At 34.8% G+C, this 72089-nt stretch overlaps 3 protein-coding genes and 1 non-coding gene across 4 annotated transcripts; 1 reads left to right on the top strand and 3 right to left on the bottom strand.

Moving 5' to 3' along the window:
• Nucleotides 1-31751: 31751 nt before the first annotated feature.
• Nucleotides 31752-31833, bottom strand: TRNAS-AGA (transfer RNA serine (anticodon AGA)). The gene has a single exon. It is a non-coding gene; the product is annotated as a tRNA-Ser (tRNA).
• A 6061-nt stretch (nt 31834-37894) lies between these two features.
• Nucleotides 37895-38325, bottom strand: LOC108488485 (probable calcium-binding protein CML28). Its single transcript, XM_017792762.2, has one exon. The coding sequence runs from the start codon at nt 38243-38245 to the stop codon at nt 37997-37999; it is 249 nt and encodes an 82-aa protein (XP_017648251.1). The 5' UTR covers nt 38246-38325; the 3' UTR covers nt 37895-37996.
• A 583-nt stretch (nt 38326-38908) lies between these two features.
• LOC108473436 (probable fructokinase-6, chloroplastic) lies at nt 38909-42966 on the bottom strand. The gene is made up of 7 exons (XM_017775018.2): nt 42466-42966; nt 41325-41533; nt 40865-41077; nt 40448-40645; nt 40233-40370; nt 39483-39599; nt 38909-39327 (listed from the first exon to the last, which is right to left on the bottom strand). Exons 1-7 carry the CDS (start codon nt 42845-42847, stop codon nt 39193-39195), a joined length of 1392 nt encoding a protein of 463 aa, XP_017630507.2. The 5' UTR covers nt 42848-42966; the 3' UTR covers nt 38909-39192.
• A 3824-nt stretch (nt 42967-46790) lies between these two features.
• On the top strand, nt 46791-47636 carry LOC108483300 (probable calcium-binding protein CML23). The gene has a single exon (XM_017786617.2). The coding sequence runs from the start codon at nt 47006-47008 to the stop codon at nt 47468-47470; it is 465 nt and encodes a 154-aa protein (XP_017642106.1). The 5' UTR covers nt 46791-47005; the 3' UTR covers nt 47471-47636.
• Nucleotides 47637-72089: the final 24453 nt, after the last annotated feature.

Below are 72089 nucleotides of genomic sequence, written 5' to 3'. Positions count from 1 at the left end.
ACCCGACCGCTCGAACAGATCGCGTGTTTTTAAGGGAGGGGTTATTTGCTCGTTTAACCCCTCCGCTTTTTAAACGTTTTGCAATTAAGTCTTGCGTTACTTTCAATTTGGCCCTGAAATTTTGCACGATTTTCAATTCAGTCCAATTCAATACGGTACGTTTTAGAGGCTCAGATTTATTGCGCTTTTGACCCCTCCAAGTTACACGCATGTTATAATTTCGTCCTTTTCTTTAGTTTTTATTTCAAATTGGCCTCAATATTTAGTTTTTAATTCAATTTCGTCCTTTTTTACCTTTTTTCGTTACTCTACTTTAATTTATTATTATTATTATTATTACTTCTAATGTGCCCATATTATGTATTGTACTATGTGTATATATATATATTTATATGTTACGTACTTTTAATATTATATTTATATATATTATTATGTATATTTTAATATGTATGTATTTGTGAAGTATTATCAATAGTTTTTATTATTATTAGTTTCAAAATGTATATATTGTGTTTATGTTTTAATACTACGCTATATATGTTTTTGTATTATGTATATATATTTTTAAATATTATATATTGAGTATTTCTAACGTTATTACTATATATATACGCATTTATTTTTATCGCATAAATATTTTTATTTATCACTTCTAATGTATATATATATCGCATATGTTTTATATCGTATATTTCCTTATTTATTTTTTATTAGTTATATGTTTTTATTATTTCATGTACATATCTTTATATCATCTTTATTATTATTAATCTTAATACATGTTTTATATATGTATATATTATGTATATTTTAATATTTTATTATATGTACGTATTCATATTATAGTGTTTTTAGTTACATATTTTTGTACTATATTATTTTATTAGTTTAGCTATTATTAGTATTAGTTTTAGTTTCAATGAATATTCTAATATGTATATATATATACTTTAGTATCATAGTTGTATACTTTTATACGGTCTTATGTACATATATTTACACGCATATTTTCTTTTATATACATTTTTAATATCTTATATGTATATGCGTTTTACTATATTAGTTAGTCTTTTCCTATTTTATATATATATTTCAAATACTATGTATAGTATATTTATGGCTCTATTACTATATATATTTTATGTACACACTTTTAATATTATTATGTATATATATTCGTTGTTTTTATTTCATGTTTAATATTATCATTATTTACGTTTAATATCGCATGCATGATTATTGTTTTAATATTATTATCATATTTATTATTTGTTTTAATATATACCTGACACTTTTATTTATTTCTATTTCATATCAATTTGCTTTGCATTATTTCGAAAATCTTATTCCTGTTTTCCGATTAATTTCAATGCATAAGGCAACATATCGGTTTAACACCAAGTCGTCAATTTCATTGCTATGTTGGGTGAATATCAATCGACTCGTGTTAAAACGGTATATCTTCTAAAAAAAAAATCAAAAAGATTAAAAATTCTTGTCTTTTCAAACGGATCACGATTAAATCTTATATTGAACTCGTATTTTTGAAAATCAAGACAACACGTGTTTATAAGATACCAATTTTGGGCGTCGCGAGGGTGCTAATACCTTCCTCGCGCGTAACCGACTCCCGAACCCTAATTTTTCTCTGGATTTTAGCGTAGACCTAAACTCAGCCTTTTATTTGTTTTAATAACAGATCTAATAGGTGTCCGATCACACCTAGGAAAAAGGATCGGGGGAGACTCCCTGTTTATTTCAAAAATTAAACGTCAAATTTCAAACTTTTTTTAATAAATCGCCACAATTAGCGACCAAGCTAAGCAAATTTTTACGTTGCTGATGCGGTCGTTGAGAGCACCAAAAATATCCTATTCCCTGTAAAATAATGAAAAAGAAATAGTAAAGGGGAAGTAGGGTCGAATCCTCAGGGACCAGATTATACGAATGCTTGTCTCTTAAAATCTCAAGTAATCGTGCCAAGAAAACACGCTTTCATGGAAAAAATAAAAAAACAGAATTTAAGAATTGATTTTGGAAGCGAAAATAAAATAAAAACAGAATTTAAAGTTTCTTGAAATTATGATTACGAAAATAATAAAAATAATAAAGAGAGTTTTAAGAGAAAAAAATTCTTATAGGAAAGTTCCGACCTCCGGTTGTCTCATTCCGCCTTGGGCTCAATCCTTGGCTTTTGGATGATCCTTCTCGACTCAAGTAAGCAGTTATAGTGGAAGAGGACGCCACGACCACTAGCTCCAAAGATTAGATTTACGATTTTAGGGAACCGACTCTAGCCGATAATCTATGCTAGATCAACGCTTCTCAATGGCGAATCCCACGCCATTTTGTCTCTTTGGCTCGCCAACCTCGACGTGATAAGTTAACGAACCGACTATGCGATCCTTCCAAAACATACAAAGCGGCCGCCTTTGCATATGCTGAAAAGCTTACTTCTTAACGGCCATGGACGGAAGCGTCAGCCCGTAGTACGGAGAAACGATGAATACTTGGCGAGAAGGCTAAGAACGGATTCTAGGCCTCAAGAACCCTTTTTGGGGAAATATTGACAACTTTTGGCTAGAAGGGTTTTTAATGGTTCATGATAATGGAGGGAAAGCAAATAAATAAAAATATGGAAAAAGAAATTTTATTGAAAAGAAATATGAAAGAACAAAAGACTTTTGGGGGAGAGTGTTTACAGAAAAAGATCCCCAAATAGAGTTACTTCACCCCCTATTTATAGTGCTAGGGAGATAGTCTAATTGAACTTAAATTCTAAAAAGATAAATACATTTAATTAAAGATAAACAAAGATAATTAAAATAAAATCCTAAATTTGAATAATCCTAATAATTATCTTAATATTAATTATCCTAATAGAATAAAAGAAAATAGAGTCTTCCAAAATAAAATCTCTTCTATTTGCTTTTAAGTCCTTGTGCCTTCCATGTTCACACTTTTGGCACCATATTTGTCCCACGTTGCATATTGGCCCATTTAATCTCCAAATTGACGCTTTTTCCCTTGAATTTACTTTTCGCCTCCAATTTAGTCCCTAAAAGATAAAAATACATAAATAGCTCAAATTAGTAGGCTCAAGCTCAAAATAAACACATGATTAATATATAAAAACACGTCATTTTAGAGTATTATCAAATTCCCCCTACTTAGCCCATGCTTGCCCTCAAGTATGGTTCCTATCTACTGTGAAAGCTAGATTCTGCCATAAAAGAAATACCACTCCAAAGTTTCATAAAAATTAGTTAAAAACACATATGAAAAATAAAGAGACCTCTAAGCTTGCTTTAAGTAAAACAGAAAAAGTATTCCAATTATTTCACACAAAAATTAAGATCGACTTGAGTTATGCCATTTAGGTAAATTACCAAACCTACTAAGACACCTTAATTATTTCCTCCTTTAGTCCCCGAAGTGCAACTTTATTTGTACATCTTTTTTTTCTTCTTTTTTTTTTCCTTTTTTGATTTTTTGATTTTTTTAAAATTTATTATTATTTATTTACTTAGGAATATATTAAACCTTTTGACGCGAAGAGAGATGACAACCCAAGCACCCCACCCCGGTTACTCATTAACATACTCCTAAAATTATTTATTTAGGTTAGCGGAGTTTTACCCAACACGTCACACAACCTTTTGACGCCAAGTAGAATGACAACCTAAGCACCCTACCCGGTTACTCGATCGATCACGATTTGAGCCATACTCATAACCTCGGCTAGCGGAGTTTTACTTGTCACGTCACACAACCTTTTGACGCGAAGTAGAATGACAACCCAAGCACCCTACCCGGTTACTCAGTTAGTCACGATCTAAGGCTGTACTCATAACCATGGAAAACATTTATTAAAAATTAAACGATATTTAAAATTCTTGAGAACTCAGGAAAGAAAAAAAATTTAAGTGTCAAAAATAAGTTTCAATAATCACCTAATAGCCATGAACATTAATTAAGCATGCAATCATTTTAAGTGTTCACTTTATATTAAACTTGATCAATTTTACGAAAAGCAAGATAGAATTAACCCTATTAATCACAATTATTTTTAGCCTAATAAAAATAAAACAGTGGAGATGGAATCAATTATGGGAAAAATCATAACTTCCTTAGAAGGTAAGAATCATGCATGAAAGTCAAACAATATGACAGCGAAAATAGCAGATAATAATAGTAACAACGAAGAATGCCTCCCCCCCACTTAAAACACATAGTCCTCGATGTGAAAGTAAAAGAAAAACAAATAGGTGGAGAAAAAAAAAGTTTAGAAAAACTCCCCATGTAGTTACCGTCGGTTGGCGCACACGGTGGAGAAGAAGATGGCGAAGCGGCAAGAGGTGGAGACGGGGTGAGTGATGTGTGCAATATTGGTTTGGCTTCGAGTTCTCACCATGGTGGCTAAGAAATCGGTGGTGGGTGGTGGAGGAGAAAGGAGTCGGCGGTTATGGAGAAATTTGGGGGGAAAAAAAAATGTAAGGTTTGGGGGTTTTATTTGCTGAAAAGGGGTGTTTGGCTGCAGGTTTTGGGGATTCTAAGGCTGGAATAGGACTGTTTGGCTGTAGAGATATGGTATATTCGGTGGAATAGAACTGTTTGACAAACATGGATAGGGTTGTTTTAAGACACTTTCGCTTTTTTTTCTTCTTCGTATTTTCGCTTCATTTCACCTAGATGGAAGAAGAAAATTATCTAAAATAAAATAAAAATAAAATAAAAAAATAAATAAAAAAGAAAAAAATAAATAAAAATAAAAAGAAAGACTGGGTTGCCTCCCAACAAGCGCTTGTTTAACGTCGTTAGCTCGACGCCTTGAACGGTTTTATGGTGGTTCTAATTGAATTTTCTCGACCGTGTGGGCCTGGAAATTCTCATAAAATGGCTTCAGCCGTTGACCATTGACTGTGAACCGTTTTCCTGATTCTTCACTCTCTATTTCAATTGCGCCATTTGTAAATACTTTAGTCACAATAAAAGGTCCTTGCCACCGAGATCGAAGCTTACCTGGGAATAGCTTTAATACGGAGTTATAAAGCAAAACTCTTTGTCCTACTGAGAAATGCTTCTGAACTATATTTTTGTCATGAAACATCTTTGTTTTGTCCTTATAAATTCGAGCATTCTCCTAGGCATCATTGCGAATTTCCTCTAATTCTTGAATGTCCAATTTCCTTGCCTTCCCCGCGGGCTCTAACTCCATGTTACATTGTCGAATAGCCCAATAAGCTTTATGCTCCAACTCTACTGGTAGATGACATGCTTTGCCAAAAACAAGTCGATACGGGGTCATGCCAATTGGTCCCTTATACGCCGTCCGATAGGCCCAAAGCGCGTCATTGAGCCGAAGACTCCAATCCTTACGGTTAGGTCGAACCGTTTTTTCCAAAATTGACTTGATCTCCCTGTTTGAAACCTCTGCTAGGCCATTTGTTTGGGGATGGTAGGCTGTTGCTATACGATGATGAACCCCATATTTTGATAATAGTGCCTCCATGACCTTGTTGCAAAAGTGGGTACCACGATCACTGATTAAAGCTCGAGGTGTTCCAAACCTAGAAAAATAGTTCGTTTAGAAACTCCACAACAAGATTAGCATTATCATTGCGAGTAGGCTTTGCTTCTATCCACTTAGAAACATAGTCTCTCGCAAGAAGTATATATCGCTTCCAAACGAAGAAATAAAGGGCCCATGAAATCAATGCCCCATACATAAAAAATCTCACATACATGAATCGGGATAGGTGCATTTGATTTCGTCTAGTGATATTACCTGTATGCTGACATTTATCGCAAGACTTACAGAAGTTAAACGCGTAGCGAAAGATTGTAGGCCAATATAGCCCACACTCCAATACCTTGTGAGCTGTCCGCTTAGGGGAAAAGTGACCTCCACAAGCTTCTGTGTGACAAAAAGTAAGGATAGAGGTTACTTCGGTTTCTGGAACACATCGTCGTATTATCTGATCTGAGCAATGTTTCCACAAGTATGGATCGTCCCATATGTAATTTCGAGCTTCGCGTCTAAGCTTGTTTTTTACGGATTGAGCTAACTCAGTGGGTAGCGATCCCGTGGTTAAGAGATTAACTATGTCTGCATACCACGGATAGTAAGCCTCGGTTGAGAATAAGCTTTTGTCGGGGAACTCATCCTTTATGGGATCATCATCAAATGGAGTTTTTATCCTACTCAAGTGGTCGGCCACCAGGTTTTCACACCCCTTTTTGTCACGAATCTCGATGTCAAATTCTTGGAGTAGTAAAATCCACCTAATGAGCCTTGGATTTGCTTCCTTCTTTGCGATTAAGTACCTAAGAGCTGCATGGTCAGAAAAAATAATCACCTTAGATCCCAGTAAATATGATCGAAATTTATCTAAAGCAAACACAATAGCTAAAAGTTCTTTTTCTGTGGTTGTGTAGTTGCTTTGTGCAGCATCTAGGGTCTTTGAGGCATAACAAATGACACGAGGCTCTTTCGCTATCTTTTGTCCCAATACGGCTCCCACGCTACGTTCGCTTGCATCACACATAATTTCAAAGGGATAGTTCCAGTCTGGTGCTTGTACTATAGGGGCGGTTACCAACTTTTGCTTAAGTGTATCAAAAGCCTCCATGCATTTTGAGTCAAACTCAAATTTTTTGTCTTTCTGCAACAGCTCGCACAATGGTTCAGCTATTTTTGAGAAGTTTTTTATAAAACGCCTGTAAAATCCTGCATGGCCAAGAAAAGAACGTATCTCTCTAACAGTAGAGGGATATGGCAAAGAATTTATAATGTCAATTTTGGCCTTATCAACCTCAATTCCCTTAGATGAGACTATATGACCTAGAATCAAACCTTTGTCTACCATAAAATGACACTTTTCATAGTTCAAGACAAGATTAAATTCTATGCACCTGTTCAAAATTATCGTAAGGTTTTCAAGGCATTCAGTAAAACAGTTTCCATACACGGTAAAATCATCCATAAAAACTTCAATAATTTTTTCTACATATTCAGAAAATATACTCATCATGCATCTCTGGAAGGTAGCTGGTGCGTTGCAAAGTCCAAATGGCATCCTCCTGTATGCAAACGTGCCGAACGGGCATGTAAAAGTGGTCTTTTCCGGTCTTACGCCCAACAGGATCTGGAAGAAACCTGAATATCCATCAAGACAACAAAAGTGAGTTTTACCAGCTAAACGTTCAAGCATTTGATCTATAAAAGGAAGAGGGAAATGATCTTTTCTAGTATAAGCGTTCAACTTCACAGAATCGTCTGACACCGCCACAGATTCAGACTTTCGGACCGGTACTAAGTCGCCTCGATATTTTCTTTCTTTGTCACACCCGTTTTCTTGGGCACGACTTGTACCGGACTTACCCATCTGCTGTCAGAAATGGGGAAAATGATGTCAGCATCCAGCAGCTTAATTATTTCTTTTTTCACTATCTCCATCATATTCGGGTTTAAGCGTCTTTGTGCCTCTCTTCTTGGTTTCGTGTTCTCCTCCAAGTAAATCTTGTGGGTGCATGTCAAAGGGCTTATCCCCTTCAAGTCAGCAATGGTCCAGCCAATCGCCTCCTTATGACTTTTTAGTACCTGGATCAAACTTTCCTCCTCGGGTTTAGAGAGTTTAATTGAGATTATAATGGGTAAGGTATTACCTTTTCCTAAAAATGCATACTTGAGATGTGCGGGAAGTGGTTTCAATTCCAAATCTGGAGCCTGCACAACAGAAGGTAGAAGTTTAGTTTCTGAAGGTGATAATAATGTTTTAACAAATTCATAATCATCATATCTATATTCAGATTTGTCTTCATAAGTTGACTCAAAAGTCTCGTCCACTAATGAGTCAATCAGGTCAACGCGGTTTATGCTCAAGATTTCGCTTGGATGGCTAATGGCATCGTAAACATTGAATTTCACGATCTCCTCATCAAATTCCATCGTAAGAGTGCCACTTCGGACATCGATCTTGGTGCTAGCAGTACTAAGGAAGGGTCGGCCCAACAGGAGGTCTGAAGATCCAGCAGTGTTGTCTTCCTCCATCTTAATTACGTAGAAATCTGCAGGGAAAATAAGTTCATTAACTTTTACCAAGACGTCCTCGAGGATTCCTTCGAGATGCACAATAGACCTATCTGCCAATTGAATAATAACACCTGTCTTTGTCAAAAAACTCGCGTTAAGTGATTCATAAATAGAATAAGGCATTACATTTATTGAGGCCCCTAGATCACACATAGCCTTCTTAATTCCCAAATGGCCAATTTTACATGGAATAGCGAACATACCCCTATCTTTTCATTTAACCGGCATTTTTCGTTGTAGAACTGCGGAAACATTCTCACCAACACTTACCTTTTCATTACCTGTTAGTTTTCGTTTGTTGGTGCAAAGTTCTTTGAGGAACTTGGCATACCGCGGAATCTGTCTAATGGCATCAAACAGTGGTAAGTTGATCTCAACATTCCTGAATATTTCAAGGATCTCTTTATCTTCCTTACTTTTTCGACACTGATTTAATCGTCCTGGGAATGGAGGTTGGATTTTTGGCAGTGGGGGTTTCGCTCAGATCTGTTCGTCGTTTCCTGGAGTTTCCTGGGCGATTTTTTGACCAAGATTCTTGCCAGAAACTGGTTCCAGGATCTTTCCGCTTCGTAACGTTACTGCATTTACATTCTGCCTCGGGTTTGGTTCTGTTTGTGATGGCAGTTTCCCTTGAGAGTTTAATTTCTCAATTGATGTGGTCAACTCCCTTATGGATGCTTCGCTTTTCTCTGAAAACCCTTCATTTCTCTTTGGAAATTGAGAGTTTCTTTGTTGAAAATCAAGGACATTAGTTGCTAATTTATTGACCAAAGTTTCTAAAGAATTACACGAATCTTGTATTTGTTGTGGGGCTCGATTTTGGTATGGTTGGTTATATCGTGGATTAGCCCCATAACTAAAATTAGGTGGTCCCTCCATCCGGGTTGTAGGTATTGGCGTAAGGGTCGATCGTCTTTGTGGTGGCCGGAAAATTTCCCACAAGATCTAAATGGGCCATAGAATCGTCACATAGACTAGGGCACGATCGATCGTATGTTCGGTGTAGCACATATTCCACATACTAAAATTTGGTTTCAATTTTTACGTAATAAGGAATTCACAATATTAGTAAGTCTATCAAGTCTATCTTCAATTGTAGAATTACTTAGCTCGTGAACCCTTCTAGGGGTTCAAGATTAGCTCGAAATTGCTGGGAATTCGCAGACCATTGTGGAGATTAAGTCCCTTGCTTGTTGTGGAGTCATGTTGACTAACTCCTCCACTCATGCATCTACCATATTCATCTCCATGGGTTTCAAGCCTTCATAAAAGTCTTTGGAGCAAAGATCGTTCGTTATACCGTGTTGTGGGCAACTTGCACACAACTTCTTAAATCGCTCCCAATAGTCGTATAGAGTCTCTGCGTCTTTTTGCCTTATGCCCACGATTTCTCTTCTTAACTCAGCCGCTCGCGATGCAGGAAAAAGCCTGTTAAGGAATAAACGAGATAGATCAGCCCAAGTTGTAATGGATCCAGGAGGTAAATAAAATAACCATTCCCTGGCTGAATCTGCTAGGGAAAAAGGAAAGCGCATAATTTAATTTGATCTCGATTACCCCGAGGTTTCATACTCAAACAAACCATATGGAATTCTTTTAAATGCTTGTGGGGGTTTTCATTTTGTAACCCACGGAAAGTTGGCAGTAGCTGAATTAAGCCTGACTTTAATTCAAAATCAGTATCCATAGTAGGATACGCGATGCATAGTGGTGGTTGTTCTGTCGGCACTTCGGCCAGTTGCCGAATTGTCTGAGCCATAAGTTGAGGTGTTAAATTAGGGTTTTCGTCAACCCTAGTGTTCAGCACTTCTTCAGGGGAATCGACTTCTTCTTCTTTACTTTCTAACGCTTGAGTAGGGTTTTCGTTAACCCTAGACTCTACTTCGTCGTCGATTCTAATTTCTGGCGGTGGATTGCTTTGAGTTCCAACCACCATCGATCGCTTTTTCCTTAGTTTTATTTCCTTTCGATTAGCTTTGCAGATCTTTTCGATTTCGAGTCGAACGCAAGAGTACCGGAGCAGATCTGGTCATAGAAAACAAAGAAAAACAAGATTAGTATGTTGCCGGGGTCCGGCAACGGCGCCAAAATTTGATGCGGTCGTTGAGAGCACCAAAAATATCCTATTCCCTGTAAAATAATGAAAAAGAAATAGTAAAGGGGAAGTAGGGTCGAATCCTCAGGGACCGGATTATACGAATGCTTGTCTCTCAAAATCCTTGGCAGAATCGTGCCCAAGAAAACTGCGTTTCGGAAAAAATAAAAAAAAGCGAATTTAAGAATTGATTTTGGAAGCGAAAATAAAATAAAAAAGAATTTAAAGTTTATTGAAATTATGATTACGAAAATAATAAAAATAATAAAGAGAGTTTTAAGAGAAAAGAAATTCTTATAGGAAAGTTCCACCTCGGTTGTCTCATTCCGCATTGGGCTCAATCCTTGGCTTTTGGATGATCCTTCTCGACTCAAGTAAGCCGATTATAGTGGAAGAGGACGCCTACGACCACCAGCTCCAAAGATTAGATTTACGATTTTTAGGGAACCTGACTCTAGCTAGTAATCTATGCTAGATCAACGCTTCTCAATGGCGAATCCCACGCCATTTTGTCTCTTTGGCTCGCCAACCTCTGACGCGATAAGTTAACGAACCGACTATGCAGTCCTTCCAAAACATACAAAGCGGCCGCCTTTGCATATGTGAAAAGCTTACTTTAAGGACCATGGACAAGCGTCCACCGTAGCAAGAGAAACGATGAATACTTGGCGAGAAGGCTAAGAACGGATTCTAGGCCTCAAGAACCCTTTTTGGGGAAATATTGACAACTTTTGGCTAGAAGGGTTTTTAATGGTTCATGATAATGGAGGGAAAGCAAATAAATAAAAATATGGAAAAGAAATTTTATTGAAAAGAAATATGAAAGAACAAAAGACTTTTGGGGAGAGTGTTTACGAAAAAGATCCCCAAATAGAGTCACTTCACCCCTATTTATAGTGCTAGGAGATAGTCTAATTGAACTTAAATTCTAAAAAGATAAATACATTTAATTAAAGATAAACAAAGATAATTAAAATAAAATCCTAAATTTGAATAATCCTAATAATTATCTTAATATTAATTATCCTAATAGAATAAAAGAAAATAGAGTCTTCCAAAATAAAATCTCTTCTATTTGCTTTTAAGTCCTTGTGCCTTCCATGTTCACACTTTTGGCACCATATTTGTCCCACGTTGCATATTGGCCCATTTAATCTCCAAATTGACGCTTTTTCCCTTGAATTTACTTTTCGCCTCCAATTTAGTCCCTAAAAGATAAAAATACATAAATAGCTCAAATTAGTAGGCTCAAGCTCAAAATAAACACATGATTAATATATAAAAACACGTCATTTTAGAGTATTATCAGTTGCTACAGGTATGACGCAAATGCCCAATGCGAATACCATGCGGGAGCCACAGGACACTCGATAGAAAACTGCAACACTTTCAAGAAATTGGTTGAAAGACTCATCAACATAGGCATCGTGAAATTTGATGATACATCCAGTGTAGAAAATCTATTACCTAACCATGGGGATAAGGGAATAAATGCAATAACTGAGAGTTCGGGGAAAGAAATTAAGATGAATATTGCAGAAGTGAGTACCCCTTTGAAAGAGGTATGGAAGAAAATGGTGGAAAGAGGGTTGATAACACAGAATTCAAAGGTCAGACCCCGAGAAACAAAGAATTATTGCGAATTCCATGATCAAGAGGATCACGATATTCAGAAATGCAGCGAATTCAGGGTTTTGTTACAAGGATTGATGGATAATAAGGAGCTGGAATTCTTCGAATATGTCGGGAGCCCAGAAAAAACAGATGTGTGTGCCTCCGAAGAAGGGTCGATGAAGGATGTTTACAAAGTCAACCACCCAGGGGTTATCATATCACATCCGAGAATGAATAAAGTCGGGGCACAAGTTGCGCCAAAGGCCGTAATCCAGAAGCCCATTGCTTTCCCTTACAAGGGTTTAATGCATCAGAGAAAGTTCAAGACGAGGGTTTTTATACGCACAGCGGAAGGCGTTATACCCCAAATACAAAAGTCGAGTAGGTTAAAGAAAAATCATTAGCAATTGAGCAAAAGAAAGAGAAGCCGGTAGGGCCTGAACCAACTGTTAATAAATCAGTGACTGAAAAAGAAGCCAAGGAATTCTTAAAATTTCTAAAGCAGAGTGAATATAGTATTGTAGAACAGTTGCACAAATAGCCAGCTCGTATATCAGTACTGCCCTTACTCTTAAGTTCAGAAACCCATCGCAGTGCATTGATGAAGATGCTGAATGAGACTTATGTTGCTAACGATATCTCTGTAAACAAACTAGACCGCTTAGTCAACAATATAAGTGCCGACAACTTCATATTCTTCAATGATGATGAAGTACCGCCAGGAGGTAGAGGATCGACTAAAGCTCTGCACATCACGACTCGCTGTAAAGGGTACACATTGCCGGGGGTATTGATTGACAATGGGTCTGCACTACATGTCCTACCCCTATCTACGCTGAGTAGGTTGCCAGTGGATAGTTCCCATATGAAGACATGCCAAAATGTAGTGAGAGCATTTGATGGCACGGAAAGGAAGGTAATAGGGAGAATTGAAATACCCCTCTTAATTGGTCCGAGCACGTACGAGGTAGATTTCCTGGTAATGGACATTAAGCCTTCGTATAATTGCCTATTAGGGAGGCCATGGATACACTCGGTAGGGGCAGTCCCTTCATCACTGCACTAAAAGTTGAAATTAATGACCGAAGGTCGGTTAGTAACGATCAATGCTGAAGAGGACATCATCGCGGCAATAACCAGTGACGCCCCATATCTAGAGGCAAATGATGAAGCAATCGAGTGCTCTTTTCGATCTTTGGAGTTTGTGAACGCGACGTTCATTACCAAAGGAAATAAGATTCCAATGCCCAGGTTATCTGAGACTACAAGAATGGGATTACGGCTAACTGTTGGAAAAGGGGCTCTACCCGGAAAAGGACTCGGGAGATACCTCCAAGGAAGGATTAATGTACCAATGATGAAGGACAAACAAGACCATTTTGGGTTAGGGTTTAAGCCGGACATGAAACAAAGAAAGAAGGAACTTGAGAAGAAGCAAGAAAGAAGGAGAACGCGATTGAGCGGGGGAGAAATCAAATTGGAACCAATGATCTTCCCCCAGATATCAAAGACTTTTGTGTTTGGAGGGTTCATTCACTCCGAGCGGAAGACGTCGGGAAAGGAAATCGTGGAAGGAATGATGGAGAGTTTGGACATCAACGCCACATATGAAGAAGGAACTGGGGTAAAGAATTTGTCGAGCATTCGCCCCTATGAGTCGGGAAGTGTTCTGAATAATTGGATTGCGGAAGAGATTCCTGTAGTCTTTAGAACTAACTCAGAGTAATGTCCAAAACACACTTATTGCCCAAGGCCTAGGAGTAATAAGTGTCCTTTTGTGAAATAGGCTTATGTTCAAAATCGTTATTTCAATGAAATGCATCCTTTTGACTTATTCCGTACAAATATTCTTTTATTCTTTCTTTCATGATCAGACCATACATATCATTGTTCTTAGATTCTCTTGTTCTTTGTATCTTCCTTCGTACCTACAACAGGTCTCTAGATATTAACGATGTGAGTGACATTGCTTCTAACTCAGAGTCTCCTTTTGAACGAGATATGTGTCTAGAGGGATCTCAGAACTTTGAGGATGACGAAGACTGTAACTTATCCCTTGATTTGTTAGGGATGGTAGAACACGAGGAGAAACATATTCTACCCCACAAAGAGACAGTAGAAGTCGTGAACTTGGGAGATGAACTAGAAAAAGAAAGAAGTAAAGATCGGAGCTTGTATTACCACAGAGACAAAACGGGACCTTATTGAGTTACTCCAAGAGTTCAAGGATGCCTTTGCATGGTCATCTCAAGATATGCCTGGGCTAAGTACGGGCTCTCCATCAAAAAAGAATGCAAGCCAGTTCAGCAAAAGCTTCGAAGGATGCGGCCTGATGTTTTGTTAAAAATAAAAGAGGAGGTCAAGAAGCAATTTGATGCTGATTTCTTACAAGTAGTTAAGTACTCGGAATGGGTAGCCAACATCGTCCCCGTCCCTAAAAAAGATGGAAAAGTGCGGATGTGTGTAGACTACAGAGACTTAAACAAAGCCAGCCCGAAGGATAATTTCCCGTTGCCTCATATTGACACCTTGGTGGATAACACGGCAGGTTACTCACTCTTCTCCTTCATGGATGGTTTCTCAGGGTACAATCAGATTAAGATGCATCGGATTGAAAAACGCGGGAGCAACATATCAGAGAGCCATGGTAACCCTATTCCATGATATCATGCATAAAGAAATTGAAGTCTATGTCGACGATATGATCGCCAAATCTCGGACTGAAGAAGAGCATGTGCAAGTCTTAAGGAAATTATTTTTGAGGTTGAAAAAATTCCAGCTGAAACTTAATCCAGCAAAATGTACCTTCGGGGCCAGGTCAGGAAAACTACTAGGATTCGTGGTCAGTGAAAAAGGGATTGAAATTGACCCAGCGAAAGTCAAAGCTATACAAGGGTTACCTCCACCGTGCACTCAAAAGGAAGTTCGGGGATTCCTAGGAAGATTAAATTACATCGCTCGATTTATTTCACAACTAACTGAGAAATGTGACCCCATATTCCGTCTCCTTAAGAAACACAACCCTGGTGTTTGGGACGAGGAATGCCAGAAGACTTTCGACAAAGTTAAGCAATATTTGTCTAATACCCCAGTGTTGACCCCACCTAGTCTAGATAAGCCACTGATACTGTATTTGACGGCATTTGAAAATTCTATGGGGTGCGTGCTTGGCCAACACGATGAATCAGGAAGGAAAGAAAAAGCGATATATTACCTCAGTAAAAAGTTCACTGAGTGTGAGACGAGATACTCGTTCATTGAAAAATTATGTTGTGCCTTAATCTGGACAACCCGAAGACTGAGACAATACATGTTGTACCACACAACTTGGCTAATATCTAAAATGGATCCTCTAAAGTACTTGATGGAGTCGACTGCCTTGAACGGGAAAATGGCCCGATGGAAAATTTTACTTTCTGAGTTCGATATAGTCTATGTGAACCAGAAGGCCGTAAAAAGGAGTGCGATAGCAGATTTCCTAGCCAACAGAGCCCTAGAGGACTACGAGCCTCTGAACTTTGACTTTTCAAATAAGGATCTAATGTATATAACAACCACTGAAGAAGACCCTCAAGAAGGTCATCCTTGGAAGCTAAACTTTGATGGAGCATCAAATGCTGTGGGTAACGGAATCGGGGCAGTCCTGGTATCCCCAAACGGAGATCATTATCCCTTCACTAGTAAATTGGATTTTGACTGCACGAACAACATGGCAGAGTACGAAGCATGCATCATGGGAATTCGCGATGCCATAGAGCATAAAATCAAGGTGTTAGAAGTATACGGAGATTCTGCCCTAGTGATTTATCAACTCAAAGGTGAATGGGAGACAAGAGACCCTAAATTGATCAATTACCGAAGGCTGATCCTTGAGTTAATTAAAGAGTTTGATGATGTTGTCTTCTACTACCTCTCACGAGAAGAAAATCAGATGGCTGACGCCCTAGCAACTTTAGCCTCTATGATCAAGGTGAACAAGCAAGAGGATGTGAAACCAATCCAAATGAGCATTTATAAAGCTCTGGCTCATTGTTACAACCTCGAAGAAAAAGAAGAAAATGATGATCACCCTTGGTACCACGATATCCTGCGATATGCGAAGAATCGTGAGTACCTCGACCAAGCTACTGAGAATGACAAAAGGACGTTGAGAAGACTAGCCAGTGATTATGTCTTAGACGGGGAGATCCTTTACAAAAGAAGGAAGAATTAGGTACTGTTGAGATGTGTAGATACTATTGAGGCTAAAAAAATCTTGGAAGAAGTCCATGAAGGCGTATGTGGGACACACGCTAATGGTTTTACAATGGCCAGGCAAATTATGAGGCTCGGTTATTATTGGTCCACCATAGAAGGAGACTGTATTAACTACGCCAAAAGATGTCATAAGTGCCAAATCTATGGAGACAAGATTAATGTACCTCCTTCACCTCTGCATGTCATGACTTCACCATGACCTTTCTCGATGTCGGGCATGGATGTGATTGGGCCAATTTCTCCAAAAGCTTCAAATGGGCATCGATTCATCTTTGTGGTCATTGATTATTTCACCAAGTGGGTGGAAGCCGCTTCATATGCCAATGTTACAAAATCAGCAGTTAGCAAGTTCCTAAAAAAGGAAATCATTTGTCAATATGAAATGCCGGAAAGGATCATATCTAACAACGCATTGAATTTAAACAATAGCACGATAGCGGATGTCTACAGGCAGTTCAAGATTAGACACCACAAAACGGTGCAGTCGAAGCAGCCAATAAGAACATCAAGAAGATTGTGGGAAAGATGACAGAAACTTATAAAGATTGGCATGAGAAGCTACCATTCGCCTTCTATGCTTATCGAACGTCTGTCAGGACTTCTACCGGGGTAACGCCTTTCTCATTGGTCTATGGAATGGAAGCAGTTTTACCTATCGAGGTCGAGATTCCTTCCCTCAGAGTTTTGTCAGAAGTAAAGTTGGATGAAGCAGAATGGATCCAGTCCCGATACGATCAGCTGAATTTGATTGAAGAAAAGAGGCTAAAGGCTATCCGCCATGGTCAAATGTACCAAAAACAAATTATGCGAGCTTACAACAAAAAGGTTCGTCCTAGAGAATTCCACGGGGGAGACCTAGTATTGAAAAAGATCCTACCCATACAAAAGGACTTCAGAGGAAAATGGATGTCGAATTAAGAAGGACCTTATGTGGTAAGAAGGCCTTTTCCGGTGGAGCATTGATATTGGCTGAAATGGATGGTAAGACTTTACCTAATCCTGTAAATTCAGATTCGGTTAAGAAATACTTCACTTAAAAAAAAAAGGGGGGGGAGAGGCCAGGGTGAAAACTCACAAAGAGCACCTTGAGACCAAAGGGATTTTGAATTGAAAACCCATAAAAAGGCGATTCAAATTTTGATCAAAGGTGGGGCATGCGGTAGTCTTGCGATACCTAAATTAACAAAGAGGTGAGATATTACATCTTGGGGCACTTACAAGAGTACTCTAGATCCCTTAAACACATATTGGGCAAAAAGGAATCCTCAAGAAGTTCGTACAAAGAAGCTCACGCTGCGATAACTGGGGCACTTATTTTCTTTTTATTCAGTTTGTATTCCAGAATGTTTGTTGGCTATGATTAATCTATTCCCTTTAAATTTTGTTTCTGACAAATTTCAATTTTGTCATTGTTATGATCTTTTTTGAAGCATTTTGCATTGAAATGATGATTAATTGACTAAAGCCATTTTCGTAAAAAGAGTTTTGCATATTACTCTGAAAGTTTCTAAATAGTACAGGAACCTGAAATAGGACTATTATTTAGAACTAACCAAACTTAAAGATTAGAAACATTTGAGAAGAAAGAGTTTAAATTGGGACTACCTCTTCGGATTTTCTGTTCAAAGATCTAAGCTGAACAAGAAGACAGGGTACCGTTTCAGTGAAAGAACCTTGATGAACAAAGAAAAGGGATTCATGCTCACAACATGCTACACTCATGCATTTGTAGATCATTCATAGCGCATCTAATTAGGAACATTTGATTCATTTCGATCATAGCATCCTAATTCTTTGGCATAAGCATAAACACATGGAACTGATTCTACACGTTATGTCCCTAGAATCGGTGAATTTACGACCTTAAACCCCTAAGCAGTAGGGTAACAGGTCGTATTTACAGATCTTAACCCCCTAAGCAGTAGGGAAACAGATCGAAGATGATGAGCTTTAACCCCCTAAGCAGTAGGGTAACAAGCCAAATTTACAGACCTTAAATCCCTAAGTAGTAGGGTAACAGGTTGAATGTATAGATCTTAACCCCCTAAGTAGTAGGGAAACAGATCGAAGATGATGGGCTTTAACCTCCTAAGCAGTAGGGTAACAAGCTGAATTTACAAATCTTAAACCCCTAAGTAGTAGGGAAATAGATCGAGGATGATGGGCCTTAACCCCCTAAGCAGTAGGGTAATAGGCTGAAAATTACAGATCTTGTCTTCCTGAAGTTGCAGTGGAATAGATCGAATCCAGCGAATCTTGTCTTCCTGAAGTTGCAGTGAAGCAGACAAAATTTACAAATCTTAACCCCCTAAGCAGTAGGGAAACAGATCAGAGGTGATAAACTTTAAACCCCTAAGCAGTAGGGTAACAAGCTAAAAATCAAATGTCTTCTCCCTGAAATGGCGTTGGAGCGGCTAAAAGCCACAGCAGATCTCCTTGAAGTTTCAGTGGAGTTGATTGAAGCCACAGCAGAACTCCTTGAAGTTTCAACGAAAAATATTGAAGTCACAAATCTTATCTCCCTAAAATTGCAGTGGAGCGGAGTAAAATGTCGAGCTGCAGTAGACTGGAATGAAGCTACCTGAAGAATAAGAGCACCAAAGAAGTTAGACTCGATGACTAGGCAAATTGATCTTTCTTGAAAGTATTTGCTCTATTCTCGTTACACGACAATGAGCAAAGAGGGGCAGCTGTACAAGCCCAATTTGCGGGCCCAAATAACCCCCAGACCCAAACCCAATAGACCATTTTCTAGCCCAAAACCTATCTTCTAACCCACAAAGCCCAAACTGTTTTTACCCAAAACCCAATTACAAAGGAAACCCTAGCCCAATACATTAAAGAAAAATAAGGGAAAACCTAAAACCCTAGTTGTTCAGCCACTTGCTCCCTGTCCCATCCACCATCGCCTCTGCTCCCACCGACAGGTCAAGTCCACCGCCACAAACACCTGCAAACATTAATAAAGAAGGGACAGAAAGTAGAAAAGAGAGGCATGTAATGGCTATAAAAAGCCAAGCAAAAACCATTGTTTTTTTCGGCAACTCTTGATATATACAAACAAAGCATTCAATCTTTTTAAGCAAAGAAAACAACAATATTAGCCATCAAAAAATAAGAGAAACGGCATCAAAATAAACCCAAAGCCCTCAGAAACAGAAGCCATAGGCCTAAGGTGATTCGTTTTATTTTTCTGTTTTCTTTGTTATTTCATAACCGAATCTACCTATTATATACCCTTATATGTATAAATATACAATATAAATAAAAGAAACACACTTTAAAAAAAAAAAAAAAGAAAATTTTTACCTTCGACCTCCATGCACGGCGGTTGCCGGTGCAAGAGACACGGCGGAGGACGGTGGCAGCTCGCCAGATTGCTGACCGAGCTTGGACCTGCAGAGAAAACAAAAAAAAGGCTTAGTTTTTTTAGAAACAAACAGCAAAAATGATTTCAAAGGCTAAATTTTAACTTATATAGATGTTACAAAACGACGACGTTTTGGTCGGCACCCATAAGCCCCAAAACGATGCCGTTTCGCTCTACCTGACCCGAAACCCGACCGCTCCATAGAAGGATCCGCGTGTTTTTGCTATTTGGGACAATTGCGTATGCAGTCCTTCCACAATTTTTGTTGATTTTAATCTCGTCTTTTCATGTCTTTAAATTTAGCCTTGTAATTTCAATTTTGCTTCAATCTAGTCCTCTGCCCGTTTGAAGGAGGGATATTTGAACGGCGTCGTTTAGAAAGGTTGGATTATTTGCTCCTTTAGGCTCTCCTGTTTGCTCGCGTGTTCAAATCAGTCCCTCTTTCTTTTATTTCTTTTAAATTCGCCTCAAAAACTCTATTTTCAATCCAAATTCGTCCATTTTTTTTTATTTCTATTTTAACTTTAATATTATTCATAATATTATATTTTATTATTATTATTATTATTATTATTATTATTATTATGCTTGTATTTTTTACTTATTAGCATCCTATCATTCACTACAGGAAAATAGGGTTTTAACGGCGTTTTTGGTAAAACGCCGCTAAAAATAAAGCGAAGATGGCGCTTTTGTAAAAACGCCGCTAAAAGTCGGAACAATAGCGCTTTTGGTAAAACGCCGCTAAAAGTCGAACATTAGCGGCGCTTTTGGTAAAACGCCGCTAAAAGTCATATAACCCTAAAACCCTAAACCCCAAAAAATCATGAACACTAATCTATAACTCCTAAAATACTAAACCCTAAACACTAAACCATAACTTCTAAAACTTTAAACCCCAAAAACGTCACATGGATGTTGATGTGTATATACATATATATATTAATGTAAAAGCTTATGTTCATAATAAATTATGGAAGCAATACTTAATATTGATTAAATTTATTTTTGGTTTACGGTTTAATATTTAAGGTTTAAGGTCTATGGTTTAGGGTTTTATGGTTTAAGGTTTAATGCCCATGGGTATATAGTATGTTAATCTCAAGTGAATCATATTCAATAATTAAATCCTAAACCCTATAATTAATTATTGTTATCGATAATAGATATCTTGATTTTGATAAAAATATTTTTATATATTAATAAGGTGTTATATTGTTTAATGGATTGAAGGGACATTTTGTGGAAAATGTTTTAAATGATAAGTTTACCTTTAAATTTTATTAATAACTTTTGTTTATACTATTTTAATATTTATCTATACTTGATTAATCAAAATATATATTTATTTATCTAACGAAAATTCTCGCACTCATTTGTGTCTCCACGCTTTTTAATTGTAACTCATTTTCTTTTTAAAATATATATTGTCTCCACGTTTTTCATTTTCTTTTACACAATTATTGATATAACATCATTTTATATTTATATATTGCATGGATACATAAATATTTATATTTATTCAATATAAAATATATTGATGTATTTTTTTAAATGTGTATGATTAAATCAAAATTAAAGTTTCAACTATACATTTAAACCACAATTAGAATTTCACGTCTACAATTACACATTAAACCGAAATAAAAATAAACTCAAAATTTAAAATTTAAAATTTAAAATTTAAAATTTAAAAATAAAAATAAAAACTTAAAATTTAATATTTAATATTTTAGTCCATATTTCAATTAAAAAGTTCAATATTCAAAATTAAAAAATTCCAAAAGAAAAAATAAAAAATATGTTAAAAATAAAAAAATTAAAATTAATCTTATAATGGCGTTTTTAGTGAAAACGCAGAAAAAAAAAATTAAAATCCCCAATTTTTATTACCCGCTCGTTAGTCCCTACTCATTTCTCTCGATCTGTTAGGGTTTCTTTTAATTCTAGGCTTTCAAGAAAGCACCGAGCCCGCTCAAAAATCTTTGTGAGAAAGAGGATCATTGGTTTAGGATATAACTTTTGGTTCATGAAGAAGCGATCCTCCGCATCAAGATAGTCAATCGCTACTCCTAGAACCGGGAAGACTAAATGGGCGAAAAGAAGACATTCCGGGGGCAGCAATCTAAGAGATTTCAGAATCCCTGCCCTAGTAGCAGCAGCAACGAAACCCTAGAAATCTCCCGTTTCACCTCTCCCTTGTCAATGTAAGCCTCTCCATTTTTCAATCTCCTGTTGCTCAATTCCGTTGTTACCAATGATTGCTCGCCTACGATTCGTTTGCTTTCAGTATGAACCAGTGCATGAAAATGCAAGTGCTAAATTTCCTCATTTTCTTCTTTTGAATTTGAATTGTTAAGTGGATTTTCGCTTTGTTATCTTTTTAATTAGTGTGTAACACCCCAAACCCGGCTCAGACGTTACGACAGAATCCAGCGTGTCACATTGAAGTGTTTTTCGAAAACCATGTTTTCATTGAAAACCCTTCTTGATGTTTAGAAACTTTTACCGTTTAAACTTGAATAAAACCTTAGCCTTATTTTTTTTCCAAAATGTGATTCATTGTAATAATCAAAACATTGTTAACAACCTTGTAAAATCTTATGGGAAACTTTGAAAACTTGTAAACCTTTGTAGTGGCAGAAACATGTTATTTTTAAAAAAAACAGTTAAGTATCGAAAAAAAATCAAACCTTCTTTGTCATGGCTTAAAGTGAATGGATACTACGCACCAGGTAGGATTCAAGAAAAGAGGAAGTGAGTCAATTAGACTGCTTAAGTACCTAGCTCTTCCATGATCCAATCCTAGACATGCACACATCCATTGCCACACTTTAAGCCTATTACTTGTCCACGAACAACAAATTAAGTTTAAGTCCATTTAAAATATTTATTTTCTTTGAAAACATTTACGTTGCGGAAGCTTTGCTCGGTAATCGTGATATTTTAAAAATAAGTAATTTTGATAAAACAGCCTAGAGCTAACCAATTTAATAACCTAAAATATTAAAAATAATAAAAGAGCGGCCTTATTACAACTTAAACCGAAAATAATCAAAATAATAAATGCGAAACTTATTTTAAAGAAAATGAAACTTAATCTTGTGGCCATTCGAATCTCGCCACTCCAAGTCCATCGATCTAAGGCTCACTTACAAAGATGGGAAAAAGGGGTGAGTTTGGAAAACTCATGTGTAAAGTATCCCAACCGAGCCCAAATCGGTTCAAGCTTTTTGGGCCTAAGCCCTATTCAATTTAATGTTAACGGGCCTTAGCCCATATCAAGATTAATCGGGCCATAGCCCTATTACAATATCGAGCATCTTGGGCCTAGCCCATATCAAGATCGATCTGGGCAGTAGCCCTATTACAAGTCGATATATATTGGGTCTTGCCCATATTAACACGATTGGGCCCATTTTAATACAGTTGGCCCATAATAAAACGATCTCATATGATTAATGCATGATAACCCCATCCAACCTCGCACTTCCTCCGTCCATCCTTACACTTCCCGTGGGGAATAAATCACCCACGCCATCCCTACACTTACGATTGTTAGCACCGATTAAGACTAACTATAATCCGCAAAGAAAGTCGCTTATATCGTAATATGTGGCACGACCACCGTAACGGTTCTTCCTCCATAACAAAACCCAATCCCATGCAACAGATATACATGTCATGGCATACAACAAACATAATCAGAATATCATGCATTTCAGTCAAAATTAACCCTAGGGGTATAACGGTCATTTTGCACCTAGGGGTAAAATGGTAATTTTCATACTTAGGGGTATTTCAGTAAAATTTACTATTCTAGAGTTTACATACATATTATAACCATTAACACATTAACAGAAGCACTTACCGAGCGTTTTTACCGAATTGGGCCCGTTGGCCCGCTAACTCGTTTTCTGCCCATTAAGCCCAAATATACCGAAGTGCACGAAATTGCGCACTCTGCAATCATACTGCTTCCGATTACCAAAATTAACAACCAAACCACCTTGCAAGCGCTCGCACGCTCGCAAGTTCACAAATGCGAACTTTTCGGCTTTTCGGCTTTTCGGCTTTTGCCGATCTAGTCTATGAGTGGGTGTCATTTACACACCTGTTTTATGACGATTCGCTAAAGAGATCTCCCCCACGATTAACCTTGTTGATCTTACTAGCCTCCAAATAGATCTTGATCGCTACTCTTCGATGCGCACATATAAAAAAAACTGAATGAAGAATACTTAATTTTAATCTTGGCAAAAATCGATAGTCTCCCTAAAGTATTTAGAGGTTTTCAGCCTATCCTCGAATTACTAAATAAAAAAAAAAAGATCTGAATGCTTACCACCAAAGACGTTCTTGTCAGAAGCGTTTCCAACACTTTTCAAATCTTAGATCCACTGTGAATCTATCTTAATCGCAAGTAGGAAATAGATCTAAAAATTAATTCTCGAATCACTAAAGTATGGATGTTTCAGATTTTAGTATAATGAAAAAGAGAAAATAGAAAAATAGAAAAGAGGAGATGACGAGATGATTCGGCTTTGAAGGAAATTAAAGAAGGAAGAGATGAGATAAAAGAAAAGAAAGAAAAGAAGAGTAAAAGAAGATAGGTTCGGTTATTATCGATGAAGGAAAGATGAACAAAAAGGGAATAATTCATAAAAGCCAAAATTAAAAGAATAAAATACGGTACTTAATGCTTAATAAAATTCTTTCTAATTTCAAATTCCTTGCTTTGCTCCATGAATTAGGCATTTGAAATTTATCCAACCACCTAGCAGCCTTATCCACCGCTTGACCGCTTCACTGCTGCTGGGAAGAGTTTCGGTCAAACTCGACTCTCCCCACGTGAGCAGCAAAATCCAAGCCTTCCAGGCGCGAGGTGAGGCTCGAACCCCTGACCTCAAATCGCCCTTGTGCCTTTGCCCGTGTCTGCTGGCCTTGCACCATGCTTCTCTCTTTACTTATATTCGGTCACAATTAATTATAAACCTTACTGCTGAAGCTCAGGTTACTTTGCGAAACAAAAGGAAATTTTTGCTCATTGTACATCTCGAACTGTGACCTCTTAAACACACACATACGTTGCTTGCCACAGCTCTCCTTGTGTCAAACTTCATTCGCAACTTCTTTAAGGCCTATTCCAACCGCAACTCGCATACTAAAAGACCCAATTTATGCTGCGCCGTGCCTTGAACCTGTGCACTTCCCACGGCCTCCTAGCGTGCTTAGCCACTAGGCCGATGCTTGCTTCGACATGAATTAGCCTGAACAATTAATAAGGCCTACCTGTGATGCCCTTGGTTTTTCTAAAATAAAACTCACAATTGCGCACGCAGGAATCAAACCCTGCTCCCTTCCCATCGCTAACACGCCTAACCACTAGGCCGACTCCTCCTTATGTCCAGTTTTAGCCCAACTTATTAATAAACCTTAATGCCCAGATCCCTAAAGGAGCAAAATAATAATTTTGCTAAAGTCTTGGTCCAAATTTTTCCCCACTTTAAAGACATTGTAATTTATTTAAAAACTAAAATAATAATAATAACCATAATAATGAAAATTTCAAATACGATAATATATATATATATATTTTCTTAATAATAATTATAATTTCCATAAATCAATAAAAATAGATATAGTAAAATTTTCTAATAATATGTTAATTTAAACACTAAATTAACAACAATAATTTTATAAATATATTTGTATCTAATAATTATAATGATAATAATTTTCATAAAAATTAAAATATTAGTAATAACATAAATATTTTATCAATATATATATTTTTAAACACTAGTAATATTTAAAACTTCTCAATATTCAAGTTTTCTTCTATCCGAATCCCAAATTCAAAGCCCAACTCTTCTAGGCCCAATTTTTGGGGCGTTACATAGTGTGTTGGTTTCGACGTGGAATAACTGAATCGATTGAGAGTGCGCTGTGAGGTGAAAGAAAAAGGAAGAACAAAAAATGAGTAGGCTATCGTTTACGCCACGCCCATTGGACATACACAAAAAGCTACCGATTGTTAAGTCAGTCAAAGACTTTGAAGATGATGACACTCCAACTTCCGCTACTCGCAATTCTCAAATGCTCCGCCTTGTCATTGTCGAAGTTGAAACCGAGGTACCCTTTTCACTCCCTTGCTTTTCATAGCTCAAAAACTCCACTGTGACTTGGCATTATCCTTTAAGGCTATTTTTGTTGAATCATTTGATTTCATACTTCAAATTCACTTGCAATTTGTAATCTTAAAGTGAAGCAAAATCAGGGGGTTTTAAATTATTACTTATGCGAATGGAATTTGGTTTTAAATTATGACATTTGCATTTGCATATAAACATAGTTTGCTAATAGAAATTAGGGCTTTGCAACAGTTGAGGATATTTTTGTTAATATCCATTTAGCAATGGATAAGAATGTGGGAATTCTTGCTATGGAAATCTACTTCTCTCCTACCTGTGTTCAACAGGTGATTTCATCTCTTCCTTTTTTTTTTCCTATTAATTTCTTCGAGTTTTTGAGTTCTGGGTTTTGGTTGGGTAGCTGATTCAAGGGAGAAAAATGGGTCAAAGGTGGAATTTTTTTTGGTTATTTATGGTGAATAAACTGATTGCCTCCAAATTTAATTTTCTTGGGGTTTTTTTCTTGTTTCAAAATTTTTAATTGTATATCTGAAAAGTTCATCTCATTTGAACTCTATAATTTGGTGAAGTCTAACTACTATTAAAGTGTTATGTTTGATTCCTTACTGGATCAATAGGTGTTAATTACAATTTTCCCTAGAAAAAAAAAATTCTAGTTTTGCATGATCATATGGTTATGAATACTTGTTTTAGTTTATAGTAGAATGATGGCTTTTTATTTGATATGTTATTTATTCATAGATTAATGTAATATGAGATTAATTTTATGATATTCATTTCTTTTTCCTACAAAACAGGAAGCATTGGAGGCTCATGATGGTGCTAGTAATGGGAAATACATCATTGGACTTGGACAAGATTGCATGGCCTTTTGTATAGAAGTGGAAGATGTTATCTCTATGAGGTTACAAATTCTACATTTTATATCTACACTTCTTATATGTTATTAGCATCACGTAATATTGTTTTACAGTATGTATAATAATGACTAAGATTTGCATTGTATGGATTGTTGAAATGAACACTTTCCTCAATTTTACTAATGTGGTTATGTTTGATCTGCAGTTTAACAACTATTACTTCACTCCTTGCAAAATATAAGATTGACCCCAAACAAATCGGCCGTCTTGAAGTTGGTAGTGAGACTGTGATCGACAAGAGCAAGTCCATTAAGACCTTCTTGATGCAAATCTTTGAGGTACTCTTCCCCAATCATCACGATTTCTTATCTAGGATAGTTGTCCCTTCTAGCTGCTAGCCATTATACGGGGTCATTTTGTCAAAGGCTATTTTTATTGTTATGCTACAAAAATATTGCTAATATTAGAGGAATTCATGTTAAAAAATAGTATTGAGCTATGCTGAATGGATTAATATTAAATAAGAAAAAATATTTTTTAAACTCCAAATTAAAAGAAATTCATTATTTTCAAATAATAAAATAAATAAATAAATAAATAAAACTATAAAATAAAAAAATATCATATCATCTATCATATTTCAGTCACACGTTGATTATTTTTGCTACTATAATTTAATTAATGAGACTAAACATTTGGTTTAGTTATTTTAGTTGTCCTCAAATCGGTTTAGAAAATGCTGTCCTTTCACGCTTCCACCTCTCTTCTGGGGTATTTGGTTTCGTAACTAGGAGAAATATACAAAAGGTGAAACAAGGAAAGCTCTTTCTTGGCATAACTAGATAATGCCGTTGTGCAACTCGTAGAACTACAGTCTTTATATGTGACATGTATATATTTTTGGTTAAATCTTTTCAATTTATAACTTCATATGATCTTCCAAAGTGATGTAAATTAAATATAATTTGTAATTGATATTTTATTTTCATATTTTTATGTTACCTTTAAATTTAAAAATTAAAAAAACACAACCTGAATAAATTTAGAAAAAGAAACTATATACTTAAATCTAAAATATTAAAATCTTGAAGTTTTTTATTTTAGCTAAAATTTTATTAGCTTTTTATATAATTTTTACAGTTTCTTTTTTGTATAAAGTTTGGTCTTCTAAAAATCTTTCCTGTCTCAAACTCAACAGGTAGTCAATAAGCACTAAAATTGATTTTTCACAGTTTTCTTCTTCTATTTCAGGTATGTTAAGCTTCTCTTTTACCCTTTTTTTTATTTTCTGTAATCTTTTGCTACTTTGGGTCTCCTATAATATAAATTTCTTCTATCTTTATTCATTTTCTTAAACAAAAAACTATTAATTTAAGCATTGAAGAGTGATTGAAATGCAAACTTTGCTTGTTGTCCCTAGTTGCATCGGCAAACCATAGGTGCCTTAATTGAGTATGCTATCAACAGTAGTTTATATCCCCACTGGTAGAGTCTTTCCAAGTCAAGTAATTTGGATTAGAATTGAGACTACAAAGTATGCATGAATTCTGTCCATTGGTTCAACTCCCATTAAAATAAATGGATGCCCATGTTCCAACTCCACTGCTTTCCCATCTTAAAGCCAAGCAGAGTAAAAGACTCGAAATTAAATCTAGACATCTCCATCTTGTATGTGCTTCAGAGAATTGGTAAAGGTCGATAGAAACTTCAAATTAATGAAAGATATCGGGTTAATTCTATTATTAGTTCCTATACTTTTGTAAAGTTATGCATTTAGTTCTTATATTTTAATTTGACCAATACTTTTCAATTAGTTAATTTTAGGCCTGTACTATTTTAAATTTTAAAATTTTAGTTATTTTCTTCTTATCGCTCATGTAGTTTGACTTTGCTACTTGTTTTAGCTTTCTTGCCATTTATCATCTTTTTTTTTATTTTTAAATTCTTGTATTTGCTCTAGTTTTGTTGCGTGATTGTTTGTCTATTTTGTGTTTTTTGTTGTTAGTTTCACTAAGTTATATATGCAGCATTGCAATACTTTGGCTTCATCTAAAGCTTGAACCAAATTTCTCTGTTGTATATTGTTTCTTCTTCTTTTCGATCTTTTTCCTTTGATTAATGAGATGTGGTGATGATTTGGCATTATTTTCTCGCCAGATGAATTATGTTTTAGAAATTCTAATACTTTGTGTGTGTCGTGTGTGTGTGTTTTTTTTTATGTATTAAATTACATATTGAATCAATGTTTATGTATTAAATTTAAATTCATTAATTTTTATATTTAGTTTTGAAGTTTAAATTTTAATGGAAAATTTAATTTAATTAATATTTTTATTTATCCTTAAATGTATATAGTTTAAAGTTCAAATTTCAAAAATTAAACATAATATAATATTTAACATAGAAATAAATATTATTTAATTAAAATAAAATAATTTTTTTAATATCATTATTTTTAGCGGCGTTTGTGAGAAAAGTGCTGCTAAAGGTTATGATCTTTAGCAGCGTTTGTGAAAAAAGCGCCACTAAAGGTCATGGTCTTTAGCGGCGTTTGCTTAAAAAGCGCCGCTAAAGGTCATGGTCTTTAGCGACATTTGCAAAAAAAGCGCCGCTAAAGGTCATGGTCTTTAGCGGCGTTTGCGAAAAAGGCGCCGCTAAAGGTCATGATCTTTAGCGACGTTGTTTTCAAAAAAAGCCACTAATTTTTGCGGCGTTGCATATAGAAGTTCCCAAGCGCCGCTAAAAGTATTAGCGGCGCTTGAAAACGCCGCTAAAAGTCTGTTTTCCTGTAGTGATTATCATTTTTACTTAATACTTATGTGTATATATATATGTTATATAGTATTATTAATAATTTAATATTATTATTTTATTAATGTATTTTTATATCATATATGTATTCTTTTAATGTATATACATTATACTCCATATTACGCATATATGTATTAGTATTATTATGAATATTTATTTTTAAACATTATGTATATATATTTTATGTACATTATGTATATATTTTAATATATTATGCGTATATTTCGTTTTGTATATTACGTATATATTATGTATATGCTTTTAATATTATTATATACTTATTTTTATTTTTATTTTTATTTTTAATATATATTATATGATATTATTAATTGTTTTTCTTTTCTCTTTGCATCATTATCATTTCTAATATACATGTGTGTCGTATATTCCTTTACATATATTATGTATATATCGTTAGGATTATTAGTTATATGTATTTATCCCATTTCATGTACACATTATGTATACACATTCAATATTATCATATATTTAATTTCAATATATATTTATATAATGTTTCTTTATTATTATCATTATCTCTCTATTGTTAGTATTATTATTACACATTCCATTATCATCACTATTGTATTATTACTTTTATAACATTTTTATATATAATTATCTATACACCATTGCTTTTATACTAACTAATAATATATATATATACACATTTTTATGCATTTATTTTGCTTATATATATCATTACTCACATTATTATCGTTTCATCACCTATTTATTTATATCTTTGTAAATTCTTTCAAACCTTAAATTATTCATTATTTGTATCATAATTATTATTATTACTAACATATATATATACTATGTAATTTTTATTATATTACGTATACATTGGTATATACATACCATGCATATGTGTCTTTTAATATCGTACTATTATTATTATGTATATATATATTCCTATATTTTATCACTTCTATTATTACGTAAGTACTTTAATACATATATATTATTATTATCGTTTTGTTATCATTGCCATTTTATTTTGCCATTTTTATATTTATTTATTTATTTATTAATTTACTTGCGTATTCGATCATTTCATTTTCCTCATGCGCTTGTTTACTAGCCCTGTTGTTATTTCACCTTTCATAATTGCTCGTATTATTATGTTTGACATTGTCACTCTTATTATTACGTATTAGCATCATAATTTGCTTTTATATTTTACATCATGTTTTTTTTATTCGACACCTTAAAATAATCCTTTCATAAAAGTGATATTCTGTATTTACCAATTCGAGACAATCGTGCCCTAACTTACTGGGTTTCGATTTTTCTCATATAACCTAAGTCACGGAATATTCTTTTAAATCACTATACGAATTTTAAAAATGCTTATTTTCGGGGATACGAGGTGTGGTACCCTAACTTACCAGGTACGACATTTTGTTACCTCGAAATAAGATTTTTTTTGCAAATAAAGGTAATATTCGGTGTTCGAAAATTCGAGGAAACGCGCCCTAACTTACTAGGTTTCGATTTTCTTCATTCACTCTAACTAACCGAATATCCTTTTAAAAGTTAAACTACATTAATTTTAAATAAAAGGTAAGCTCAGTCTCAAAGTTCGAGATGTTGTGTCCTAACTTACTAGGCATGATATTTTATTACTTCGAGATAAGAGAGTCATTAACATCCGATTTAATTTATTCAATCATTTTTAAATTAGCATTAATACAAAAAAGGATTGTATTTTAAATTCTTTCAAGTTTTCAAACTTTTGACACTAAGACACTAATTAATCAACTAGGTACCAATTTTGGGCGTATCGAGGGTGCTAATCCTTCCTCGTGCGTAACCGACTCCCGAATTCATTTTTCTGATTTTCGTAGACCAAAAATTATTGTTTTAGTAAATCTTAATTTTTATTAAAATGATTAATTTAAGGTGATCCGATCACAACTCATCAAAAAGGATTGGTGGCGACTCCCGTTCTTTCATTTTCAAATCCAAGTCGATTCCCGTCGTTTTCAAAAAATGGTTACGACACCGTTTATACGTAGACAGTTCTTTTAAATTACATTTAAAATCACTAAACTATTAATAAGTTTGTATTTTGGTTATTGAATTTCAAAATGTTACAAAATATTCATTAAACTATTCAAAAGTTTTTATTTACATTTGTTATTGTGGATCAGTACCCATCAACAAGTAAAAGAACATACCTTAGATCCAAGTCGATCTGATGGTCAATGTTGAAGATCAAAGAAGAAAGTTATTTGAATTTTGGTTTACAAATTCATGATGCTTAAAGTTGTTTCATGAAAAAAATTAAATTATAAAAGAGAAGGGAACGAGAACTTTTGGTTGGTACCGGTGGTGTGAATAGAAAAAATCATAGAACAACGATTTTGATAGTATAGTGACTTAAATGAAAATTTTCAAATCGATCAGTAAGTATTTTGTAACTTTTTAAAGTTGAATGGCCAAAACATGAATTTGGTGTAGTTTAACCCAAACAAAAATAGCAAAACGTGAGCGACAGGATTTGAACCTGCACGGGCGGAGCCCACATGATTTCTAGTCATTCCCGATAACCACTCCGGCACGCCCACCTAACGGTGGCAACTTTCCATCCAATACAAAACTTTTTTTTTTATACAAAATCAAGATATAAGGCTTCATATTTTATTTTACAGAATTAAAATTATACTTTTATCTTAATTATTTTCATTAAATTTAAAATTTGATGAATGAGCTTAGTTATCAAAACTATAAAAAGTCATTTTTTGTTGTGGTATTGAGTATAACAACGTTTTTGTGATCGTTAAAAGTTAATTTCATGAGCTGGTAATTTTGATTTGTCTTTAATCATGCAGGATGATATAAGAAGTTTTAAAAGCTTATCTAATGAAGGATATTATTTTAAGGGAATTGGAGAACTAAAAAATACATCCTCTCGATCGTGTTGAATAAATAATATTGAAGATAATCGAAATTTAAATTTGAAGGCTGGTTTATCCTTTATTTTGAATTTGGATGAAATTATTTGAGGTCTCTACACAATAGAGATGATAAAAAATTGTGAATCCACGTAATCTTTATCCCTTTTCAATAAAAGGATGAAAAATCTAATTTGTCATTCCCCTATTGGATAGGGATAAAGATGACGTGGAATAACAGTTTCATACAATTTTTTCTCCACAAGAGTGTACCTGTTAGAATTAAGTGACCCAAATTCTTATTTAAATAAAATACGATGGAAAATAAAATAAAAGTAAAATCCATATAGAACTAGACTTCTTTTATTTTATTTTAGAATAAGGTTTTTAAACCTTATTAAACTCCATCTATTTTATATTGATTAGGATAAGGTGTTTCAATCCTACTAGAATATGGCTTTGCAAGCCTATAAATAGACATAGTCTATTCCTCTTGTATTAGAGTAAAAAATTTTCGACATAGTGAATTTTCTTCTCCTCCGCCGTGGTTTTTTTCCGAAAGGGTTTCCACGTAAAATTTATGTGTTCTTTATTTTTATTTATTTTATTCTATTTTATTTTTCACAAATTGGTATCGAGCTTCCGGTTATTCATCTCGATCACGGTAATGGCGTCTTTGAAGTATGAAATTCATTGTTGGATCGCAACACCGATTTGCGTTGTGGCAAATTAAGATGCAAGCGTTCTTGCACGATGGATCTAGAGGATGCCCTGCTAGGATAGATAAGATGCCTTCGACATTAATGATGAAGAGAAGAAACGTAAGGATCGAAGGCATTAACACAATTACATCTCGCATTTGTCCAACGAAATTTTGCAGGATGTGATGAAAGAGAAAACCGCCATTGCATTATGGAAGAGGCTAGAACAAATATGTATGTCGAAAACTCTAACAAGCAAGTTGCATATGAAGCGGCGTCTTTATGCTCATCGCTTGGAGGAAGGTGCGTCAGACACTAACACTTAACAAAGTGTTTAAAGAAATTCTCTCAAACTTGGAGGCCATGGAGGTTCAAGATGATAAGGAAGATCTAGGGTTGATTCTACTTTGTTCGTTGCCCTGCCTTATTCAACCTTTAGAGACACGATTTTATATAGCCGCGAGTCTCTCACAGTTGATGAGGTTTATGATTCTTTAACCTCGTATGATAAGATGAAGCATCTTGTGGTTAAACCCAACTCTCAGGGAGAGGGTCTCATTGTTCGTGGGAGACAAGACCGGAATGTTGATGATGATCGTGGTAGAACACAGAACGGAATCCTCGTGGTAAATCTAAGGGTAGATCGAAATCTTCAAACAGAGGTAAAACTTGCAACTTCGCAAGAAGAAAGGGCACATTAAACTGAGTGCTATAAGCTACAAAATAAGATTAAAAGGAGGCTGCGAATCAAAAGGAAAACAGCCGGAAAATTCGGTGAAGTCGATGTTGTAGAAGACTACAGCGATGGTGAACTTCTAGTTGCTTCATCAATGATTCTAAAGTAAGCGAGAGTGGATACTTGATTCAGTCTGCACCTTCCACATGAGTCCCAATCAGATTGGTTTACAACTTATGAAACGAAGATTCAAGGTGTTGTTTTGATGGGAAATAATGCTTCATGTAAAATCGCGGTGTTGGAACAATTAAAGTTAAGATGTTTGATGGAGTTGTCAGAACACTTAGTGACGTGCGGCATGTTCCAGAATTGAAAAGAAATTTAATTTCGTTGAGTACTCTTGATTCAAAAGGGTACAGATACACAGCTGAAAGTGGGGTTTTAAAGATTTCAAAGGGTCCCTTGTTGTGATGAAAGGGCAAAGAAAGATTGCCAAGTTATATGTTTTGCATGGTTCTACTGTTACTGGTGATGCAGCTGCCGCTTCCTCTTCCTTGTCAGATGATGATATTACTAAACTTTGGCATATGCGCCTAGGGCATATGAGTGAGAATGGCATGGCGTAATTAAGCAAAGAGGACTTCTTAATGGGCAAGGAATTTGCAAACTGAATTTCGTGAGCACCGTGTGTTTTGGGAAGCAAAAGAGAGTTCGATTCACTAAAGGAATCCATAACACGAAGGAAACGTTGGAGTATATCCATTCGATCCGTGGGGCCCCAGAGTGCCTTCGAGAGGTGGAGCTAATTATATGCTAACCTTTATTGATGATTTTTCCGTAAAAGTTTGGGCGTTCTTCCCAAGAAAAGCGATGTGTTTTCCACATTTAAGTCTTGGAAAATTATGATTGAAAAACAGACGGAAAACAGATAAAATACCTCCGCATGCATAATGGCTTAGAGTTACGCTCGATGAGTTTAATAGATTGTGCAAGTCGAAGGATCATGAGACACTTGACGATTCGTCATACTCCACAAAAAAGCGGCGTTGCGAACGAATGAACGAACGATCATGGAGAAGGTTCGATGTATGTTGTCAAATGCCAACTTACGAAGTCATTTTGGGCGTAAGCGATTTCATCGCATGTTTTTGATCAACCGATCTCCATCCGCTGCCATTGAGAAAAAGACTCCACAAGAGGTATGGTCCGTAATCCCGCTAATTATTTCGATTTAAAGATTTTTGGGTGTGTCTGCGTATGCTCATGTTGATAATGGAAAATTGGAACCGAGATCCATTAAATGCGTTTTTCTTGGTTATAAAGTGGTGTAAAAGGCTATAAGTTATGGTGTCCTGAAAATAGAAAAGTTGTGATTAGCAGAGATGTTGTTTTTGATGAAACCGCTATGCTACCTAACTTATCTCTTAAAGACTCTTCCAATAAAGAAAACCAAAAGCGGTGGAGCATCGATTAATACGAATCAACTCCTCAAGCCAAGACAAAAATTGAGAATAGAGTTGCTTCTTCACCGCAATACTCTATCGCCAAAAACAGACAAGAAGAGAAATTAAACCTCCAAAGAAGTATGCCGAGGTTGATCTAGTTGCTTATGCTTTAAATGTGGTGAAGATATAGATGCGAATCAAGAGCCATTTAATTATTTCGAGGCGATTAGTGTGAAGACTCGAGAAAAGTGGATGTTTGCTATGCAAGAGGAGATGGAATCACTCCACAAAAAAGTAACATGGGATCTTGTAAAACTTCCTAAAGGTAAAAAGGCATTCGTTGTAAATGGGTGTTTAAAAAGAAAGAAGGACTCAGGAGTTGAAGAACCCAGATATAAAGCAAGGCTTGTTGCAAAGGGTTACATCAAATTCGAGTGGACTTCATGATGTGTTCTCTCCAGGTTGTTAAGCATAGTTCGATTCGAGCTTTGCTTGGTATTGTGGCCATGCATGATTTGGAGCTTGAGCGGTTAGATGTAAAACCGCATTTTGCATGGAGAACTTGAGGAAGATATTTACATGCAACAACCAGAGGGTTTTATAGTCTCGAAAAAGAGGACTATGTTTGCTTGTTGAAAAAGTCCCTTTACGGTTTGAAACAAATACCAAGACAAGGGTACAAGAGGTTTGATTCTTTTATGACTTCTCATGATTTCAAAAGAAGTAGTTTTGACAGTTATGTCTACTTTAAGAAAAATGTTGATGGTTCTTTTGTGTATCTACTTCTTTATGTTGATGACATGTTGATAGCAAAGAAAAGATAAAAGAGAGATAAGAAAGGTTAAAGCCCAACTAAGTGAAGAATTTGAGATGAAAGATTTAGGACCAAAGCAAAGAAGATACTTGGTATGGAGATTCTCAGAGATAGAAAAGCAAGTAAATTGTACCTAAGTCAAGGGGTACATTGAGAAAGTTCTTTGCGTGTTCAATATGCGAGTGCTAAGCTCGTTAGTACTCCTTTAGCGACCATTTCGGACTTTCATCGGCCTTATCTCCTCAATCGATAATGAGATTGAGTACATGTCACATGTTCCATACTCTAGTGCAAGAGGATCTCTCATGTATGCTATGGTTTGTTCACGTCCGATTTATCATATGCAATCGGTGCGGTTAGCGAGATACATGACGAATCTCGTAAAGAACACCGGAAAGCGATTCGGTGGATTTTAAGATACTTACGAGGCACTACTAATGTTTGCTTACAGTTTGGAAGAACTAAAGATGGAGTTATAGGGTATGTTGATGCTGATTTTTTTGGAGACCTTGATAGAAGAAGATCTCTCACGAGTTACGTCTTTACAATCGGAGGTTGTGCAATTAGTTGGAAAGCCACTTTGCAAACTACACCGCTTTGTCTACCATCAAAGTGAGTACATGGCGATTATTGAGGCTTGTAAAGAAGCTATTTGGTTGAAGGACTATTTAGTGAACTCAATGAAGACCTTCAAATCAAGACAAGATTTTGTGTGACAGAGTGCCATCTTTCTTACAAAAGATCAAATGTTTCATGAGAGAACAAAACACATTGATATTCGGTATCATTTTGTTCGTGATATTATTGCTCGTGGTGATATTGTTGTGAGCAAAATTAGCACTCATGAAAATCCTGCAGATATGATGACTAAGTCACTTCCTATAACCAAGTTTGAGCATTGCTTAGACTTGGTTGGTGTTCATTGTTGAAGTTAAACCCTTAAGGGGTTTTTGGAAGAGGTGAAGAACTTGTTTATTGAAAGTTCGCGATGAAGAACTTGTTCATTGAGAATTTGTGTCAAGGTGGAGATTGTTAGAATTAAGTGACCCAAATTCTTATTTAAATAAAATACGATGGAAAATAAAATAAAAGTAAAATCCATATAGAACTAGACTTCTTTTATTTTATTTTAGAATAAGGTTTTTAAACCTTATTAAACTCCATCTATTTTATATTGATTAGGATAAGGTGTTTCAATCCTACTAGAATATGGCTTTGCAAGCCTATAAATAGACATAGTCTATTCCTCTTGTATTAGAGTAAAAAAATTTTCGACATAGTGAATTTTCTTCTCCTCTGCCCGTGGTTTTTTTCCCGAAAGGGTTTCCACGTAAAATTTATGTGTTCTTTATTTTTATTTATTTTATTCTATTTTATTTTTCACAGTACCTTTATTAGTGTTTACTCACTATTTTAGAGTGAAATTCTCACTAATAGAGTCACAATCACAATTGCTTTCAGCAACAATAATGGCTGACAACAAAGGAAACAAAAAAAATGATGGGATCTACTTCAATTCTGCCTTTGTAGAGCCTACCATGAAACCGGCACTCTATACCACAAAAATTGAATCATAAATTTTCTTCTTTTTCTTGTACTTATTATTCCAAGGTCGTGAAGAAGATAAAGTGATTGAGCGTTTAAAATTTAGTTCCCCTCAATGATAAAGTACAATTTCGCCTTTTGTATTGAGTTATATTCTGAAGATTTTTGAATGGGCCAGCGTTGAATTGATTTGCTTGTTGGAAAATGTTACCTATGGATGAATGATGCAGTAATAGACATGGCATTGTTTATCACAGTTAACAAGTCTCGAAATATGATACAAACAGGCTTGCAAATAAGAAAGTTACCGAAAGAGGATAAATGGAGGGATGTTAAAAAAGTTTTGCCTGTGAAGAATGTCATTTCGGAGGATCACTTAAAAGACATCACTTTCGAAATATCAACTGCTCACAATTTTATTACTGCAACAAAATCCTATAAAGATGTGATGCGTTCATCGAATTCATTATATTTTTGAAATCTTTTCAAGTGATGATTTGTGATTCTCGAATCTATCAAAATATTTGTTACATAAACAAAAATGTTAATGCAATTTAAATCTTAAAATTGTGGCTCATTCATTAGGAATCAATCATTGGAAGCAATTAAAACACATGTTACAATTTGATTACGAAAAGAGTAACATTAAAAAGAACTAGAATATTTTAGCAACATCCTTCATTAGGCCACGGTTGGCAGCGGCGAACGCAATGAACTCCTCGTATGAAATGAAGCCGTCCCCATCAGTATCCATTTCAGACATCATCTTCGAAACTTCTTCCACCGAGACACAGCCAAGCGCCTTCAATGCTTCTCCGAGCTCTGCTGCAGAGATTTTTCCGTCCCCGTTCACATCGAAACGTTTGAAAATGCGATCGTTGTTAGCCTTCTCTTCATCATCCATTTATTTTTTTTTTTACTTTGTTTATGGTTTATTTATTTTTATTATCATTAATTTTTTTAAAAATAAAGAACCTTTTTTGCTTTTAAAGACAAGGGGAAAATTCTCCATTATGAACGGATCACCTGTAAAAAATGTTTGGTAGACATTTCTACATCTTAGGTAAGGAAAAGGATAAAATTTAACCAATAGACTCAGTCAATTGAGTTTAACCACACACTATTTTGTGTTTATTTTTGTCTAAACATGTCATATTTTAACGTATTTATTAAATTTATCTTGTTGCAAAATTCTCAAACAGTCTAAGCATTGTTCAAGAACCAGAATCAAGAGCTTGAGACAAGTAAATAGACTCAAGCTCAACTTGAACCTATCGGAGTTCAATATTTCGGAAGAAACCGGCCGAACTACAAAGGCATTGATGGACACTATGTAGCTGTTAGATAGGACTTAAAAGATCTGAGTCTCTCTCTAACCAGTTCTATGGTTTCGGACCTCTCGGCTTTCCCCATCAATCACACGGTGACATAATCTATTCACGTTTTCATAACAATCGACTAAGTATGATAATCAAGCTAACGCTTGGGTTGGAATATTCAAGCTTGGTAGTGAATGAGTTGAATCCAGATATAGTTTTCAAACCCAACTCGAATAACAAAACACGGATTAAGAATCAAGGAATTTCCTCCATTCACTAAGCCAATTTGAAAGTATCATACATATAGTACATACTAGCAAAGATGGAATACAAAAATCACGAATCATTTGAGTAATTTTATTGATTTTGTTCCTTGACACATCAATTTACGGAATTATTACTAATGATGCATGAGGCTTTGCATAATACAGAATATTACTATCTTCATTCCGATTTAGTCCTAGTTGCCACAAGACATTTATAGGAATAGATGCCTGAAAGTGGGCTAATCACGGTGTTTGGGGAAGAAAACTTAGGCCACGGTTTTGACGAGAGCATTAACAACAGCTTCTCTAGTTGGCAAAGCGGGAATTGCACCTCTTTCTGTCACGGTCAATGCACCGCAAACGTTAGAAAACTTGAGAGCATTTCTCAATTGGTCTTCGTCCTGCAAGATTAAACGAAAACTTTCAACTTGCTTTTATGTTTGTACCGCATTAATAAGGAGAGAATAACAGCATTCTTGCTCGCAATAACCATACTCGACTCATGGAATCATTTCATGCGGCTAAATTTAAGCATTGATACTTCAAAGGGAAATACCTGAATCAAGGAAAGATCAGAAGCTAGTTGCGATAATGTTCCAGCAACAAAAGCATCCCCGGCACCAGTGGTGTCTACGGCTTCTACTTTCAAGCCCTTCACTTTCCCACTGAATTCCTGAAAAATATTATACATTTCTCAATTCCAGATTCGACAATATACTAGATCGCTCGTTCTCATAACCTGATATTAGGTAAAAGTATCATGGAGGCCTTTGTACTTGGAGTTGAATTACATTTTGCCCCCTTTACTAAAAAAAAGGGCAAATTAGTCTCTATATGTTAGATCAAAGAGCAAACTGATCATTCTATTAAAAATTTATCTATTTCTACTATTAAAAATTGTTCCCTATACATCAGAATGAGATACGCGTAACTTTCTGATTATTCTGTCAACCACATCAATTTTTAACAGTAAAAAGAAATGAAAATTTCAACAGAAAGGACCAGTTTGCTTTTTGATCTAACGCATAAGGATTAATTCACCTATTTTTTAAATAAAGAGGCAAAATGCAATCTGACTTAATACAGGGCCTCCATAGTACTTTTACCCCTAATATCGGGTCTCGTTCAGGGTCATGAACCCCCTTTCCAAGACCAGTAAAATACGGCCTCTCCCAATCCCATTGCCATCTTACATCTAGAGTGGCAATTCAAGCCATCACTGTTCCGAAGAATCCAGCTGTTAAAATAAATTACATGCAGAAAGTAAAAAAAAAAAAAGTCATAGAAACATATATATCGAGCTTACCTGAGTATAATAACGGCAACCATCCGGGCCCTCTGTAACTAGAAGCAATTTCAAATTCGAGTGGAACAACTTACGGACAACACCATCATCGTATGGATCTTCTCCTTGTGTTAGAAAAGAGATCTCTTCTTCACTTACCTGAAATCCACACTCATTTATTGAAATCATTAATATGGTTATAGCCCTTTCCTTTTACTTTACGCATTGCACTCTACCTTGATAATATCGGCAGTATCCCAAATGCTCAAAATCCCTTTCCTTGCACTCTCCACAGAGGGCCATAATGGAAGCCTAAGGTTGGGATCGTAGGAAAGAACAACACCTGCATCCTTTGCAGCTTTTGCTGCAGCAATGTGAGCCGACTTGCATGGTTCTGTAATAAGACTTATGGAACCATAATGAAAAATCGTCGCCTGCCAAAAGATGAAGGTGAAAACAGAAACAAAAATGCTAAAAAGGAAGGGACCTATACAGCAATTATACACGAACCCACACCTTGCCAACATGATGAATACTAAGGAGATCACTAAACTATTAGTAAATTTATGTTTTGGTCACTAAACTATTTGTTTTCTCACATCTTCCCATTGTATTTTTAGTTTTGTTAATTAACGGTTATAGAGGTAACATACCTTCGTAATCAAATCAAAATCGAGTTCATTTTCTTGAAGCAACATATCAGCACTAGGATTACGATAAAACATGAATTCACGTTCACCGTCACTCCTTAATGTTACGAATGCTAAAGCAGTTCGTGCACCGGGATCAAAACGCATCCCTTCATTGTTGACGTTATTTTCCTTTAATATGTCAGCAAGCATGTACCCGAATTCATCTTCACCAACCTGTCCACATCATACAATACATTAAGCTCTAATACCATGTGCACCATACACCATAAAACCGATAGGTAATAGGGGCCTAACTTGAATATAAGACCAGATTAAACTCGAGACCTAATAGATATAGGATAAAATTACTTAAAATAGAGAAGTTTTATCGATGTAGAGCAGCCAAATTTCATAACTATGAAAGCACAAGCATGAATGAGATATGTTAGTATCATACTCGACAAACAAAAAGAATACATACCTTCCCGATAAAAGCAGATGAACCACCGAGACGAGCTATGCCGACAGCAACATTAGCAGGAGCACCCCCAGGGGCCTTTTTAAATGCAGGAGCTTCCGCCAACGAAAGACCACTGATCGTCGGGACAAAATCTATCAGCATTTCCCCGAAACAAACCACAAGTGAAGAATCCATTATTTCAGGTAACCCATCAACAGAAAGGGCTTTTGCTGAAACAAATAAACAAACATAATGAAAATTATACACCACAGTAATTACAATCCGCAGGTAAAAACTAGAAAACTATAATGTTAGCAATGGAGCATTACTTAACATTCGTGTAGCTTTTACTCTAACAGCAATGTATCAAATAATAATCCCTCTACATTTAAAGCAACAAAATCTCTTTGCATCACTCAACTAATCAAATGGCATCATGTAAAAGTACCATGGAGGCTCTTGTATTAGGGGTCAGGTTATATTTTGCTCCCTTTACTTTAAAAACTGGGAAAATTAGTCCCTATACATTAGATCAAAGAGCAAATTAGTCCTTTCTGTTCAAAATCATCCTTTCTGTTCAAAATCATCCGTTTCTATCATTAAAATAAACAACTCCTAATTATCTTTGCATCACTCAAACTTATCCGCCACTGAACTAATCAAATGGCACTATATATGTATATATGCAGATTTCCATTTTTTTTTCTCTAAATCAAAATTTACTCTATATATGATGCTATCAATTGCTTAATACTATTAGTCCATTTTTAAACAGAACTCTTTATATGATCAATAAAATAAGGTAAGCAACTAAATTTGAAAATCCTTGTGCTCCAACTTTTTAGATAATTAAACAACTATTTTAAATCATTTAGTTTTTTTAATTAATTAAGTTTAAAAATCCATAATCCATTCTTTCCGCAGTTCTAAAATTAGCTAATTAGCTTTGTTCTTTTCCTTAAATCATACTTAAAATTAAGTAAGAAGAGAGAAATTGAATACATTTTCCTGAATGATCCCATAAACCACTACAACAACTACAAAAATAAAACTCACAATTACTCAAAATAACCCTAGAAGCAAAGCTAATCATGTGATATAAAAAAAAAATTGAATTTAAAAAAAGCCATTTCAGCTATCCTAAATGAAAGCTAAAAAGTACCTTGGACGTGTAATTTAGGAGTAGCGCACTGAAAACGATGAGGAAAATAAAACCCAGAATCTCTAACCTTGCCATGACCCAATTTTACTGATTTATGAACTGGGTAAGAACCCAAACTACCACAAAAGCAAGAGGAAGTTGAGTAAAGAGCAGCCATAAAAGAATTTATATATGAACAAAATTGAAAATGATTGAATTTGGGTGGGATAGCAACAAGATCAAAATATTTGGGATTTGGGTGCTTTTTTTTTTTTTCTAAATTTTGGAGAAGAAAAAAAGATAAACAAATGAAGTGAGTGTGAGAGAGTGAGAGTGTAAGAATGAGTAATGGAGAAAACGAAGTAATGAATTTTGTCTCTTTGCGGCTTCGGCTGTTCTTCATTTGGACTTCAAAGCCCAGATTTTAATTTGGAAAGAAGAATCCAATTCTTTTCAGTCCAAAAACAATTTTTCTCTTTTTTATCCTTGCCAAGCTCTCTCAGTCTCAGTTGTGTATATTTTTTTTTGTTTTATTGTAAATTGGCCCTTGAACTATAGTTTAATTTCTAGGTTGGTTCTTAATTTTTTTTTACAAGAAGTGATATATAATAAGAGGATGGCATGTGGCATATTCCTAGTGAATAGCGTATATTTTTTTTTGGATAAAGTTGGATGGCCAATAAAACAAAGCAAATCCATGGATTAAAAAAATGAACTTGATTATTTAAAAACCTTAAATTTTTTTTTCTCTAAATCATTTTTTTTTATCTTTTATTTTGTTCAGGGACGGTGCCAGCCTCCGAGCTGGCTATCGCCCTCCTTTCTTCTCTCCCATCAACCATTTATTTCTTTCTTCTTCTCATTCACTATAGATGTCTTTTCTCTTTTCAGTATGTAGATCTATTTTGTGGATATCTTTGTTGTCTTCACAAATTGTGATGGACAAAATGACAATGTTTTTCCTTTGCTAAAACTCCACTAGCCACTAGTTTTTGTCTGCTCTTATAGCATGTTTTTTAGTCTTGCTTATACATGTAATCTTAGTTTTATAAGTGATTTTAGGGATAATTTTGTTGTCGTCCTCTCTAGTTTGGTGAATGCTTGATTCTTTGGTCGACTTTTGCCCACCACTTTGGACCATCCAGGGCTGATTTCCTTATCGTATTAAATGCTTGCAATCACTTCAGATATGTCGTGTTTGAGTTGTGACAAAGCCAATTGTCAACGTGACATAATATTCTATTGATGCTGAGGTTAAAACATGTGTTATGTTGATGGAGCTTGTCATTCACCATCTATGACAATGTCTGCTATTTTTTCTCTGAATTGTATGGTTCCATTCATTGAATGAATTAATAAATTTACCTTTCAAAAAAAAAAAGAACTTGATCTCTTTAAATAAAAATAGGATAAATTTTATATTTATAAGTAAATTTTGATTTAATATGCAATGTGATATATAAATTTTATTTGGTGTTGTTATATACATGAAAATTTCATTTTGCTTTGGTGGTAAATATGATATTTTAATTTTGATTTAGTGTAAACATTTTAAGAAATAAATATATCTATTTATTTTCATATTAGATCAATGTAATTGTTTGTATATAGAATATCTAAATTTAAAAGATGCTACATTAATTGTAAAGCTAATGGTTTGTGAAACCAAATCAAAATTTTACAAAATCAAAATTTATGTATTATATTACATATTTAATTAATTTTTAAAAGAAATTATATTTATAAAAAACATATATACTTAATATAATTATTAAATTAAATACTCAAATGTAATTTAAATTAATTATTCTATATACTTAATCTCATTGTTAAATTTCGTTTTTTTTCTTGGCAAAATGCATACAATAATTTCTAGGTATGATTAAACTACTTTTTTCCCTTTGTCAAACTGTATTCTATAAACTGATGCTGATAGGTCAGATTTCACCGTATTGTAATTTGAATTTATTTTTATATTTTTGTTCTTGATTTAGATTTATTTAAGAGTGATTTTTTTTAATTTGAATTCGATATTTGAAAAGATTTGAATAGATAATTATAAACTATAACTTAAAAGAATATTATTACAACAAAACACCTTCTTAAATATCTTGATTTATTGTGTTAGCCTTAAAAGTGGAAGCCATATGAATGTGTTGTTTCATTATCTATACATTTCTTTTTTTAAAAAACACACAATTTAAAAAAAACACATTTTCTTTTCTTTTTTTTTAGAATAATGCCAATTACTTTATTAAATGAGAAAGAATAATAATGACAAACCATTTAAAACGCGAAAACCACAAAGAAAATTAGAAATCCAAAATCAAAAAAAGCCTCTCTTTCGGAAGAGACCCTACTCGATGCTGAATCTTCAAGCGAAACAACAAGGGGACGATGAAAAATCACTTGAGAAATTTTGGAAACAAAGATATTAAGAAATTCCCCAACTTGAAACCTAGACTAAGGCGGGTTAAGCGATCTTCTGCATTCATCAGCGGCAAAGGTGGCCAACAAGGGTCCTCCACTCAAAAACAATATTCCATTCTCAACATGCCCTCTTGAGCCATTTCATGTGCAACCTAGTTCCCTGATCTAGCTATGAAGGTGAACCACCAGTCCTAAAATAGTTTTGAAAATATTCATATCAATATAAAAATATAATCTTTAAAAAGTTAAAAGTAAACTATAATTAATGTTACTAAACTATTAATAAGTTAATATTTTATTTATTTAACTTAAAAAAGTTACAAAATGATTACTAAACTATTTGAAAGTTTTTATTTAAGTCAATAGTTTTTTTTTTCTTTTTTAAAGTACAGATAGTGAACTTCAAACGACAATTTGATAATCAGTATGGTGGAGCATTACTCATCGAGGGGTAGAAGAACATACTTTAGATCCAAGTCAATCTAGTAGTTAGTGTCGAAGATCGAAGAAAAAAATTGTTTGGATTTTGATTCACAGATTAGTGACATTCAAAGTTGTCTCATAAAAAAGAAAAACCTAAATTGAAGAAAAGAAAGGAAATAAAAGCTTTTAACTACTGCAGACAGTGCGAACAGAAAAAGTCATACAAAACTATTTTAATAATCCAATGACCTTAAATAAAAATTTTCAAATAATTCAGTTATCATTTTGTAACTTTTTTAAAATTGAATGACCAAGATATAAGCTTATTAATAATTTGATGATATTAAATATAAATTATCCAAAAATTAAATATAACTAGATTTTGTCAAATGACAGCATGAAAATAGTTGGTTCCACCCTCAACTTGGTACAACTGAACCATGTGCTGTTTGATCTTTTTAACCCATAAATACAACTAATGTTCGTTGGTAGTTAATATCAGTGACAGCCCAAACAAGACATAGAACTTCAACGAATTAGACAAATAAAAAAGTTAAAGAAAAAAAAACGACATGTCATTTTCAGTGGGTTTTTGCTTGCTTTCCTGCCCTACACGCTTTCTATCTAACATCACTATTGCATCCGAACACGTTTATATGTGACGACAGTTTCAATATTTGCTTATCTCATATTACATTTCCCATTCTACATCCCATAAAATTTAATTTTTGAAACTTGTAGATAATTTTTTATAATATATTCAAATTTAGATTCTTTATTTGAGAGTATTATGTATTTTATTATTGGATATTCTTAAAAGTGTTACATTAGCACAATAAAAATTTTATAATAGAATCACAATACAAATTGATAATATGAAACTATTAAAGTTATTAAGGAGAATTTTTGAAGGGTTTTAACTCTACATTAATCAGATACATTAATCAACTCTTACAAAAGAAGACAAACTGATCCATAAATTATGTTCTTAGAAAAGATAATATAGAAGCTGATCAAATTACTAAGTTAATTTTGATAGAGAAAAGGCTTAGTTTCTCCTCTAGTTTCTTTTTAGTTATTTGTAATATTTTATTTTTCACAAATAAATTATATTATTAGTATATTCTAAAGTTATATTGTAAAAATATTTTAGAGGTTTTTAAATTAAGATTCAAGTTGTATTTTGGTAGTGATAGAAAATTATATTAATGTTCCAAGTTACACAATATTTAGCTATCAAATATTCATGGACTCTGACTTGAAGCATAGAAAGATATGTATGTAGATAGACTTAAAATTTAAATGAGAATAAAAAGACGTGACTCAAATTGGATTGGAAATGAAACGGATTAAGAAAATGGAACCGAGCGGGCCACCATAACATGCAGCAAGTCTAGTTGGAAATACATTGAGATCTACAAGCACGCGTTAAAAAGGTGTGGTCAGAATTGCAAAAACTATAAAATACTGTCTGCCCAAAATCTTTTTATTTCAAGCCACAATTTTCCACTCTAAGCAATTACCGCCCTACTCTAAAATCAACACGTGTGTTTTCCCTTTTGGTTCCTTCCCACAAAATCAATCTATACCTGGCCACATCCTATCTTTCCTTTCACGCGGGCAAATAAACCGCGTCAGTAGACCTTTTAAATACGCCTCCAAAACCAGCGAAAATAATAATTACAAAAAGAAAAAAAAAATCTCATCAATGGCGAGTTTTTTAGGTTCAATTGAAGAGATGAAGAAGGTATTCAACAAATTCGACAAAAACGGCGACGGTAAAATCTCTCGTGACGAATTGAAATCGGTGTTAAGTGCTTTAGGTTCGGCGCCGTCTTCCGGCGAAGTGGATCGGATAATGTCGGAGATGGATAAAGACGGGAATGGTTACGTAGATCTAGATGAATTCATTGCTTTTCAACAAACGAACATCAATGACGACGATGGTGAAGCACAGTGTGGTAACAAAGAGCTCAAAGACGCGTTCGATATGTACGATCTGGATAAAAACGGATTGATTTCGGCTAATGAATTGCACGCCGTGTTGAAAAGATTAGGTGAGAAATGTTCGTTGAGTGATTGCCGGAGAATGATTAGTCAAGTTGATAAAGACGGTGATGGAAACGTTAATTTCGATGAGTTCAAGAAGATGATGACCAATGCTTCAAATTAAAAGGTTAAGTGTTAGGGTTTTTTCTTTTTTTCAATTTACCTTATGAAAGTTAATTAGTTTAGGAACCCTAATGAAATTAGTATTTGGAACTGTTAATTTCGTGTGTATATATATTATGATTGCTCACTTACAACTTCGATTTAATGGCAATGGCAATTAGGTTTTATTTTTGTTTGTTAATGTACGAAATTAATATAGGGTTTATATATTTTATTAAAATTATAAACCTATGCTTAAAGAAAAAGGTAAACTACTAATCTAACTTTTAGTATATTTTTAAAATGATGGTAAATTATTCATTTTAATTTTTTTAAATTGATATAAGAGTAATTTTAACTGTTAACATTTATAAAATATGTCAATTTAGTCTTGATTTTTAAAAAATTAACTCAATATTTATACATTGTGTAATTCAATTTTTTTGTAATTTTATTTTTTTATCATTTTACTTAAAAGTTAAGAAAACAAATTTATTAGTTAAATTTGATTGAAAATAAACAGAAAAGAAAAACTACAAAAAATACAATGTGTAAATATTGAGAGTTAATTTTTTATAGGATCAATACTAAATTAACATAATTTATAAATATTGAAAGTTAAAATTATTGTTATGTCAATTTTAAAACTATCACAATTAACCAGCTAATGATAAAAAATAAAATTAAATAAATAAGTAATTATTTTATAATTTTTATAAATAATTAATTAAAAATAAATTTATTAATAGCGAGGTGATTGTTAATATAATTGAACCTAAAATAATTTTTTCATTAGAGTGGTTGATTTCATGGAAAGCATGTGAAGCTTCTTCTTTTTTTTTCCTTAAATTTCATGTGAAGCCTTTTTCAGTTGTGGAAACTTTAAAATTAATATTATTTTCCTTTTAATAAAATTGACTATTTAAAAAAAAGAAAACTAACAAAAAATTGGAGCCGTTGGATTTGGCCCACTTAAATTTATTATTTGTGTGGAGTAGCAGACACGGAAATATTAACTGGAAAATGCTGAGCTCAACACGGTATTGGTTGGGTTGCTTGCTTTACTTTGATTGTTTTTTAATGTAATTTTGGGAAGTCATATTTATATTATAAATAACTGATTGAAATGCTCGAGTATTTTTCTATTCAACCCATTTTTTTTGCTTATTGGATGATAAAAAAAAAAAATCTTGATTTAAGTCAAAATGTAAAGAAGTTATTTGTAATGATTGGTTTAGGGAAAAGAAAATCAAAATTGTCGTTTTCTTTCAAGTCAAACAATGACTTTTCATAAGCTTCCATCATAAAATAAAGGTTAAATTACAGATTTAGTTTAGTAATCAAAATTTTAAAAATTACAATGTGATTATTAACATAATCTAAATTATACATAAAAGTCTTATATTTAATTTTACCTGTAATCAATTTTAAATTGAAGTTATGAAAACATTAATTTTCATTAATTCGATCACTTTTATATTTAGAATAACAAAATTAATATCATAAATTGTTTTTAATATATTCAATTAAATACCAAAACAATTGAAATTTAAAAGTAAATCATATTTTAAGGATTTGTAAAATGAGTATGAAGGATACATTACTCATATATAAAGTAAAATATAATAAACATAGATAATTTTACTTTCAAGTGGAAATAATTAAAGAGAAAAATGTGAAAGCAACTTGAAATTTAAAATGTTAAATTGGATAGAGGTCACAATTAGATTATGTGTTGCATACTAGCAAAAGATTTTGGTCCGTGTTAGTAGCAAGTTGATCACGGTATTAATAAAACAAAGACATTGCAAACAAGTTAGAATTATGCAATTCCTAGGTCAATGCATTGTCAAAGAAAGGGCATTGGTATTACACGGGAGACTAGCTATTTTACATCAAATATCATTTTTAATCACCATTTATAATTCAATGTATTTTAGGTAATATTAAATTTATCAGTAAAATACTATCTAGATAAATATTAAATTAAATTTAATATCTCATATTAATGTCTAGATAAATATTAAATTTATTAAAATAATTTTATCTTTGAAAAAATTAATATGAAATTAATTTACTCGGTAAAGTCTCACTAGGAGTTTAATCTTTTCATTGCTCTACCACCGAAGAACCACTGTTGTCAAACACCTGCCGACTGCTGGATCACCGTCATGCTCGACGGTGCCATCGCCGGCGCAACTCCCTTGGTATCCCTAATCATCGTTGTTTTGCCCGAATGGGACTGACCGACTCGATTGTTGCCAGTGACGGCCCGACTAGTCTGGTCCAGCCATCGATCATCGACCCAGTTTCATACACGGGGCCCAGTTTAACCAGCTTTTGAGTTTTAGTCTCAAGTTTTGATTCTCAGGTTCAATTTTTGATCTCGGGTCCAATTTTCAAGTTTAATTACTCATTAGGCCATTTGTCTAACTTGAAAATTAATTTCTAAAAATATCATATTTATTTTAATTAATTTGATTGATTTAATTTTACTTGATCAAAATTAATTTTCCCAAAAATCACTAAGATTTTCCAAATTAAATTTTCAAGAAAATTTTTTAATCAAATTCTCTAGTTGAACAAATTCTCAAGACTACCTAATTTAATTCCACATAGAATAAATCGACTAAATTTAAAGCTTTCTTCTGATTCAAATGCAATCCGATCGAGCTTTTGTTGAGCTAGCAGAGGGACCAATTAGACATATACAATTAGGCTAAAGTAATTTCAATAATGTCCAGAAGCATTGTTCCAATAATTGACAAATTACTTAATCATGGAGTCAGTCCACAAGAATTACCATGATTGAAAACTCATTATTGTGTACTCTTTATGAAAACAATTCATCCAATTGTTTTGTCCAATGACCTCGTCATATGTGTGTTACCCTTATTTGATATCCTTGATTCCTTTAAGTTAAATCCGTTCACTCAATACAATCTTATTTTATCTCATTGTCACCATTATGTCTTCTTAATGATTAATATGATTATTATCAACTAAATATTGTGATAAATTTCTAGTTTGAAAATAAGCAACTTGTGGTCACGTTCCATATTTATCAATCCACACAATGCTAATGAGAGGATATCATTAACTCTTTAATCGAGCTATGAGTTTCATTATTGATAGTGAATCCATGTCATACACAAGTCATGTATCCGACATATTGGCTATCAATTCGATCATCTTTAGAGCATAAGCCTCCACTTACATTAAAGCACATAAGTTACATGTGTATGGTCAGTAACTAACTCAAGATTTAGATAAGTCATACCATGTACGTCACAAGTTAATTAATTCACAAACGGATTCAGAATTAATACAACTTGTGTCTAATCTAATGCATCATTCTTCTAATGAGTACATCTATGTCTCTACCCGTGGAGTCAGCTATTTCGATAGCCAAGACTAGCCATCTCCCTAATTGAAATTGTAGACAACATAATAATCCTTCTAAGTATTTGAATTAAATGCTCAATTTGATTCTTTTACGAGATTACAAACTCGTTTAGATTATCTACTAAAGCAAGTTGTCTTTCTCGCAATGTAAACGTTCTTACACTGCCACTTATCATCAATTTGAACTTAGACAATCAATGAGCTAATATTTGCTTGTCACAATTTCGCTATGTATGCAAAACATGAAATATAGAAACACAAAAGATATAATAGTGAAATGTGAAATTAACTTTATTTATTTATTCATCATTCAAATACATAGAAAACAATTACATGTTTACTACAATATGAGTAGATTTCCCAACAACCCTATGTTTTCAAACCCTATATTTTCAAGATATCCTGGTCGGTGATCTTACTTATAGCCTTAGTCAATATGTTTGTGGTTCCTTCACCATTATAGAGTTCTTTATCAGTGCTTTTACCGACATTTCTTCATCCCCTCTTGCTAACAATAATGCTCAGGCTTTTGTTGCTACACCTGATATTGTCCTAATATTGTTGGTGGTAATGCTTGGTGTCGAAACCATTTTTTTTGGAAAACGGGGTCGACTTTGGTTTTGAAAACGAAAATCGAAAATTGGGAGTCGCCACCAATCTTTTTTGTTTAGGTGTGATCGGAACCAAGAAGTTTGGTCATTTTAATAAAACATTTTGGTTTACTAAAACAATGATTTTGGTCTACGAAATTTGAGAAAATGGGTTCGGGAGTTGGTTACGTACGAGGAAGGATTAGCACCCTCGTAACTCTCAAAATTGGTACCTAATTGATTAATTAATGTCTTAATGTCGAATATTGAAAAGATTTAAAATAAATTTTGAAATACGATCCCTTTTTATGAATGTTTGGATAACTTGAAGTGGATATTAAGATTATCTTGTTCCGAAGAAATAATATATCACATCCAACACGTAAGACACGATATTTCAAACCTTCGATACCAAAATCATCTCATGATTTCCAAAACTCATGTATTGAAATTTTTTTTAAAAAAGGATATTCGGTTGTTTGGTCAAACGGTAAATCGAAACCCAGCATGTAGGGTACGTTTTCTCGAAATTTCCAAGCACAAAATATTGCCTTATTTTTTTTTTGAAGAAAACACAGACGAAAATTTTTAAAAAGGGTATTTGGTCGTTTGGTCAAACGAAAAATCGAAACCTAGCACGTTAGGGCACGATTTCTCGAATTTCCAAAATACAAAATATTGCCTTATTTAGAAATTCTTCATTTTGAAATATAGCGAGTATAATATTTAACGATGTGCGTTATTTTTGTCTGGAGTAAAATAAAATGATCCATATTGGATAAGCATGTTGAAGCTTAATACACGATATAATTTGAACTAGATAAAGCAAGAGTGTAAAATGGAGCATGGAATAATGAAACTTAAATTAGATAGAATATTAATGAATGCCACAATATGAAGATGCCAATAAATAATTTCTAATGCATGTAATGGCCATATTCACAATGTATATTATTTTTATATCAATCAATAATCAAAGACAAACGAAGTAAAATAATATACAAAAAATAATTTAAGGTAAATAGGATAAAAGTTTAAAATAAATAACAAATGAAATAATTAAGATTTAAAACACATTACACCAAAGAATGGTTCAAAAGAATTACATGTGAAAAAGATTCAACATAAATAAAATATAAACAATTTGAAATAAATAATATATAAAGAAAATTTTAAATAAATAATATGCTAAATAAATTAAAATAATACATAAGGTAAAATAAAAGGGCCATTTAAAACATATAAAAGCGCTTAAAATAAATAAGATGTAAAAGAGAAATTTTAAAAATAAATAATATACAAAAACAGTTTAAACAAAAATATATATATAAATATAATCCAAATTAACATATATATATACATATATATAAAAGTTTTAAAATAAAGAATATATAAAAATATTTTAAAATAAGTAATACATAGAAAATTCAAAACGAACAACAATAAAAGGAATTTAAAACGATTAACACCTAAATTAGTATAACTAAATAACACCTAAGAAATTTTAAAATATATTATATATATAAAATAATTTAAAATAGAAGGTATACATGTAAAGATATAAAATAAATAAATAAATAGTAAAATGACAATAATAGGAAATGATGAAAATAAATAATGTTTATTTAAAAGGGTAGATAAAAATGACATTAATAATATAATAAAAAAATCTGAAGTTTAAAAACTATGTAAAAGGATATAAATAAATACAATGATAATAACAAGAATAAAATATGTATATATGAAAATAAAAGTAATATTAATATATAAATATAAATAGAAGTATAATGAATGGAAATATAATAGAAACATAAATAAATAAATAAAATTAGAGAAACGGTAATAATGTTAGAAAAATAAAATAAACATGAATATAAATATAATACTAATAATAATAATATAATAATGATAATAGTAATAAAAAAACAATAATAATAATAATAATAATAATAATAATAATAATAATAATAATAATAATGTAAATAAATACAAAAGAAAATATATAATGTGACAAAATTAATATAAAATTAATTAGTTTAATAATATGATGATAGCAATAGTAATAATATAATAATAAAGTAGAAAATAATAAGAATAATACATTAATAAAAATAATAATAGTATATTAATTATAACAATAATAGAAAATAATGATAAAATAATAATAATAATAAACTAAGGAATACTAATAATACTAACAATAATATAAATAATAATAAAACAACAAGAGAAATAGCAACAATAATAGTAATAAGAGAATAAAAGTAATAATAATAATAATAGCAATAATAATAGAATTAACAATAAAATAAAATTAATCAATTTTAATATTAAAATAGAAAAATAACTAAAAAGCGACCAAATTGAATTTAAAACCAAAATTCGGGCAAATTCAAAATAAAAAATAAGAATAAAGGACCAATTCGAGTGCGCGAATAACAAAGAGGGACTAAAAAGGAAAATATCCCCACCCTCCAAAACGCAGCACTTTACGCGGGATTGAAATGAAATCAAAGTAAAATTCCAGGGCTAAATTAAAAATAACAGAAACTTAATCGAAAAACTAAAAAAAGCGGAAGGGCTAAAAGTGCAATTAGCCTTTCCATAAAAAACACGCGGATCCTAGGCAGTTCACTAGTCGTGTCGGGTCATTTCATTGAAACGGCACCGTTTTGGGGCTTATGAATGCCCACCAAAACAACGTCGTTTTGGATAATCTATTTAAGTTAAAAAAATCCCCCCCAAAAAAATCATTTCAACCTACATTCAGAAAAAAAAAATTTCAAACACTCTTTTTCTCTCTAGGCCTTTCTTCTCCAGCAGAGTCCCAGTCGCCAGACCACCGTGGCGGCCGTCGGTCGCTGGCGACGGCGCCGCCATCTACGGTGGTCAAAAATCGCCAAAAAGACCCTTTCGAGCGCCTCGATGCGCAAAGCCCTGATCTGGGCTTATTTTCACTAAAGCTCAACTCCAAAGGCAAAAAAAGTTAAGGAATCCCTTCGGGTTTCCTTTGTTTTTACCGAAAGTACTGTTCGTCATCTGGGCTTATAGAACGATTATTGAATAACTATTGACAATGGGTTTAAGTTAAAATTTTGAATGGAATTGTATATATTTGTTTTGTTGATAGTGGTAGCATTTTGTAACCCTAATCTGGTAACCATGACGGGTGAGGGATGTTACATAGTCAGTATATGAATACTGTAACACCCCTAACCCGTATCCGTCGCTAGAATAGGGTTACGGAGCATTACCAAACTTATTTCATAAATAATCATACAATTCACATACAATTTCCATTTCCAAATATAAATCATTCATAATCAATCACATTGTCCCCAATATGGGCCTATGAGACCCAAATCACGCATTAGAAGTGCTTCGGGACTAAACAGATAACTCAGAAAATTTTTAGAAAACATAGAAAATTTTACAAAATACAGGGGACACACGCTCGTGTGGCCCGGCCTTGTGTTTCACACTGCCAAAGACACGCCCTCGTCACAGGCCATGTGGACATTCGAAATGGGATCACATGGCCATGTCCCAGCCCTTGTAACTCCCTGACTTGGGTTACACGGCCAACCACATGCTCGTGTGACTAGCCCGTGTACCCTTCGTAATGGCCGCACACGCCCGTGTGCCAGGCCGTGCCAAAACTGTAGTGTATACTGATTTATGCCACACAGCCAAGTCACACGCCCGTGTGCTGGGCCGTGTGGAGCATACTAATTTGGTTTCTAATTGAACACCAAGGGACACATGGCCGTGTCGCCTAACCGTGTGTTACACACGGCTAAGACGCACGCCCGTGTGGACAAAAATAGGCTATTTAGCAAGTCATCTTACTCACCCAAATTTGCCTTCACCTATACAAATCAAATGGCATATAACATGGCATAAGTAGCCATTCCAACCAATCTCAATCAAGCCTAAAATCATGCTATACCAGTATCAACATCCACAAAACACAAGTACCACAATTAACCATTCAATTTCATACCTATTTCACATTAACAAATCATCTATATAGTCACTTTTAAATTATGCATCACTTCACCTAACCAATCTCAAATTTCAACCATTTGGTACTCCAAATACCAACTTACAATAAACATTTATATAGAAATTATACAAAACATATCAAAAGCGCATTTACACATAGATATATATATACATCACCAAATATGCTAAAATAAGCCAAATTACATGGCTATACACATAACCAAGCATTCATCATTTACAAGCCAAATCAAATGGCTAAATCCATTACCAAATTATAGACCAAATTAATCACAACTCCTATACAAGCTATATAACCAAATACATAAGTACAAAAGTACCAAAATGATAGCTTGATAGTGTGATGAGATTTTCGACAACTCTCAAATCTAAGCAAACTTCGATATTCACTATAAAATACGGAAAAGTAAATAGAGTAAACTATAAAACTTAGTAAGCTCGTATGCTTAAAGTAAAACTTACCATATATATACACAATTTAAGCAATTAGCATATCATAACACAACTCATATTGATCCACAAACCTATCACATATTCATTCACAAGGTTAGATATGAAATTTACAAGTTTCTTCAATTCAATGCTTGTATGTTTCATGTACAGACCTGTATCAACTCGTATCAATTTCATACTCATCCATATTCTTAATATACCAGTTAGACCATTCAGAATAATATCATGTACCCGGGAATCTCACACCCTAAGTGCCAAATACATAGCCGAAACTATCTCAATCTCATATCTCATATAATGTTCACTCTAGAGCTATCAACGGGTCTGCTCACACAAGCTGATGGTCATGACATAGCTACACGGTGCTGCTCACACAAGCTAACAAGAATCTGCAACACATTCCGGATAACTCAGCCATCGGTAGGATGTACGGACCAGCACCCAAACACATAAGCCCTAATGACATGTCATTCGTATCCTAATTTATTCCTAAGGTTCAACCAGGATTTCACATTGCCGAATCTTTATCGAATATATCCGTAAGTTCGTATTCTAAATTAATTCAATAAAAAAGTATTTAAAAACCTATTATATTAATGCTTATTAACATACGAACTTACCTCGATTTATAAAAACGACGAAATGGATTGACTAGTCTAAAACTTTATTTTTCCCCCGATCTAGATCCGAACTTCACTTTTCTTGATGTATATAACATCAAATTTAACTTATTAAATTATAAATTCATTTGATTTAGCCCAAAATACGTATTATGGAAAAATTACACTTTTACCCCTAGTATTTCAACATCTTTACAAGTTAGTCCTTAGCTCATAAAAATGCAAATTCCTGCAATTAAGTCCTTACCCATTCTAGCCGAATTTCCTTATTATCATAGTAGCCCATATTTTTCATTTATTTCACATTTCTACCACAAAATTTTCATATTTCACAAACAAATCCCTAATTTGCAATTACACCCAAAATCACTTAACAAATGTTGTTTATCTAACAACAACCATTTATTTTCTATCATCAAGCATCAAAATACACATATATTCATGAATGGTAAAACTCTAAACCTTTAAAAATTTTGCAAATTAGTCCATGGGCTAGCTAGATTAAGCTATAACAACTTAAAAAACATAGAAATCATTAAAAACAGGACCAAAATCATACCAATTTGACAAGGATGAAGATGGACGAAAATTCAAGCTAAAAAATGGCTAGGTTTTCTTCTACACTTGGTGGATATAGGCAATAAAGATGAAAACTTTGTTTTAGTTTTATTTAATTAACTTTTATTTGTTAATTTCCTAAATTAACCTTTAAAACACTTATTAGTTACACCAAATACAAGCCATTATCATCCACTAACTCATTAATGGTATAATTTCCATATAAGGACCTCTAATTTAAGGTTCCATAGCTATTAGACACCTTTAGCTAATAGAACTCAAGTTTTATATTTCACGTGATTTAGTTCTTTTTAACAAATTGAACACTCAAACGATAAAATTTCTTAACGAAATTTTTACACAATAATACTATCATATTGTAGACTTTAAAATAATAATAAAATAAATATTTCTATTTTGAATTTGTGGTTTCAAAACCACTGTTCCGATTTGACTAAAAACAGACTGTTACAATACTCCTCTTGACGTTTATTAGAAGGCAGTGAAACGTGTTCTATGGTATCTCAATGGTACGTTGAGTCATGAGTTGTACTTTACCTTAGGCCCACTTGCTGCGGTGTATTATTCTGATGCCGGTTCTGCTTCTATAGTAGAATATTGTCGTTCTACGTCTGACTATTATCTTTTTCTCGAACCAAATCCGATTGTGTAGTGTTCCAAGAAGTAGAATGTGGTATCATGATCATCTTCTGAGGCTGAGTATCGTAGTCTTTCCAACTGTATGTCTAAGCTCTTGTGGATTCAGCAATTGTTAATAGAACTTATCGTATCTTTGTCTTAAGTTCCTGTTGTATGGTGCAATAACACTTTCGCTCTATTCTATCGCTGCAAACTCTACTCATCAAGCTCAGATCAAGCATTTGGAAATTGATTTACATTTTTTTTGTGAGAAAGTTCTTCTTGGTGTGTTGCAAGTCAACTTTGTGCCTTCAACGACCAATTCCACCAAGTCGATTTGCTGACTTCAGGCGTGCTCTTCAGATTCTTGATGCAACTTCAATTTTTTCTCAAGAAAGAAGAAAACCAGAAGAATGATGGTGTGAACAGATTTGAATTTGTTAATTAGCTGTTACAGCTTAATTGTTAGTTGTTAGTGAATTTGATAAAAGCTGTTAGAACGTTATGTATATGTGTGAGCATGCCTTGCATGGTAATCAACACCTCTAAGTTAGTATATAACCTGAGTGATAGATGCTAAAATGAGCAAGTTCTTTCATAATAATAAACATTCAAGTTTATATTCATTTTCTTGGCTAGTTTTCTTAGTTGCCAAACAGCTAAACATGATCTTTTGTTTTTCTTAAGTCAATGTAAAATTTTGAGTTCACATTAACAATCAATGCTATGGAAAAAGTAACAAATCGATGTACGGATCTTGTTGTAACCCTAAAATGTGATTTACTATAGTATTTAGTGATTTCTGTTTTATTTTTTCTAGATAGTTAATGGCTGCATGCACACCATGAATGTTGTAACCCTAAAATGTGAATTACTAGAACTATTTCTACGGTCATGTTTTTCGTAGGTAAAAGTCTATACCGACTGTACAAGCCCAATTTTGGGCCAAAACCCAAGCCCACTAAATGCCCACTGAACCCACTAAGCCTAAAACCCAAATAACCTAGCCCAATACATTAAAGAAAAATAAAGGAAAACCTAAAACCCTAGCTGTTCAGCACATGCTCCCCATCCCATCCACCGTCTTTGCTGCAGCACCGCCCCATCAAGTCCACCGCCACAAGCACCTGCAATGCATTAACTAGACAAGACAGAAAGCAAGAAGCAAGTTGTAGAAAAAACGCCTATAAAAGGCTGAATCCATTACCATTTGTAACATTCGGCATTAGTGAAATAAGAACAACATTTTGGTTTTAAATACAGAAGCAAAAAACAAAAATCCCAGAATATCAAAAGCAAAAAAACAGTCCCAACAGAGAGTCAAAATCCAATAGCCGAAGGTGATTATCATCGTTAATTCCTTTCTTTTTTTAGCCTATTTACCTATATACACATACATATTATAAATATATTTTAGGAAAAAAAAAGGAGAAAAATTTTACCTTTGAGCGATTTTTGGTCATTGTGTACGATTGGCACGACGGCAATGATCGGCCGCTCCTCCTCAAGCCTCGGGTCAACATGACCAAGAGTGAGAGAGGATTTGAGTTTTTTTTTTTAAAGGGGAGAGGGGAAATGAAAAAAATAGAATAAATGGCTTATATAGGCCGGCAAAACGCACCGTTTTGCCCGGCCATTTTAAAACGCAGAAACGACGCCGTTTCAAGCAGTAACCCGAGGACCCGACCCACCTATGCCCAGAGTCCGCGTGTTTTTGGACTGAGGGGTTATTTGCGCCCTTAGTCCTTTCGCTTTTCCAAGGCTTCACAATTGTGTCTTATTTAATTTTAATTTGGCCCTAAAATTTACTTCGTTTTCAATTTGGTACCTTTGCGAACGGCGCCGTTTTAGTAGATCAGGATATTTACTCCTTTGGTCCCTCCTGGTTGCTTGCGTGTTCAAATTAATCCCCTTTTTCCTTCATTTATTTTAAATTCGCCTCAAAATTCCACTGTTGATTCAATTTCATCCTTTTTTTTTACTTTTCCTCATTATTCTAATTTAATTTTAATATTATTTATAATATCATATTTTATTATTGTTGTATTTTTATTAATAGTTCATTATTATCATTTTATTATATATATATATATATACATATGTTATAAAGTATTATTAATAGTTTCAATATTATTATTCTTATTAACGCATATGTATGTTAAGATTATATTTTGTCTACATTTTTTTATACATAGGTATATATATATGTATATTCCTCCTTTTAATACTATGTATATATTTTAATATATTACGTGTATGTTTTGTTTTGTATACTATGTATATATTACGTATATGCCTTTAATACTATTAGGTTATTTATATATATATATTTATATAATAAATAATATTATTAATAATTGTTTTTTACATTATTACCATTTCTAATATATATGTATCGTATATGCCTTTATATATGGTATGCATATATCGCTCGTATTATTAGTTATATGTATATCTATTTTCAATATATGTTTATGTAATGTTTTAAGTATTATCATTATCTTTGTATTGTTACTATCGTTATTATATCTTTCATTGTCGTCACTATTGCATTATTACTTTCATCATTATTATTATTACTAACATGTATATATACTATATATTTTTATTATATTACGATAATGCTTTTATATATACGCTATGCATATGCATTTTTAAATATTGTATTATTATTATGTATATATATACTTTTCTCATATATTTCTTATTACTTCTATTATTATGTATGTACCTTAATACATATATGTATATACTCTTGTCGTTATCATTGTCATTTTATTTTGCCATTTTTTACATTTATCTATTTATTTGCTTGCGTATTCAATTACTTCATTTTCCTCACATGTTTATTTACACTTGTTTAGCCTTGTCATTATATCATCTTTTACAACTGTTCATATTATTGCTTTTGACACTATCGCACCCGTCATTATGTTATTATTCATTTGCTCTTATGTTTACTATAAATCACGATTTTACTCAAAACATTAATAATTTTCTCATAAAAGTAAATATTTCGTATTTAGTAATTCAAGACAATCGTGCCCTAACTTACTGGGTCTCGATTTGTTTCATTCAACCTAAATAAATGGAATATTCTTTTAAATCATGATACGAGTCTAACAAATGCTTATTTTCAGAGCTCCGAGGTGTGGTGCCCTAACTTACCGGGTATGACATTTTGATACCTCGAAATAAGATCTTTTGCAAATAAAGGCAATGTTCGGTATTCGAAAGTTCGAGGAAACGTGCCCTAACTTACTGGGTTTCGATTTTTCTCGTTCGCCTTAACTAATCGAATATCCTTTTAAAAGAAGGTAAAATACATCAATTTTAAATAAAAGGCAAGCTCATTCTCAAAAGTTCGAGATGCCGTATCCTAACTCACTGGATATGATGTATCGTTGCCTCGAGACGAGAATGTCTGTAACATTTTAATGTTTATTTTACAAAAGAGGGATTGTATTTCAAGGTCTTTCAAGTTCTCAATTTTCGACAATTAAGACACTAATTAATTAACTAGGTACCAATTTTGGGCGTATCGAGGGTGCTAATCCTTCCTCGTGAGTAACCGACTCCCGAACTCGTTTCTTGATTTTTCGTAGACCAAAAATTATCGTTTTAGTAAATCTTGACTTTTATTAAAATGATTAATTTAAGGTGATCCGATCACACCTCATCACAAAGATTGGTGGCGACTCCCCATTTTTCATTTTCATTTTTTAAAATTCAAGTCGATTCCCATTTTTCAAAAAAATGGTTACGACAGCTTGGCGACTCTGCTGGGGAAACCAAATAAGAGAGTTAAGCCACAAGTTGATTAACTTTTGTCTTTTTGTCGAAAATTAAAAATTTGATTTTGATATACGATCTTTTAATTGCATTTCACCTGTTTTCTTGCTGTTTTCATCATTTTATTCCTATTTTCTTTAATCGCTTCGAGTTTTTACGCATATATCCTCGCACATTGCATTGCATGACCGCTGTGGTCACACCCCTTTAAGTGGGAGTGAGAAACTACTCCTTCGTGAGGTTTTCACCTTCGTGCAGGATAGTGGATCGCTTTCGAGATACATCTGTACTTATGTCTTCGTGAGATTTTCATCTCCGTACAGCCATAGGGAAATGTATTCCCCTGAACTGAACTCGGTCTATATGAGCCTATAATGGGTGAAGATCGAGGAATCTGCCGGTTCAGGTACCCTTACTCTAGAACCAAACCCCATGTAGCGAGCTTTAAGAACCCACCCTAGATAGAGCCACTCCGAAATCCTAGTGGTTACCTGAGCAAGTGCCATATTTATTATTCTTTGTTTGCTTTGAATTGTGTATGAATTACTAACTAGCTTTGTTTCACTTTGATTGTATTTGCATGGCATTTTCATCATAAAAGGTGTTGATTCGCATTCGGTTCCTAAATAGATAGCTTATCATGGAAAAGGGGTTTTTTGATAAAGTAGAAGACAACGCAGCTGTCCGGATATGGGCTGAGACAACATAACAAGAGAAAGGTGACAGTCTTACCAAGGGGTATGTGTCAGAGTTATGGAATTTTACTCAGATCAGCGTAACTCAGAATAATCTCCAAGAGATGAAAGAAATATGGGGCCAGTGGGACGACGAGGTCAAACAGCTATTCTATTGTCATTACGGTGATTTACCTTATCTGCTCGATGTCAAGGTAGACGAGCACCTGTTTTGAGCCCTTGCCCAATATTGGAATTCAGCTTACAGTTGCTTAACTTTCGGGAAAGTAGATTTGGTACCTACTATAGAAGAATACACGACCTTGCTCCATTGCCCAAAGATTCAGGTAGGCAGAATTTATGCCAGACCTGCTAACGTCCCAACATTTTCAAAAAAGCTGATGAACATCACAGAGATGACCGAATAGTGGGTGACAACTCAGATCAAACAAAAAGAAGATGGTAAATGATTCCTTGGAGGAACCTGAGGGAGCTAATCTTAGCGCACCCCGATGTGAAGAAAAGGGTAGATGTCTTCGCCTTGAGCATTTATGAACTGGTCATCTTTCCCAAAGCTTTGGGGCATGTAGACGAGGCTGTTTCTGACCTTTTTGACAGGCTTAGTAAAGGAACCACACCTGTACCTGCAATCTTAGCTGAAACTTTCAGATCATTGAATGCTTGTCGAAGAGCGGGCGAAGGGAGATTTATTAGATGTGCACAGCTCTTGCTATCTTGGTTTCACAGCCATTTTTGGAAAGTGGAAAAGGTCTCATATCATACCTTCTCTGAAATTTACTCTCCGCTGAAAGAGTTAGTGGCTACACCGAGGCGAGATGATGTTACAGAAGAAAATTGGATGACAGTTCTCCAAAATTTGCAAGAAGAAGATGTTGAATGGAGAGCCCCGCGGATGGTTTCTGATGAAATATTATACCGATGCGGAGACTTCGATTGGGTTCCCTTGTTAGGAGTATGGGGAGCTTTCGGGTATGCTCCTCTGCTTGCATTGCGACAGTACAGATCCAGACAATTTACACCACCAACATACGGGTTAGCCCAGTGGGAGTTCGTGTTCACAGGGAATAATTACAAAAAGAAAGTTTGCAAGATATCAAATGCCTGGAACCAGACTCGTAGAATGAAAAAATTTGCTGCCAATCCCATGACTACTCCTGAGTACGACCGATGGTGGAATCAGAGACTTAACGACAATATCCCTATACAAAATCAAGGGAATCCTCAGTCGATAGAAGAGCACTTGAAAGTAATCCCCTCTGAGCTAGAAATCATCAGGCAAGATTTTGAGAGAAAGAGTTTGGAGCTAGAAAAAAAGATCGAGCAGTTGGAAGAAGAAAAGATGCAGTTAGGGTTAGATGTCGATGTCCAGAAACTAGAAGCTGAAAAACTCAGAAAAGGGAAAAACAAGGCTGAAGAGGACTTGGACAGTTTGAAAACGGACTATAAGAAGCTGCGCAGATCAATGAGAACTGCTGGGTTAGGAAAAACATCCGAACAGTGGCGACATGAAGTTAAAGAAGAACAAAGCAAAGCCAACCAGTGGGAAGAAAAATTTCGAGATGCTTAAGTTCGAGAAGGTGCTCTGAAAAGAAGTTTGGTAGAAAGCCAGAATGAGAAAGAAGGGTTAAAGACCCGGGTATCAGAGTTAGAGAGGTCATTGTATCAGTATCGCTCGCGTAACTCTGCAATCGAGTTGAAAGCTAGTCAGAACAGAATCGAAGAATTAAAAAAGAATATAGAAGAACTCAAAATAGTGCTGCAAAATCGTGAACTTCAGATAGAACTTCTCGAGGTAAAATGAGCGATGGAAGGAGCAACTTCATCAATCTCAAGACCAAGTCAGGAGCAGAGACTATGTCATGGGCGAAGCTTTGACTCAAGTGCGAGAAGTGGCTGACCACTTGCAAACATTAGCAGTACAAGCCGATGTGCTGAGTGTAAAATACGAGTCAGAATCGGACCGAGGCCGAAAGCTAGCTTGGCTTCTTAGGCAGGTCAAGGCCTTAAGTATCAGGGCCAAGCCTTATATGTAATCTATTTTATGTAAAGAAACTTGTTTTCTAGAAAAGTTACTCTAATGAAATCGAATTGGAATCAACGTTTTTTTTTTTGCATTCATTACATTCATGCATCGGCATTGCATCACACGCACTAAAACTCACAAAAACCCTAAAAATCATGGCAGTTACCCTGGAACATCGTTACGGTACAAGAGGAAAAACAAGAGCAATGGATCAAAGGTTAAAGAGATTGGAACAAATACAAAAAAAGATGCAGGATCAATTACAAACACGTATGCAAAAACAGCTTGCCAAAATCCAGCAAGATATGAGGGACCATATGTTGGAGTCCCAGAAAAGCATGATGGACCAATTAACTCGTCTATTGGCTGACAGATTAGAAAAAGGGAAAAGCCCTTTGATCAATGCAGGAGAAGATAATGAAGATCCTATCTACCCTCCGGGTTTTGCCCCAGTAGACGTTCAGACACAACCTGACATGTACCCAAGAAGGCCATCGGTCACAATTAGGCCCCAACCATTTCAGGCCGGTGTTTCAGCACCGATGAATTATCAGGCCGGCTCGGGCTCTAATCCGGGGGACAACCCAACCAACCCTGTGGTCCTCAATCTTGATGAAGTAACAGAAGCAGAAAAGACAATGGTAGAACTCCCGAAAGAGCTTGAAGAAAGGTGTAGATGGTTGGAAGGAAAATTTAAAGAAATGGAAAGCACTGACTATCGTGGTGGAATCGATGTTAAGGAATTAAATTTGGTTCCGGACTTGGTACTCCCTCCCAAGTTCAAAACTCCAGAATTTGAGAAATACAACGGGACTAGCTGTCCCGAAGCTCACATCACTATGTTTTGCAGACGAATAGCAGGCCATGTTAACAATGACCAACTATTAATTCACTGCTTCCAAGAAAGTCTGGTTGGGGCCGCTTCTAGATGGTACAACCAACTGAGTCGCGCCCAGATCAGTTCATGGAAAGATTTAGCACAAGCCTTCATGAAGCAATACGGTCATGTGACGGACATAGCCCCTGATAGAATCACTTTACAGAATATGGAGAAAAAGCATAATGAGAGCTTTAGGCAGTACGACCAGCGATGGAGAGAAGTGGCCACACAAGTCTAACCCCCTCTGTTGGAAAAGGAAACTACTAAGCTCTTCATCAATACCCTGAAGGCACTTTTTATTAACCACATGCTGGGTAGCGCAACCAAGAGTTTTTCAGACATAGTAATGTCTGGAGAAATGATAGAAAATGCCATAAGATTTGGGAAAATAGAGGCTGGGGAAAACGCTAAGAGGTCAGCGCCGAGAAAGAAAGAGCACGAGGTGAATAATGTGAGCTTATATTCGAAATCGATCACTGTAAGCCAACCAAGGTCGACAACTACTGGACAGTAGGGCCTACCCAGACCAGAGCCTAACACAAAATAAAATAGGGAGAAACTTCAATTTACGTCCATTCCAATGACGTACAAGGAGTTATACCAGAGTTTATTTGATGCACATGTCGTGTCTCCCTTCTATCTGAAGCCAATGCAACCTCCAAACCCCAAATGGTATGACGCAAATGCCCAATGCGAATACCATGCGGGAGCCACAGGACACTCGATAGAAAACTGCACCACTTTCAAGAAATTGGTTGAAAGACTCATCAACATGGGGATTGTGAAATTTGATGATGCATCCAATACAGAGAACCCATTACCTAACCATGGGGATAAGGGAATAAATGCGATAATTGAGAGTTCGGGGAAAGAAATTAAGATGAGTATTGCAGAAGTGAATACCCCATTGGAGGAAGTTTGGAAGAAAATGGTGGAAAGAGGTTTGATAGTACAGAATTCAGGGGTCAGACCTCGAGAAGCGGAGAATTATTGCGAGTTCCATGATCAAGAGGATCACAAGATTCAGAAATGCAGCGAATTCAGGGCTTTATTACAAGGATTGATGGATAATAAAGAGCAGGAATTCTTCAAATATGTCGGGAGCTCGGAAGAAACAGATGTGTGTGCCTCCGAAAAAGGATCGATGAAGGGTGTTTACAAAGCCAGCCACCCAGTGGTTATCATATCACGTCTGAGAATGAATGAAGCCGGGGCACAAGTTGCGCCAAAGGTCGTGATCTATAAGCCCGTTGCTTTCCCTTACAAGGATAATAAAAGGGTACCGTGGAACTATAACTGCAATGTGACATTCTCGGGAGAGGAGACCCCGATTAATGCATCAAAGGAAGTTCAAGACGAGGGTTTTTATACGCGCAGTGGAAGACATTATACCCCAAGTACAAAAGTTGAACAGGTTAAAGAAAAATCATTAGCAATTGAGCAAAAGAAAGAGAAGCCGGCGGGGCCTGAACCAACTATTAATGAATCAGTGACTAACAAAGAAGCCAAGGAATTCTTAAAATTTCTAAAGCACAGCGAATATAGTGTCGTAGAACAGTTGCACAAATAGCCAGCACGTATATCGGTACTGGCCTTACTTTTAACCTCTGAAACTCATCGCAGCGCATTGATGAAGGTGCTGAATGAAACTTATGTTTCTAATGATATTTCTGTAAACAAACTGGACCACTTAGTTAACAATATAAGTGTTGACAACTTCATATTCTTCAATGACGATGAGGTACCGCCAAGGGGCCGAAGATTAACTAAAGCTTTGCACATCACGACTCGCTGTAAAGGGTACACATTACCGGGGGTATTGATCGATAATGGGTCTGCGCTGAATGTCCTACCCCTATCTACGCTGAATAGGTTGCCAATGGATAGTTCCCATATGAAGACATGCCAAAGTGTAGTGAGAGCATTTGATGGCACGGAAAGGAACGTAATGGGGAGAATTGAAGTACCCCTCTTAATCGGGCCGAGCACGTATAAGGTAGATTTCTTGGTCATGGACATTAAACCTTCGTATAATTGCCTATTGGGGAGACCATGGATACACTCGGCAGGGGCAGTCCCTTCATCGCTCCACCAAAAGTTGAAATTAGTGACTGAAGGTCGGTTAGTAACGATCAATGCTGAAGAGGACATTATCGCGACAATAACCAGTGACGCCCCATATCTTGAGGCAAATGATGAAGCAATCGAGTGCTCTTTTTGATCTTTGGAGTTTGTGAATGCGACGTTTATCACCGAAGGAAATAAGATTCCAATACTCAAGTTATCTGAGACTACAAGAATGGGACTACGGCTAACTATTGGAAAAGGGGCTCTACCCGGAAGAGGACTTGGGAGATACCTCCAGGGAAGGATTAATGTACCAATGATGAAGGACAAATAAGACCGTTTTGGGTTAGGGTTTAAGCCGGACATGAAACAAAGAAAGAAGGAACTTGAGAAGAAACAAGAAAGAAGGAAAGCGCGATTGAACAGGGGAGAAATCGAATGGGAAACAATGATTTTCCCCCATATATCGAAGACTTTTGTGTCTGGAGGGGTCATTCACTCCGAGTGGAAGATGTCGGGAAAGGAAATCTTGGAAGGAATGATGGAGAGTTTGGACATCAACGCCACATATGAAGAAGGAGCTGGGGTAGAGAACTTGTCGGGCATTCGCCCCTATGAGCCGGGAAGCGTTCTGAATAATTGGACTGTAGAAGAGATTTCTGTAGTCTTTAGAACTAACTCAGAGTAATGTCCAAAACACACTTATTGCTCTAGGCCTAGGAGTAAGAAGTGTCCTTTTGTGAAATGGGCTTATGTTCGAAATTGTTATTTCAATAAAATACATCCTTTTAACTTATTCCATGCAAATATTCTTTTATTATTTCATTCATGATCATACCATACATATCTTTGTTCTTAGATTCTCTTGTTCTTTGTATCTTCCTTCGCACCTACAACAGGTCTCCAGATATCAATGATGTGAGTGACGTTGCTACTCATTCAGAGTCTCCTTTTGAGCAGGATATGTGTCTAGAAGGATCTCAGGACTTTGAGGATGACGGAGACTGTAACTTATCCCCTGATTTGTTAAGGATGGTGGAACACGAGGAGAAACAAATTCTACCCCACAAAGAGACCATAGAAATCGTGAACTTTGGGAGATGAACTAGAAAGGAAATAAGTAAAGATCGGAGCTTGCATTACCACAAAGACAAAGCGGGACCTTATTGAGTTACTCCAAGAGTTCAAGGATGTCTTCGCATGGTCATATCAAGATATGCCTGGGCTAAGTACTGACATTGTGGTACACAAGCTCTCCATCAAAGAAAAATGCAAACCAGTTTAGCAAAAGCTTTGAAGGATGCGGCCCGATGTTTTGTTGAAAATAAAAGAGGAGGTCAAGAAACAATTTGAAGCAGGCTTCTTACAAGTAGTTAAGTTCTCGGAATGGGTAGCCAACATCGTCCCCGTCCCTAAAAAAGATGGAAAGGTACGGATGTGTGTAGACTACAGAGACTTAAACAAAGCCAGCCCGAAAGATAATTTCCCGTTGCATCATATTGACACTTTAGTGGATAACACGGCAGGCTACTCACTCTTCTCCTTCATGGATGGTTTCTCGGGGTATAATCAGATCAAGATGCATCTTGAAGACATGAATAAAACCACATTCGTGACTATGTGGGGAACCTTTTGCTATAAGGTGATGCCGTTCGGATTGAAAAATGCGGGAGCAACATATCAGAGAGCTATGGTAACCCTATTCCATGATATGATGCATAAAGAAATTGAAGTCTATGTCGACGACATGATCGCCAAATCTCAAACTGAAGAAGAGCATGTGCAAGTCTTGAGGAAATTATTTTTTAGGTTGAGGAAATTCCAGCTGAAACTCAATCCAGCAAAGTGTACCTTCGGGGCCAGGTCTGGAAAACTACTTGGATTCGTAGTCAGTGAAAAAGGGATTGAGATTGACTCAGATAAAGTCAAAGCCATACAAGAGTTACCTCCACTGCGTACTCAAAAGGAAGTTCGGGGATTCTTAGGAAGATTAAATTACATCGCTTGGTTTATTTCACAACTAACCGAGAAATGTAACCCCATATTTCGTCTCCTTAAGAAACACAACCCTGGTGTTTGGGATGAGGAATGCTAGAAGACCTTTGACAAAGTTAAGCAATATTTGTCTAATGCCCTAGTGTTGACACCACCTAGTTCAGATAAACCACTGATACTGTATTTGACGGCATTTGAAAATTTTATGGGATGCGTGCTTGGCCAACACGATGAATCGGGAAGGAAAGAAAGGGCGATATATTACCTCAGTAAAAAGTTCACTGAGTGCGAGACGAGATACTCGTTCATTGAAAAGTTGTGTTGTGCCTTAATCTGGACAACCTGAAAACTGAGACAATACATGTTGTATCACATAACTTGGCTAATCTCTAAAATGGACCCTCTGAAGTACTTGATGGAGTCGACTGCTTTGAACGAGAGGATGGCCCGATGGCAAATTCTACTTTCTGAATTCGATATAGTCTATATGAACCAGAAGGCTGTAAAGAGGAGTGCGATAGCAGATTTCCTAGCCAGCAGAGCCTTAGAGGACTACGAGCCTCTAAATTTTGACTTTCCAAATGAAGATCTAATGTACATAGCAACCACTGAAGAAGACCCTCAAGAAGGTCATCCTTGGAAGCTAAACTTTGACGGAGCATCAAATGCCGTGGGCAATGGAATCGGGGCAGTCCTGGTATACCCGAACGGAGATCATTATCCCTTCACTAGTAAATTAGATTTTGACTGCACGAACAATATGGCAGAATACGAAGCATGCATCATGGGAATACGTATAGCCATAGAACGTAAAATCAAGGTGTTAGAGGTATATGGAGATTCTGCCCTAGTAATTTATCAACTCAAAGGTGAATGGGAGACAAGAGACCCCAAATTGATCAATTACCAGAGGTTGATCCTTGAGTTAATCAAAGAGTTTGATGATATTGTCTTCTACTACCTCCCACGAGAAGAAAATTAGATGGCTGACGCCCTAGCAACTTTAGCTTCTATGATTAAGGTGAACCAACCAGAGGATGTGAAACCAATCCAAATGAGCATTTATGAAGCTCCGACTTATTGTTACAACCTCGAAGAAGAAGGAGAAATTGATGATCACCCTTGGTACCACGATATCCTGCGATATGTGAAGAATCGTGAGTACTCCGATCAAGCTACTGAGAATGACAAAAGAACGTTGAGAAGACTGGCCCATGACTATGTCTTAGATGGGGAAATCCTATACAAAAGAAGGAAAGATCAAATACTGTTGAGATGTGTAGATGCTATAGAGGCTAAGAAAATCTTAGAGGAAGTCCATGAGGGCGTCTGTGGGACACATGCTAATGGGTTTACAATGGCCAGGCAAATTATGAGGTTTCGATATTATTGGTCCACCATGGAAGGAGACTGTATTAACTACGCTAAAAGATGTCATAAGTGCCAAATCTATGGAGACAAGATTAATGTACCTCCCTCACCTCTGCATGTTATGACTTCGCCATGGCCTTTCACGATGTGGGGTATGGATGTGATTGGGCTAATTTCACCAAAAGCTTCAAATGGGCATCGTTTCATCTTTGTAGTCATCGATTATTTCACCAAATGGGTGGAAGCCGCTTCATATGCCAATGTTACAAAATCGGCAGTTAGCAAGTTCCTAAAAAAGGAAATCATTTGTCGATATGGAATGCCGGAAAGGATCATATCTGACAACGCATTGAATTTGAACAATAGCATGATAGCAGAAGTCTGCAGTCAGTTCAAGATCAGACACCACAACTTGTCGCCGTATCGCCCAAAAATGAACGGTGCAGTTGAGGCAGCTAATAAAAACATTAAGAAGATCGTGGGGAAAATGACTGAAACTTATAAAGACTGGCATGAGAAGTTGCCATTCGCCCTCTATGCTTATCGAACGTCTGTCAGGACTTCTACTGGGGCAACGCCTTTCTCATTGGTCTATGGAATTGAGGCAGTTTTACCTATCGAGGTCGAAATTCCTTCCCTCAGAGTTTTGTCAGAAGTAAAGTTAGATGAAATAGAATGGATCCAGTCCCAATATGATAGTTGAATTTGATTGAAGAAAAGAGGCTAAGGGCTATCCGTCATGGTCAGATGTACCAAAAGCGAATGATGCGAGCTTACAACAAAAATGTTCATCCCAGAGAATTCCACGAGGGAGACCTAATATTGAAAAAGATCCTGCCCATAAAAAAAGATTTCAGAGGAAAATGGATGCCTAATTGGGAAGGACCTTATGTGGTAAAGAAAGTCTTTTCTGGAGGAGCATTGATATTGGCTGAAATGGATGGCAAGACCTTACCCAATCCCATGAATTCGGACTCAGTTAAGAAATACTTCGCCTAAAAAAAAGGGGGGGGGGAAGAGGCCAGGGTGAAAACTCACAAAGAGCACCTTGAGACCAAAGGGGTTTTGAATTGAAAACCCGTAAAGGGCGATTCAAATTTTGATTAAAGGTGGGGCATGCGATAGTCTTATGATACCTAAAATTAACAAGGAAGAGAGATGTTACATTTTGGGGCATCTACAAGAGTACTCTAGATCCCTTAAACACATATTGGGCAAAAAGGCTCAAGAAACCAGTACAGAGAAGCTCACGTTGCGATATCTGGGGCACCTATTCCCTTCTTATTCATTTTGTATTCCAGCAATGTTTGTTGACCGTGATGAATCTATTCCCTTCAAATTTTGTTTCTGATAAATTTCAATTCCATCATTACTATGATCTTTTTTAAGCATTTTGCATTGAAATGATGATTAATGGACTAAAAGCCATTTTCACAAAAAGAGTTCTGCATATTGCTCTGAAAGTTTCTAAATAGTATAGGAAACTAAAACAGGACTATTATTTAGAACTAACCAAACTCAAAGATTGGA

The sequence above is a fragment of the Gossypium arboreum genome, chromosome 7 (genome assembly GCF_025698485.1).
Source record: "Gossypium arboreum isolate Shixiya-1 chromosome 7, ASM2569848v2, whole genome shotgun sequence".
Classification (NCBI taxonomy): Eukaryota; Viridiplantae; Streptophyta; class Magnoliopsida; order Malvales; family Malvaceae; genus Gossypium; species Gossypium arboreum.
This window is presented reverse-complemented; position numbering and strand designations above follow the sequence as displayed.

Coding starts and splice junctions, on each gene's coding strand:
- LOC108488485 (XM_017792762.2), bottom strand. CDS start 38,245: ATGGATGATGAAGAGAAGGCTAACAACGATCGCATTTTCAAACGTTTC.
- LOC108473436 (XM_017775018.2), bottom strand. CDS start 42,847: ATGAAGAACAGCCGAAGCCGCAAAGAGACAAAATTCATTACTTCGTTT. Junction 39,600..40,232: donor GTTGCCGTTATTATACTCAG/GTAAGCTCGATA, acceptor AATATTTTTCAG/GAATTCAGTGGGAAAGTGAA. Junction 39,328..39,482: donor CTGATCTTTCCTTGATTCAG/GTATTTCCCTTT, acceptor TTAATCTTGCAG/GACGAAGACCAATTGAGAAA.
- LOC108483300 (XM_017786617.2), top strand. CDS start 47,006: ATGGCGAGTTTTTTAGGTTCAATTGAAGAGATGAAGAAGGTATTCAAC.